The sequence below is a fragment of the Phallusia mammillata genome, chromosome 3 (assembly GCF_965637545.1).
Source record: "Phallusia mammillata chromosome 3, kaPhaMamm4.hap1.1, whole genome shotgun sequence".
Lineage (NCBI taxonomy): Eukaryota > Metazoa > Chordata > Ascidiacea > Phlebobranchia > Ascidiidae > Phallusia > Phallusia mammillata.
In genome coordinates, this window is record NC_137254.1 from 17,267,136 (window position 1) to 17,328,083 (window position 60,948).

Here is a 60,948-nt window from a genome sequence, read left to right on the forward strand (position 1 = left end):
AACACATCTGTTGCAAAATACTAAGTTGTGACTCCTCTTAAGATGAAATTGCAATTGTGGAAAATAGCTTTCAATGGTTTACAGTGCTTGTGTGAAAGCAATTGTTACATCTTATTTGCCAGTAATTGCCGATTTCTATAGATTCCCGCATTTCCTCAGTACAACTTGTGTTGTAATCTATTGCGTTGTGTGACGTAACAATGGACTGCCAGTTTTGTGTGATAACGCAACGTGGTTTAGTTCTTTTCGTTGCTGACTTCCGTGGAGCACGGTGCTGCGTCGGTTGTTGTAGAAAAGCTGTTTATTGACGATTATTGGTGAGTCACTTTGTATATATGTGTTTAATGACTCAATATTGTGAATTACCATAATGACTGCTAACCGCTGTGAACTTGACCTAAAATGTCATTCCCCTTTTAATAGTCGTACTGTACGTGTAGTTGGGTTTATTTAAGTTGTATTTGTTTACGCAGCGTTCTTGTACGATATTCACGTGAAGCGTGACTTTCTACACTGTTGCTCTACATAGCTTGGTAAGCATTGTGTATGACGTCATAATGGCATATTGTGGTCTCATGTTTTATTGTGTATTTAGGTGTGTGACAGTGATTTCTGGGATTGCCCATGTTATTTGTTGTCTTCCGGTTCCCATAACAGTTGGTGAGCTTAAAGTTACATTCCTACATTTGAAGCGCACTGCTAATGCCATGTTTTTTGTAGAAACCGTTTCCTATTCGTTTCCGATCGTTTCTATCGCCTCCCACCGTCCTCTATTCTTCATTGAAAGTGTTTGAATATAAGATCTACAAAACACCCTATCTGTGTGGACTGCGTGTTGGAGACCTTTAGGAATCGCGTTTCAATCCCCCCTCGTGTGACGTTCCGCGCTGTAACCGGGGCGCGCTCACGGGACGTTACAGCAATGTAAAGTAAAAGCTCCTGTTGTAATACTTTATTCATTTTACTTTGAAAGTAAGATTCGACAAGATATAAACGGTTTAATTTCACCTTTGTTTAATTCAGATGAAGCGCTGTGGATATTTCCACCATGTGATCTTAATACTTGTTGTAATGAAATTTTTCACTCCTGTTAATTGTTATGTTGTAAAAATAGTCCGTTCATTCCAATGCTGATTTCTACAAATAAGAAAATTCATTTCATTACATTACTGTGACACAAATCGCAAAAAAACCACATAGTTTGATAAAAAGATTCCAGTCGTAAACACTATTTAACAAAACAGCTGTTTAAATTGATGTAATAAGTTTAATTAAAGCAGGGGCGGGCAACGTACGGCCCTTTTACATTTTTTGTGCGGCCTTTCATGTTCTTCCAGTTATTTTTTTGTAAAGCTATTTATCATGTTGGAATTTTTGCTCTTTCATTTTCCTGTTTGAAATGCGATGTAACCGATAGGCTACTGCACCGTCACTAATGCAGTTGAACTCGAAGAGAATTATCTGTTACAAAACAATCTTTATTCATAAAGCTTTACTTGTAACAATTGTCCTGCAACAATACACTACTTGTCTGGTAGACAGCACTAACAAAACCTGCTTTACAGTGTTAGTCAGCGTTGCAGTCTAATAGCTCATTAGCAGTGCTACTAAAAGAAAAAAACTTTTGCAGAAGAATGCAGAAAATTTAATGATGAATGGATTGGTAAATACTTATTCACTTCAGTAAATAGCAAAGCAATATGCTTAATCTGCAAGAATTCAATAGCTCAACCCAAAGAGTACAACATTAAAAGACATTTTGAAAAAAATCACAATGAAAAGTATACCATGGAGGAGAAAAGGCAGCTTTCAGACAGGTTAATCAGGAACATGCGAGCACAACAGCAAGTAATAACCAGAACATCTGAGGCTGATTTTACTAATACTGCGCTGCAAAGATTCTCAGCCAACACCAAAAGCCATTTTCAGATGGTGAGATAGTGAAAGAATGCTTGCTGGCATTTGCTGAATCTAGGTGTCCACAGGTTGTGAAAAGTGTGTCAGAAGTATCTTTGTCACGTCGCACTGTAATCAGACGAGTTGAGGACATGTCTTCAGATATAGAATATCAAATAAAGGTAAAAACGAAATACTTAGAATAATATTCACTGGCATTGAATGAAAGCACAGATATCAAAGACACGGCTCAACTAGCTGTCTTTATTCGAATTGTAGACAAGGATTTTAATGTGCTTGAAGAACTGGTTGATTTAAACGCGATGAAAGACACGACTAGAGGAATTGATATATTTGAAGGCCTTCAATCATCCTTACAAAAAATTGGGATTAATGAATTCAGTAAATGTATTTCAGTTGCCACAGATGGTGCACCATCAATGGTTGGCTGTCACAATGGTGTTATTGCTAAAGTTCGGGAGTTGAAACCACATATTGTTGCAGTGCATTATACACCAGGAAAACTTGTGTGCTAAAGTAATAGAAATGGATCATGTTACTTCAGTAGTAATAAAAACAGTAAACTACATTCGTTCCCGAGGATTGAATCACCGAGAATTTCAGAGTTTTGGGTCACCTTGAGAGCGAGCTTGGGGATGTTATTTACTTTACAGAAGCCCGTTGGCTTAGCAGAGCCTCAACGTTGTACCGCTTCTGGTAATTGAAAGACGAGATCAATACGTTTATGAAGTTGAAAGGAAAGGATGTGACACAGCTATCTGATTCTGCTTGGCTAATGGATTTTGCCTTCCTAAATGATATTTCAGAAGCATTGGCTAAGTTTAATGTCCAGCTGCAAGGAAAAAACAAGTTGGTGCATGAATTGTTCAAAAACCTTCGAATATTCGAGCGAGATCTTCAACTCTACGAACAAAGCTTGCGTGAACACAAAATTGACCATTTTCCCACTTTAAAAAGGTGTCTTTGATGGCAGCAATGAGAACCTGGATGGTTATGCTCGAAGAGTGGCAGTATTACGTGAGGAATTCTCATCTCGATTCACACATTTTCGAAGCTTAAGAGGTGACATGACCGTCTTTTCACTCCCCTGTACATGTGAAATAAGTTCTGCACCTGTAGAAATCCAGCTTGAACCAGTGGCGGTGTGGGATTATGATCTGTACAAACGTATTTGACAAGTAAATCAATCAACACCTCAAGCATGTAATTCCACACAGCTGTATACCATATGTTGTCACCTTTTGTTGACTGTTTGTCGTTGACAATTGTACGTATATATATACATGTTGTTTCGAAAGATACCATATCACATTAATATCACTATAACTCAATGAAGAATTAGACCTAGCAAGCGTTGGGGTCGCTACATAACTGGTGACCCCGACGTGATCAGAACCCGCAACACCTTCTGATACTTCAACCAACCAAGCAGCGACGTGACCGAAAGTAGCAAAAGTCGATATGGAAATGGAAAACAAGCACAAAGAAGCGGACAAAGCAGAATGGACCACAACGTCGATGACGATGTTGTTTGTTAAAAACGATCGAAGTTAAGTTTGCATTTTGATGAATGTTGTATTACCAAGCTACGCCTAACTCTATGTTATGTTGCATTTATTTACACTTTTCAGATCCAACGCCTAGCCCAAACTTGGGATATGTCAAAATTTAATTTATTGCGTAATTGTCTAAAGCTTTGATAACTTTTTGGTGTACGGTAGTTGTAAAATGTCAACTTAACTATAACTTGCATGAAGAAATATGTAACGTTTGTGTTTGATACGGTGGAATAACAATCTACTTAATGTGCTGTTTATGAGCAAAACGCACACACCGAGCGATCAATGAAACTCGCCGGCATGTCATCTTTAGAAACCCTCGACTCACTGAGGTTGCGATTATGTGGGAAATCGTATTAAGCAGGTCGCAAGGCTGCCACATTGCATTCATTCATTCATTTTTACTGTCTGATCCCACGGTCTGTAAATCCTTGCATTAGGGATCGTCAGCTCCTCGCAAAGCAAATTCGTGATGCCTCAAAGCTAGCGAGTTGAGCTTAGTATTAGGGTGTAGAGAACTTTGCAAACTGTTATCAACGTACAAACACATAATTTCTTGTTTGGCCGGATTACCAATATTTTGACGTAACCCTTCGCCTACACTAAATAGTTATCACAATACGTTTGCCGCAATTTTGCTGTTTATGTTTTTGTTTTTGAAGTTTTTCATCCGGACAAGACCAAGTAACATGCACCAATACACAAGCAAGCACCGCTGAAGAAATGACCACGCTGAAGAAAACAAACAATCATGTCGACCTCTGTACACCAATGAAGACACTGACCAAGCATGTACAAGTCGTTGAACAATTTAAAAGACATATCCGAAGAACAAAAGAGCGCGCAATGGTCATAGGAAAGAACTGTTTGGCGGCGGTCGCTTACGTGTTTGGTGATGTGAAAAGTCGAACTTTTATCAAATTTACCCCAATCGTAATTTGTACCGTTATACAGAAAACACTTGTCCGGGGGGATACCTATGTGGGATTATGATCTGTACAAACGTATTTGACAAGTAAATCAATCAACACCTCAAGCATGTAATTCCACACAGCTGTATACCATATGTTGTCACCTTTTGTTGACTGTTTGTCGTTGACAATTGTACGTATATATATACATGTTGTTTCGAAAGATACCATATCACATTAATATCACTATAACTCAATGAAGAATTAGACCTAGCAAGCGTTGGGGTCGCTACAGCGGAATACTACAACTTGAAGCAATTTGGCAAAAAGTTTGTAGGCATGTTTGGAAGTACATATAGCTGTGAGCAATTGTTTTCGAAGATGAAACACGTGAAAAACAAGCTGAGAAATAATCTGACTGACCGTCACCTGCTTTGATCATACATATTGTGGGGGCAAAAGTTGTAAAAGCGTTGTAGTTTGGTTTCGTTGGTATTTTAAGACTTGCCGGAAAATTGTTCTATCCGGAAAGGGTCCCTTTTCAAAAAGAACCATCTCTACCTGCGGGCACTTGTTACTCTTATGTTTTTTGGACATTAGATGTATGACAAGATGTAATCATGACAGAGTCATCAATCTCAATGACAATTCGTGTGGATTTGGTGCAATTTTCTTGGAGAAGTAAGCTTATTCAGTAGACACAATCGTTTATTGTAAAACACATTTGTTAGGATTGCACGCAGGATCTCCTTTCCAGGCCTTACGTGATTGGTGGAGTCGGGCACGTTGTAGCCATTGAAAAGCTTGTGGTGGCAAGCCGTAGACGCGGGTTCAACGATGGTTTTTTAGTGGCGTTGATCTATAGTACGCCCTAAAACAATTTTATATTATTTGACTAATAAACTCTTGCACTGGGAGTGTTTTTTGGAGCTGGTCGCACGCCAGGATAGTGCCACGCTAGAACATGTAATTGTCCGCCACGTGGCCCCAGGGCAACAATTTGGCCAGATGAATGGGCTGCTTACCTATTTAGTAAGTTTTTATTGACGCGTTTTTTTGCTATATATGTATTGTGAAGTTTATTTGCAGGTTTGCCACAACAGTCCCAGCATCAAACTGTCAACCATTCTTATCGTTTTGTTACTCCACCTGTGCCCAGCGGCTATGATGCCCTCGTGTTAAAGAAAATATAAAACAACACTTTCCCCGACAGGAAACGTTTTTCCATCACAATAACTGGCACCTTGACGTGGTGTGATTGCTTTTTACTGAGACCAGTTCCCTGCTTTAATTATTTAAGGCACTTGTAACAAAAGTGCAATTGCAAACGATCAACTTTAAATAGACGAGTTCCAGTGTTATTGAATGTTGTGATGTTCGGAAAACAATTGGTTTAAAAGTTATCCAATCTTTTGTAGTTATTTACATTCGGAATAGCGAGCTTGGATAAAGTTCTGCATAGTTTCCCACAATCGAGGGGCTATAGTTGAAATTTAATCAAGGTAATGTTTGTTCAATGTGATGCTTTTTTTAATGAGTGGCTTGTCGGCCCAAATAGATGCAACCCCTACAACACCACGACAATGCAGTTTGTAAACAATTTTAACTTTGTAAAAAAAAATTTGACAAATAAAAAAATAATCGCCCAAGTATGACTCAATGGTGTAATAAAAAAATGTAACATTTAGTTACAATATTTGAACCTTTAGTTTCAGACAATTCATCAAAAATTGACGTTGCAAACGACACTTATGGGGAGATTGACGACAATGAAAGGATAGTTATTTAAAATAATGGCCAATCTGGTCAGATGAATGGGCTGCTTACAACCACATATCTAACATAAGTTGTTTTATTGACGCGTTTTTTGCTATATAATTACTAATATATTTGTTTGCAAGTTTGCCACAACAGTACCAACACCAAACTGTAACCATGTTACTCCAACGATATTGAAAGTTTGTGGTGTGATTGCAAAAGGAACTTTAAGCCCATGAACGGGGGATATTCAATCTATGGTTAAGGAGCAGATGGAAGCAAAGAAAGATTGGCCTATTTATGCTTGTGAATTTTTGTGTCAATCAAGTGAGATGCTTGCAGTTATTTATCAGTAAGAGAAACATTTTTTGATGGTAGTATTTAATTGGGTTGTATTGGGACACATATGATCGCTGTTTAAATTCTGAAAACCAAGCTACCCCTCCCCCTCTGATAAAGACAGTATCTATCGATCCAAGACAAGTAATTCATACTTATTTACAGGTGGTTGACCGTGTACCATATCTGTTGCAATGGATTGTTTGCTGTGCCTAAGAAAAAAAGAAAATCTGCAAAGCCAGAATAACACATCAATTGTCATTACAACTATCAACTTCGAGATATGGATAAAGAAATTGCTTGTCTTGCAACATCAGTGCAACGCTTGTAGAAAAAATTGATCAACTAATGGAATGTCCCAAGCATCTCTGAGTAACTTTGCCCCTTGTAGCTGTAGATCGGGGGTGTCCAACCTTTTTGGCCAAAGGGCCACATGCGGTTAACGAATGATTGCGCGGGCCACTAAGATGTTACGGCTACATGCTAGTTTGGGGTCTTAGAAATAGCTGTCTTATAATTTCTAATTAAAATCCTCACACCGAAATTCTAATTCTAGAAATGTGTATTATCCTCGTTTAGAGTTATGAGAACAATAAACACACCAAGATATAGCAAAGTCAACAAGGTTTTTTCCACACGTTGACATTTCAATGTGAAGTTTGGCACCGTTTTTCTTTAACAAGTTATATATATATTTATATATATATATTCGGTGAGATGGACGATGGAGCAATGCGAAGCGATTTAAATTTTTTTTACATATGGCTGTCAGAAATTACTGATTTCGCAGGGGATTTAAAGTCACGTGTCAAGCTTTCTTGGAAAGTTCTGTTAGCGTTACTTGCTTTTTGTCTCCTGTTTGGCATAATCTATATCACTCCAGAATGCGGAAGATGCAGCACGAGTCAGATTGTGACGTAACAATATGAAAATTGTGATACAATGCGCATTGTGACGCAATAAAAGCAACTTGAAACAGTTGTGTATTACTATTCTATTAACAAAGAAAAAAGGCAAACAATAAATGCCAATTTTCCAGAATGAAAGTTCGCCATAAATTAGGTAGGCGATTAAGTTGCCAACTACGCGGGCCACTCAAAACCTTCCGGCGGGCCACGGGTTGGACACCCCTGCTGTAGATGAAGAAGAATGCAGCAGCTATGAAAACAATGCTAGCAACTAACACAACTGTGACATTTCAATCATATGTTTTCAGTAGAGTTGTGATCCACACGTTTTAGAGTTTTGTACCAGTTCATGCAAAAGGTGCCAGTTATAACGACACATTAAGGAAGAAGTGTTTGAAAAAAATACTACAATTTTCGTGAGGAAATCTTTAGCGCTACAGTATTCCTGGAGTGGCCTAGGTGCTCCCTTCAGCAACTTTTTTTGAGAAAGTTTTTTTTACCAAACCAATGATTTAACTGAAATGTTTGTTTTATATCCAATTGATACAACAAAGTTTTTAAGATTGGTATATTTTAAAGGCAGTTGATTAAGACACTGAGCAGTGGCCAGCTTTCTCCAACATTTCATATCGTGTTGGTTTATGGCCTGCTTGGTGCAGTGTTATCAAACTTCTGTAAGAAACACAGCAATTTTTAAATAACTTCATTTCTAGAACTTGAAACCTATGCCAATTGCTGAGACGATGGAAACAATCAGCACAAAAGATATGAAGAATTTCCAGAGTTTAGAAAACAAAAAGTTGCTCTCAAGTTTATAAAATATGCAGTAACAATAGATCATGGCCATGCAAAACATGTTTTTCAACTATTTGTAACTTCCAAAGGCGAATGTGCCTCAAGACAAAAATTGAAACGAAAGTTAAGTTTACCTTTAACAAATTTTTGAAACATGGAAAATTGCCTTGTAAAATAAAATTTACCTTCATTGTGTTGCACATTGCTTGACTTTAAACTTTGCCTTCATTTTATGGCATTTGCATTATATCCAAATTCTAAAAGTGATGGATTTGTATCTCTTTTTCCCAAGCATTCTTTGTGATATTCGTAGAGAATGTTTGACTTTAGGTTGATTTTCACCACTAGAGGTCGCAGCAGACATCCCCAGATCTTTCTCTTCTACTAACAAAATATTTCGGTATGAGATATTTTTATTTACAAACTACTAGTGGTCACACGGTTCACAGTCGACCTCGACTGCAACAAAAATATTGTTTCCGCGTGTTCAATGACCAAAATATCGCTGAAAATCTCAAAACAACATTTGTTACGAAGTCTTTGGCGAGTCAACTTTAAACTGTCGTTGGTAACTCTTCCGCGAAACAACTTTTAAACCAATAGAAACCGATTTATTTACTGATCCAGCATGTTAGTCTACAGCAGGGTCACCAGCCCTATGCCCGCGGGCACCTGGTCACCGGTTGGATCATTTCCAGGCACCAACGAGACTGGTTCTAGAAATAGCCGGTCAGTTTACACAAAATGCTACGCCTCATGAGGATTTTATTAAAATTAAGGCAATACGTTTATCAAAGTACCTAACAAAGCATTATGTAAAAATCATGACAATCGACTGTTACGTAATTCGTTCTGTTAGTTTGTGAACAAAGCGGTTAAATCGTTAGGAGTCTCAAACACGCTGGCCATTTGCCGACCTCAATGTTTTTGTGTGGACACAAAGTATCTGAAATTCAAAGTTGCGTTTTACTTGGGGCCAAGTAAAGATGCCCGAAGAGCGACTAAAGATACAATAGTTTCAAAGTGCAGATCAACAAAACCTGCGCAAAGTTTGACAGCAGTGTTTTTAATGCAACACAAATATTAGGCGTCAAATGATATTTTTTTGCATTCGGAATATGCAAAATAGTAACGGTACTAAGTTATCGAAATATTTTGTAAACTACCAAACTGATAACTAGGGCGATTATTTTTTGACTTGTCACAAAAAGTCAAAATTTGTCAAAATTTTTAGAATAGGTCAAAAATTGTTTACAAACTGCATTGTCGTGGTGTTGTAGAGGTAGCACTGTCAGTGAACTTTCATTTTATTCGTTGTATCCAGTGGCGGCTCGTGCATAAAATTTGTGTGGGTGCTGCCCCCACAAATTTTAGGCTTTACTGAACATATATAAGTTGGCAATATATTGAAAAGCTACATTTCTAGTTTTCTAGCCATTTGTTTTGTGTAGAAAAACAAGTAATACAAATCTTAATTAGCAACTCCATTGTGACGTAATTTTTGTTACGCAATAATGTACACGAGTGTAAACAGCAGACGGCATCATTTGTGTATTTTGTTTACTCGCACAGCGACGGACCAAACACAATAACGTTCAGTAATGATGTGAAAAACACACGTGGCACAGCTTCGAAACGAAGCGGTTGTAAATACGGTAAAACACAACAGAACAATAGAAAAAAAGTAATAGAAAAAATACATATAAATGAATCGAAAAGGTCGAAGTATTTCAGTTCGACAACAAAAATTGTCATGTTTCATTTAAGTAAATTTAGTCACAGCCAGCGTTTTCAACATATTCTATGACACTTTACAGATTATATTGTCACACAAACAAACTAGACATACAGCTTTTTATTGGTATCATAACTAACAAATTTAACAACCACATTACATTGGTTTCAGAACTTGTTCATTTAAACATCTTTCTTGAATTTTTGTGTACAGACTATTAATTGTATTTTAGTTTCTTAACTGCTATAATTGCTGCTTGCTGGCAAATAGCTTATAATTCCTTTTTTAAGTGCAAAAAGCCTTCAAGCTTTAAAATTTACAACACTCTCACTTAAATTTAAACCATATTATTAAATCTTGTGTTTCCTTTTTCCAACCAAAATGAATCAAGAAGTTATAGTTTGGGCATGATAATTGATAGCTTCTTCCTTAATCTCAAATGATAACTAAGAAACTGTTTTTCTATTTAGTACTAGCACAGCAAGTGCAAGTCTTTTGGAAATATTGGTGTTCCTCAGAAAAAATTGGCACCTTTTCCGGGGTTAAAAAGAACTGTTTTGCCTTTGAAGGAATCATGGAAACAGCAAAAAGGATTATTCATCCTAGTAATTTAACTTGTCAAAACATCGTCTCTGGGTTAATTATTTTTAAAGTAATCATGAAACATTTTCATTTGAGTAACTAGCTTTTCTTTGTCAACAATAGGATGTGCTTGGTGTCACTACTATCTTGTCTGTAGAATGTTCATTCTTAAGAAACACTTCCTGTGAAGCAATTTAGCATCTACTGCTTAGATTAGACAAACATTGGTAGCAAATACTGTCCACATGGTGTGTTAAGAAATCCACACTTTAAATTGTCTTCACTCTTTTTTTTTGTCTTCATTTCAAAATTCCTGTTACTTGCAGTTGTTTGTTCTGCATTTAATATTGCCTGAATTTCAGTAAGGTATTTAACTTCAGAGTCACAAATATAATTTTTCTTTGGTAGCATTAGGAACTAAAACTGGGTATTTCTTGTTGTTGCTTATTCCTGCATGACATTGGAGTAACAGATGTTTTGTCCCATACTTTCATAAATCTTTTTAATTCAGTTATTTATTATAAAGGTTAATTGTGACCTTTAAAGGTGTTAGATACACTTATTTAATTCAATGATAACTGGAAAAACTGAAACCCACTTACAGTCATCTTAAAAAGTCACCACTAACAGTCAAACAATAAATTTAAAGATCGAACTTAAAAACACAGTACACGGGTTTGGCTTTGGAGCTCACTGACGCGAAGCAGACAACACAACTAGCGCTACGTCACGCGAGGGGCTGTGCGAGCCACAGCCCCCTCTCGCCTATTTCGCCCGGCATGTAGCTTTTCCAAGTGCGCATGCGCACAACTGTAAACGTCACGAAACTGGAGCTGCAGCTCCGCCATAGATAACTTATTATTATTATTTTAAATAATACAAAATTTTTATTAATTTTAATAAAATGCCGATTAATGCCTTAAAAGTTATTCTTAGTATACACTGATCAAACACAAAAACTATCTGTAAAGATTGTTTTGTATAACAACTTGGAATAGGAATGTCAAAAAAATATACTGGGTGCTGCAGCTCCGCAGCCCCCTCGCACGAGCCGCCCCTGGTTGTATCCTACTTTAAACTGTTGTAAATGGCCCATTGTCTACTTTTTGTGAATCATAAACCATTAAGTGAGTGAAATAATTAGGTTGATATGGAGTGATGCTCCTCAGTACACCTAAGTCATTTTATTGCAGGTGAGGTGCAGCTCTTGCTTCAGATACTTCATGTATCTTTCGTTTGGACAAAATTGAACAATTTTCGCTGTGTCTTAGCTGCAGTTGGATTTTAATTAGCTCATTTCCCTTTTCAGAATAGGCTAGGTCTGTGTTGAGATTTCTGCCCCTCTGTCAGACTACATTCTTTCGCTCTAGTTAGATTATTAGCCTATAGCAGGGATGGCGAACCACTGACCTGCGGGTCACAAAGTGACCCGCCACGTGAATTTCAGTGACCCACTTGTAGTTTTAAAAATTTATAGTAATCACTATCGGGTTACCAGACGATAAAAAGCAACACAGCAGTCAACGTTGTGCCCTTTGCCAGAATGCCTATTGTCTTAAAATACAGATTGTTGAGTCAATTGTGAGGCAACAAATACGTTTATTTTCACGTATAACTTGCTCTTATGCCAGTTTCACACATGCCATTGCTTAGGATTGATAGCATGTATGATTTACTGGTCATTTCATAGTCAACCCGGTAGCAACAAAATGGCGTAAACAAAACGCAGATTTACGTACGAGGTGGGGAGTAAAACGCGTGCTTATGGAAAGACAGATAAGATGTGTAAAATTAATAACGCAAATTGCTAAAGTGCTTGTGAGTTAATTAAATAGCTGCGTACAAACGATGCTGAATCGTGAACAAAAAAGCAATTGGTTACATACACTGTAAGATACTGGAAAATGATTGGAGTTTGGTTTCGTTGAAGGTATTTTTAAGATTATCAGGACTTTTGCCTTTGCGATATATTGACCCAAGATTACTAGTAAATGCCCGGCCATATTTTAAACTATTAACGACGGTAAACATTTATTACTTAACAGCTGTATAGTACCGTTCATTGTTACCATAAACTTTTACTGATTAGTATCTGTACCGGTACCATTTTGGCTGCATCAGAAATTAACGTGTTTTGGTAAGCAATATGTTGTTTTTTACCAGCCCCCTTACTTGGGCAGAGTTGTAAATAGTTTCATTTAAAAGGCTAGTATTATACTTTTTAGTCTATTTAAGAATTATTTGCTGGTAAAGCTGATGGCAAGTAAAAGAAAATTGAAACCTGAAGTCAGTTCTGGTGGTAGAACGTTTCGTCATGAGTGGACAAGTAAATTTGGTGTAATCAAACAGGAAGATAAAGCCTTTTGTTGTATTTGTAAAAAAGGTGTCATTTCGCGATTCTACAATATCAATCGTCATTTCGAGATCAATCACAGTAACTTGTGCTCTATGAAAGATGAAGAAAAGTTTGAAATGATTCAGAGAGAAGTAAAGCAATATAAACAGCAAAGTAGTAGCTTTAAGAAGGTCTTCAAGCCAAAAAACAACATTTCTGCTGCAAGTTTTCAGGTGTCCCATACTATTGCTTTGTATGGAAAGCCACTTTCTGGTGGTGATTATATAAAAGAAGCCTTTGTTATTTGAGGATTTTCCTGATAAAAGTGACATTCGCAAAAGAATTGATGAGCTTCCCGTGGCAAGAAACACAGTGAAGGATAGAATAATTGCCATGGACAAAGATGTAACTGACCAGCTTTTGCTAGATTTAAGGAGTGCAGGAATGTTCTCAATTGCTTTGGACGAAAGTACAGATGTTACCTCATCTTCCCGTTTAGCAGTTATTGCTAGATTTCCTACTGGAAATATAACGAAAGAACTGATTAAATTAATGAGCTTATCTGAGAAGACAAGGGGTCAAGATGTAATGGCTAAATTAAAGAAAGTATTTGCTGAGCTAGGGATAGACATGCAGAAGATTGTTTTCCTAACGACTGATGGGGCGCCCAGCATGGTCGGTAAACATGTTGGATTTGTCCAGTTACTAAAACAGGAGTTAAAGCACAGCTTTGTTGAGTATCACTGCATTATACACCAAGAAGCTCTTTGCGCTAAATCACTTAAATATCTTCAAAGCGTTGTAACTAATGTAACAAAAATAGTCAACTATGTTGCAGCTCATGCACCTAATAAACGCCAGTTTTCAAATTTATTGAACGCATGTGAAATTGAGTTTTCTGGATTACTCCTGTACAACAACGTAAGGTGGTTAAGTTGCGGAAATGTAAGTAACACTATTTTTAGCTGAAAAAAATCAAAACTATCACGAGTTGAGTGAAACTATGTGGTTGAACGATTGACATTTTTTTGCTGATTTTACAATGCATTACTAATACCTTAAATACTAAACTGCAAGGTTGTGGGAATACTGCGGGAATACAGCCTAATTAGGCCCTCTTTTACCATTTTCTGGGTATTGCACCTTAATTTTTTTCTACCATATTCTCTTTTGAATCTTTTTTTTTTTTTTTATTAGTTTGTAGTGTAAAACGAACACAGTTAAATATAACGCAACAATAACATATTTACATTTTGGCACATGACACTTGCTTCATTTAATTTAGTTGACCGATTTCATCTAGGTTGATACCAGCTTCTTTGATTATGTTAAGTAATATATCATCCGATGCATTCGTTTCGTCATCTGTTTCTGTTACGCTCGAACTTTCACATAAGCATTGGGCATCGCATCCCCTATGTATGCATCTTCTCGGGTCCCCTTGCCATTGAGCGGGCATCACCATATTTTCTGGGAGGCTTTTCTCTTCTTGTTCCTTCTCCCATTCCTCTTTGGTTTTCCTAGGTAATGCTGGATCGATTGTGTCCCGTAGAATAATATCTATTGGTTCTCCAAAACGGTTTACATTTGGTCCGGCACTGGCTCTGTTCTTGCTTTTTTCTCTGGTGCCGTGCCACTTGATTCTTGGGAACTTATTTTTGCTCCTCTCGATGTACATTTATCCTCCATTTCTGAATCCTCGCTGTCGGTTGCCTCAAATTATTCCACGATGTTGTTTATGTAGTCAGCTAAAACACATATTTCAGGATCCACTGCTTTTTCATTGTCTAATAAGTCTTTCATTATTTCTTGTGCCAACTTTATTACGATTTCGTCTGTTGTTGGTGCCTTAATATCCTTTTGTATTCCGGTTGCTGGAGTTTTTGCCTCATCTGGCCAATATGCTTCTAGAAATCTTCTTTTCATCGGACGTAAGTCTCCCAAGCAAGCCATTTTTATAACAGGGTTTTTGGTGTTCGTAGTCAGGAATGTACAAGTTGCCTTGTTGTCTTGACGGTCCCCATGGGTCTTGGCAGACCAGTTAGAGTGGAACATAAATTTGACGCTGGCTATTAGCGCGTCGTTGTTAAAAATGCTGAGCCAGTGTCGTCGATCTTCAATACCTTATGTTTGTGGCGTAAAGCCATTTGCCCCACTCCATGGCTGTCATTGGTAAGGGTACTCGCATACTCCATAGAAAATAGGAATTGTCCTAGGAGTGTGTTCCCCTTACCTGCAGACCCATGGAGACAAAAGTGCGGAGAGTTCTTTATTCCGTCTTGCTCTACATTCCGTGCTTCCAAGGCTGCACATACTAACGCTATCTTCAGTTCAAAGTTGTTTAATGTTATGTCATTCCACTGTATGTTTCGTGCCTCATTGATGATGTCGTTAATTACTTTGCAAGCTTCGTCCATTGTGCTGCTTTCTTTGTTTTTTTTCTTTTAGGCCAAAGATGTAATGTCAGAAATGTCCAGTTTCGAGAAATGGATGCTACATTGCAGTTCATTCTTTCCCCGCATACAATTCAATTTGAAAATCTTGTTTGAAATGGAAATGATAGATCTTCAAGAAAGTGCAATTTAGAAAACAAAATTTTTAGACTTGACATATCATAAACAAAAAGTCGAAGCAAACGCGGAAATGGATAGTAATGTGACTCTTCTGCGACTAAATTTCGTGTGAAAATATGATTATTTCAGAATGGAATTCCCTTCCAAACTCGTTTGAAACTATGAAACGGTTTGCTGTAGCTTTGTTAACTCTGTTCGGTTCCACATATTTATGCGAGTCCTTTTCCCACATGAATTTCATAAAATCGAGTGCCAGGAATCGTCTCAGCTCAGATATGGCTGCTGCATGCATCAAGCTGAAAACTACCGAACATAAGCCTAGGATTGCAAGACTTGCAGAGAAGATGCAGCAACAAGTTTCCTATTGACGTTAACCTTTTTCCATTTGAACTCAACATCCTATTGATAGCCCAATCAAATCACTGTGTGAAATTATTTTCAAAGTAAGCAATAACACAACTGAGCATTTTTTGTTATTTGCTGAACTTCTGTTCAATAATTTTTGTCACATTTTCACGCAGTAAATGGCATAAATCTAACAATTTTGAATTTTTATTGGGTATTGTTTTAATGATCACTGTAAGAAAACTTTTAAATGTGTGGCGCTCGGGTTGTTTTGAGATTTTATTCTGACTTCAAATAGGGTTTCAGTTTGAGACCCATTTTGTAGACAGTGGCTCACAATTGACCCTGCTTTCATCAAAACTTCGCGGTGATTATACGCGACCCACACAACATGGTTTGTTTCCAAATGCTTATACTTATTTATTGAACTTGCAGCCTCCGATCTATTTGGTTATCTTAAGGTAACCCTCAAGTTTCAAAAGGTTGGTGACAACAGGTCTGAAACAGACTTACCCTAAGCGTGGGCCTGGAATGTTCTTCGCTAGCCTCGGAGCAGCCGTTGACCGGGGGTTGCAAATTTTACATCAAGGTCGACTTGCTGAACGTTGATTTAACGCTGGGTTCTGTGCAATATAATGCTGTCCATGTGCAATGTTTGTGGTTGTTATGTAAGATTTACTTTAGTTGACTAGTTACCATGGCAACTGTCAAATGCAGAGAACTCAACTACTCCATGTAAAACAAACATCACGAAACCTTATCGCACCGTATATGTAATTTACAGTGTACCATAGTACTGTACTTACTTTGATTGTTAACAAGAGTAGTTTGTTGGTCGGCATTACCAGTTGGTGCGTATGGCTGAGTTGCACTTGACTTTCGAAAGCTGTCAGTCCCGTCTCCTAAATTTCGGTAGAGTTAAGTGTTTTACAAGTGTGTTGTTGTTAAACTGGTGATTTTTTTTGCTCAAGGAAACACAAGTGGCCGAGTTAGGGAACCCACAACCTTGTGAACTCAAGACAGTTGTGCTAGCCCCACTTTGGTGACAAGGACCACATTAACCTTGTTGAGATTTTTCAGCATGTTGAGGAGACACTTAAAACAGGACGAATTTAAACAAAATTGAACTTTGCCACAAAGTTAAATATCAAAGATAGCCTTTGCACCTAGAACTTGTGTTGTTGCTGAGTTTGATTTGTTTGGAGGTGAGGAAGAATTCACTTCCTTGCATTCTGCAAGAATGCTGCCTATCGCCTAACGATTTGGTAAAAAGGGATCAAAATTAAATGTAAAACACACCAGTTCGTCAAAACCCTATTATTTACTCCATTCTTGTAATTCTTAACTTTCCTTATACCCTGCATGTTGGCAAAATATTTAAAAATAAAAAACTCAGATATTGTCTATTGTCCGTGAAGGCGCAAACCATTTAGTTGGCGGTGTCCCCAGTAAGTTCCGTCGTTCTACATGTACTATTCCTGATGATGGCAATATATAGATGGGGGTTCTTTAACTTTTGCCACCAAGAAAGCCACAACTTACGCATCTTTTTTTCATACTTAAGTCTTGCAGATATGCATCTTTGTGCCCAAAGCATTGACGTGCGCTCCTGACAGATAAGACGTGACCCGCAGTTGGGTCAGCTTGTCAAACCAATTTGAAAGCGGCAGTGTTAACAATGTCCCCTGTGTGTTCGTGGTTTTTGTAGGAACTGCAATGAGGCGAAGTATATATTCCCAGCAGTGGCGGCTCGTGCCTAAACTTTGTGGGGGTGCTGCCCTCTCGCCTATTTCGCCCGGCATGTAGCTTTTCCAAGTGCGCACACTGATCAAACATAAAAACTATATGTAAAGATTGTTTTGTATAACAACTTGGAATAGGAATGTCAAGTAAAAATACTGGGGGTGCTGCAGCCCCCTCGCACGAGCCGCCCCGGATTTCGTTGCTTGGAAAATATTTTCCATTGTTAGTTATTGACTTAAATAAACGGTGATTGTCGATGACCATGCTGCCTGTTCAAATACTCTCGTTGTGTTGGATAATTGAGAACACTGTTTTAGTTCCTTTTCAAAAACACATTCTTTTATTTCACATTACCAGTTTCCTAGGACACTTATTGAAACAAAGTACCAGCAAGGTTTTTGCTCACAAGACAAGGGTGTTGTCACTGGTGATAACCATTCGGTGTCCATCGCCAACATTGAAAGTGCATTTTATTGGCAAAGACCAAGAACGGTTGCTGCTGACACGAACTGGCCTCTTCGAACGATTTATTGAAGATATTCTTTGGATATCCTTAGGCGAGAGAAACACAAGTTGTGTGAAATCGCACCTTTTAAAATCTTTCGGGTCAAGAAATCTGGCACTAACCTTCCGATGCTTAAACACCACCTGCGTAGGTGAAAAAACTAGAGTTCTTAGATGTTTCTTATAGGGAGAGTCCAGGCTGCTTTACTACAGATTATCAAAAGCCAACCGCTATAAACCGGCTTTATCTAAACGGTTTATCGCGCACCACCCGCCACATGTTTTTAAATCAATTGTGGTTTCTGAAGTTTCTCGAATGAGAAGATTAAATGAACGTGCATCAGACTACACCAGTAGCCTTGCAAGATTACATCAATTATTGCCGAAAATCAGATTTTTCTAAAACGATGACAACCGACGCCATCAACACAGACTCTCATGAAGACCGCACAAACGGTGGTTTGGGCAACAGGTTTTCCCAATCTGGTTTATAGCAAATCAAGGTCTAAAGCCAAATGCACTTTTAACTCTTGGTGGCATGTTAACCAACCACCGGAAAATCGCGCCGGCGCTAACTACCACAGAAAATGGAACATCAAAACCGTGCGGAGCTTGCGCTTTAAAAATCATCAATCGATGGTGTTTCCCACCACCACGTGTAGGACAAACAAACGAGTTGATCAATTTCGGCAAAACCTGACGTGCAAAATTATGGAGTTTATGTGGCAATATGCTTAACTTGCCAAGAAACTATGTTTGACAAACGAAAAACAAGTTTTCAACCACATACGTATGGAAAGCATGTGATCTTTCCAGTGCAAAAGAACAGGCGGCAATGCTTCACCATTATCACCAACATCACCCCACGCTCCTAGACAAAAGACCAGGTCGAACAATGCCTTCGCGTCACATTTGTAGAACAATCAGCAATGTCCATGTTGGACGTATGTGACCACGTCGCTTTTTTGTTTCCGTGTGGTTATATGGTGTATCCGTTTCATCGTTTGATTTAGTTTTTGAGGAGTGTGTTGTCGTTGTAGAAGTCTTATTCTTGCTTTGAACTGAGGATGCCATTAAATCGACGAAATCGATATTATTTACAATGCATTGCAACACGAACACAGATTGATTTAGGTGTACTGAAAGCTTCAGTTTACTAAGTTCTCAATATAGACAAATAGCATGTGAAACAGTCGATTAAATTAGGGATTAATGTTAAAAAGAAAATGGGCTTCTAGCGGGTGTTTCTGGTGAATCTACATCCGTGGCCCCTGGAACACAGCTCGTGGGGGCCATGGGCCTTGGTTGAGAACCACTGGTATAAAGTACGACATGATGTTGATGTAAAGAAAGAAAAGTTACAAAAAATCATTTAACAAATCAAAAAGGTAAATATAGGAATACCAGTTTTTCACTTAACATATTTGAAAAGCATTTGACCTTGAATTAAATCAGTCTGCGTATAGGGCCGGATGTTGTGGCTAATCAGTTATTGTGGAAAACTGGTGGGTTTAAATGTGCGTTTTTATCCAAGGAAGAAAATGGGGTTGTAAATGAAAAACGCACAACGTTGCTGATGGAAATCTAGGTGACCATGCAAAAAATCGTTTGTAACACGAGATTATTAAAGACGTCATCTCACGCAAATTACAAATTTGTATATTTCAATATCTGCTTTAAATAATAATAATATGTAATGTTTTATGTGGGAATCAATATTAATTCAAATTTAACACTTAAGTGTAAAGGCGGTTAAACTTTTACAAAGTATTTCGTGAGTATGTTAATGCGTTCACTTATTTCGCTGTTTTCAGTCCGGTTGTAACATAAACGCTCCATGATCATAATTTCGGATAATTCTACCAACTTGCTGGTCGTACATGTTGTTCGAGAATCTTATATAGCTGTAGTTTTCGTCGCAAAGACAGTAAATTATTATAGCCAGCGTGTTTGTCAGCATACAGCAGTTATAGGATGTAACGTATTATTCTAACTCTTACTCGCCACACTGTACTCGATTTTTAACATTAATGCGATAACTCGGTATCGAGTAACCAGATTCGTCTCTACCAATAATGACACTACTGTGTTTTCGGAAATCAGATGAAGTTAATTGCAATAAAACGTATGTTTGTGAGATGTGGTTGTGTAAGCTTGCGTACTTGGCAGAAATATTTAGCTGTTTGAACGAGCTTAATACTTCTCTGCAAGGATTTAGCACCAATATATTTGTACTGAGAAACAGGACAGATGCTTTCAAACAGAAGCTGGCACTTTGGGATAGTCTTGTGCAAAAGAAAGATACAATTGTTTCCAAATTTGAATGAGTACTTGACAAGTGTTAATATAAACGTTGAAGATTTACTGAGCTTTGTTAGTCAACACTTGAAAGAGTTGGCTAACAGTTTTGACCATTATTTTCCGGAGCATGAAGATCCTCGAAGCGGAAACCATTGGATCAACAATCCATTCAACGAAGATGTCAACACATGCAACCTTAATCTCCATGAAAAAGAAAGTGTGATTGAATTATGTTCCGATTCTACTTTGCAGTCCAGCTACAAAAAAACAACCACAGACACAATTCTGGATATCTCTTGAAAACGAATACTCGTCTCTAACTCATAAAGCAACAAAATTATTGGTGTTTTTTTCAAACAGCTACTTGTGCGAAAAATCCTTTTCATCGCTGACTTTAATTAAAACAAAGCAAAGAAATCGACTGGATACCGAAGCAGAGCTACGAGTTTCAGAAACTTCGTTGGTGCCTCGTTTGCCTCGCATACTGGCAGTGAAACAACAGCAAACATCTCACTAACATTGATTTTGTTTGTAAACGGTTTGGCGTTTTGTTGTTTGAGTTGAGTTAATTGACGTTTGATTGTAATTTTTCGTCTTTAATACAAGGGCTATGACTAAATCTTGTACTTTTTAATGTTGCGCAACGACAACTTTGGTGAAGAACAGGCATAGAAACAACTGTTGCATTCACTACGATTTTCGTTGCCGGTCCGTTGGATTTTTTTAAATTTTTGCCGGTCCCGCGGTGCGAAAAGGTTGGGCACCACTGGTCTAGATCGTTCATGGTATTGTCAACAGCTGTATGAATTTCTAAGAATCTAGATAGCATTCATCATCAGTATTTAACAAAAAATGGTTCCAAACATCTGATCGTTTACCAGACAGTTCTTTCCACTGTGCCATACTTACAACAACACCACAATAACTGTTAACTGAACACTGTTGCATAACTGCCTCTTTTGTCAACAACGTTGCAACATAGGAATATCTCATTGATTAACCTGCTGCCTTCATTATGGCGGAGCGTATGACGTAACAGTCTCATTGTCTTTCTTGTATTTATATTTGGCAGTGCATGAAGGAAAGAAAACATGTTTTCTAATGCCTTTTGGGATTCGTGACTCGCACAAACGTTGTTACTTTGTTTAAACAAAGATATTTTAAACATAATTAGGATTAACTTCTTTAAAAAAAAATTATTTGAAATTCGGTAAAAATTATTTGATAAATTTACAAATAATTTTAAATTTCAAATAATCAAATAATTATTTGTTTGATAACAGCCCTATCTCTTATTTTAAACAACCATGCAAATACAAACTGTCATCAGAAAGTTTAGTTATTTCAAACTGGTTAAACTTGGTTGTATAATTACCAACCTTCCAGGTGAAAAAAATTCTGCTATTTTGTTCCACGATGCTTCACGTTTTTATCTGTCTTTATATGAGTGGATTGCCACGTTGTATAAATTTTCGTGCTTTTTAACTTGCAGAATGAAATCCTCATCCGAAATCTGGTCCATCTTGCCTGTTTTAGTTTCCCGACAACACAACGTGAGTCTGGCGCAACAAGCGTGACTCGCGAATTTATCGCTTCTTGAGCGTTGCAAGCGAACGGCGCGACAAGCGCAGCAAGCGTGACGCGCGTTACGCAAGTTACAATAAAACAAACAAAACTGTCGCGCGCGAAGAAGCTCGTGTAACCAGGCCTAATTGCAGTTTTATGAATAGTGCCCTTAATAAATTCCCTTCTACCTGCAAAGTCCCGTGACCAAAATTGCTGATAAAACGCCTCCCTTCTAACACCATCAAGAAGAGTGGAACACTTTGCACACGGACCTTTGCAAGGTGAAAGTAACTTGTATTTCTTAATGTTAAATTGTGAACATTCATGTTGTGTGAGCCGACGCCTGGAACACAAGTGTTTCTATCTCGTGGAACATTATTACATTCACCTAAAACACATACAAATACAATTTGTGGTTGATGCTAAACACACGTTCCATACACCAAGTTGCATAGTTAATAAAGCTGTTCGTCCAACTGGTGGAAAGTTATACAAATTAGTCGTTTTTTGTACATATAACATACAAGAGACTGCAATGAAACAAAGTTTAACAGATTTGTACAGTCATATTAAGGACTTTTCTAATGCGCTGCCTTGTTTTAGTATGTACAATTTAGAAACCAACACTTATTACTATTGGAAAATGAAGTCAAAGTGATCTATACATCTTGAATGTTTCTTCTAACTATTCCTGACGGTTTAACAGTTCACTATAAACAAATTTATACATTTGGTATGTCTAAACTCGACGCAAACAACTGCTGCCAAGGAATTAATTTAGATTTTTTTTTTGGAAGAACAGTCCAGAAAATACTTTATAATTACCAGTTAACCGGCCTTACGTTTGTATGTCACTTTACAATAACCACCATATCTTTTTTGCGCAAAGTTGAAAACCTTGAATACGATTCGGTTCGGCAGCCATGTAATTTTACGCTTTAGCGAATCGGAAACGTGACGTCACAAAATGCGCATCAACGATACGTGCTAAAACTATTCACCAAAAGTTACCAGCACATGTTTATTAATGACATAAAATCGTGATTGCAGTTTGCCAAAATTTTAGTGTTAAACATTGAAACATATCCCACCATGTGTTATAGTCATGTTGTTGGTCCAAATTGTCTTGTGGTCCATTTGTTCCGATGGGAAGGATCAAGCTATCGCTGTGATTGTAAATAAGTTTTGATAAGATGAAGGCGATAAGAAGGCTTAAAACTGATTTAATAAAACATTTAGTGAGATCGGTAATCAAAACACGCTGTTTTTAACTTTCAGTCCCCATGCTTTAAGGCAAATACTGAAACTAGAATGCCTCCATGGCCTCCACTCCGTACGTTTTCGTACGGAAAGAAGGCCACAGACCCCCGCTTACACCACCCTACGATGGCCCTTTTCGCGTCATTGATCGAGGCAGCAAGGGTTTCACGCTTGCCATCGGCGAAAGCAACCAGCTCGTTTCCATCGACCGTCTTAAGCCAGCGCATGTCGACCTTACGCAGCCGGTACAAGTGGCCCTCCCAATTCCGCGCACCAACCAACGCCGACACAACCGGTGCCATCCGAGAAGGAATCGCATACTTCAGCACCGCCCGATCCGGCTCCACCCGAACCCGTTCCTGCCCTGGCGGATCCAACCCAGACCATTGCTTACGCAAATGGCATTGCTGTCACATGGGTTATTGGAGCAATAATTCGTTAGGCCTTGTTGCCCTTGTGGGTTTCCGTCCAGCGCATACGACAGGTGCGCAAAACAGATCATCGCCACGTACGAGTACAAGGTAAGAAACTTAGTTACTTGCATCTTCATTTCTTGAAATTCTTCTTGGTAGTCGATGATCTAAAATACAAAAATTGTGAACTATGTACCCTTCAACACCCTAATGTTTGTCTTAAAGCTAGTAATACCAGATTTAAATTAGCAGAGTTAATCCCTGAACTGTTCTGATAAATACCTGACTACATCACCGCTTTAATATAATAAGGTTGTTATTTCTAATGGCTGGCTATAAATTATGCAAACGTTTTGGTATATACTTGACATACAGAGCAAAGGCAAATCAAAACGAGAACAGACATCAACTGCGATATCCCGTCGAGGAGAACAAAGAATTGCTTGAGGTCAAGCAGCCTGCCCATTCAGAGCGTCAACTTGAACAGAAAATCGCCTAAAGCAATGGTTCCCAACCTTTTTTGTTACATTCCTCCCTTCGCCCTTTTCCAACTATTTATTCCTCCCCATAAGCAGAAAAGCAAATATAACATAAAAAATCATAGCAATTTGAAATATACCTTATAAATAGGGATGCCCATTCAGTATCCTTTACCAAATGTGAACCGGGTCCAAATTATAATGGACATAATAATGTATGTACAAAAATATTCTGTAACATTTTCAATGTACTTTTTTTGCAGTTTTTATGAAATTCCTCCCTTGAACTCATAAAATACCTCCCTTGGGAGGAATTCCTCCCCGGTTGGGAACCACTGGCCTAAAGCAATGTTTGATCAAGCGTAGAGTGGGTCTTGTCCAAACATTTGTTTGTTGACCAGCTCAAATCGCGTACGAAGCCCATTTGTTTTGAGATGCTGTTGGAACAAACGAGTTGTATTTTGACCGTTTCGTAGGATTCCAGCATAGCGCATGTGTGTATGACCAAATTATTGTAAGGTAAACAAATGTTTTTTGTGACAGAAATGGTGTGTTCCGTGAAACGGGACGTAACATCTTTAAACTGTGGCTTCCTCAGTCACGCTACGAATAAATTGCTTATTATAATAACAACAACTTAATTGGCACGGCCTGGAATTTCCTTTTATTTGGTCGTGGGCCAGTTCGTCATGTCTGAGCTGCTAATTTTGTAGCAACTTAATTGGTGCCGCGCTCATTGCTACTGCATCACGATATACCAGCGTACGAACTGCTGCGCCCATAATCAAATTGCTACGAAAACACGCCAATGCTAGGTCACCTCTTGAAACGTCGCCATAATTAATGCATTGCAAATTTTTATTCGCTTAAGCTTTCTGGTGCCCAATAATAAACGTGAAAAAACACCATTGTGTTGCCTTTGTCGGATGGCACTTGATGGTCTGACGAACGGTTTATCCCTTCTACGATTTTTTTCTGTTTCCTGAAAATCGACGATTTTATTTAATCCTGTGTTAGGAAATCCGATGAACCGTGGATATTTACAAATTGGCAAATTCGCTTACCCAGCTTTGCGACTGATGGTTCGTTGGTTGTAAGATAATTTTGTTCTTCCACGCAGTTATCCCTGTTGATTGAATTTTACTAACTTATTGTTGATTATAGTTAAATACTTGATGTTTCGTCGTTACCATATCCTTGAAACCTTTAGTCCGGTGGGTGGCGGCAAGCGTCTGGTTGGCTCGTCGCGCACTGTGGAAACAACTACAGAAAAGTGGGCAGGAACTTGGCCGAATGGTCCGGCGCGCCTGACCCATATACAGACATAAAAAACCCTGATCGGGATTCATCCCCGGGAGAGTCCTGGGTTCGAACCCCGTGAAAAAAAAACAACTACAGAAAAGGGCAGAAACTTGGCCCAACGGTCTGGCGCCAGCCATATTGGCTTTTTTGACGCCAGATTCTTCGAAACTGGCTTTTTTTATTACTGTTTGGCTTACAAAATTTTGTTTGGCTTTTTTGGCTTACAAAATTTTGTTTGGCATTTTTGGCTTACAAAATTTTGTTTGGCTTTTTTTTGGCTGGGGAATATCAGACTATTATTGAAGAGCAGTACCGAAAATTGCCCTTTATTGATTGGAAAGAACAAAAACAATTTAAAGAAAATGGGATACCCCAAGACACAGAGCAGTTTTGAAAGGGAGTAATGCAGCATCCTCAATTTAAAGAACTTCTGCATTTGCTCTTACTTGCCTTATAACACCTATAAGCAATGCCGTAGTGGAGAGGGTGTTCTCTCTATTAACTTGCATAAAAACTAAAGCAAGAAATAGACTTCAGCTGTCTCTATTGGAAGCAACAATTAGAATTAGAGCAGAACTCTTGACTTCTAATAAGTGCTGTAAGGAATTTGTTCCTTCAACCAAAATGTTGAGTAGATTCAAAGCTGACATTTTATATTCTAAGAAATTCTCTACTGAGTCTGTCAACAATGAAGAGGACAACCTTTTTGAAGAAGAAATTTTTATGTAATTTATGTGTAACTTGTGATTAAATTGTAATTTTGTGGTTAGTAAAATTATTTGGCTTTTTTTGGCTTTTATTTTTCTCATCTTGGCTTTATTTGATCACTGGGATCTGGCAAACCTGTCTGTCGCGCCTGACCCATATACAGACATAAAAACCCTGATCGGGATTCGTCCCCGGGAGAGTCCTGGGTTCGAACCCCGTGAAAAAAACAACTACAGAAAACAAATCAAATGGCGCTTGGAATGTAACTTCCATACACAACACACAGTTTTGAGATCTCCTTTTGTAAGCAACCAGGTATAATGCCTAGTAAAGTATTTTTGAAAGCAAGATGGTTTTGCTCTATGCTTGGCCACTGGGTTTCTAAACAGAGCAACTTAAATCAAATTTTGAATGAATTTTTTTGTATTGATTCTGTTTTTATTTTATTTGACGCCGAAACTAACACAATGGTCCTACAGTTTACCATAGCACTGTTATGTGAATGAATTTAAAAGCGAGTTTTCCCGGCGAGCTTCGTGCAATCAGCCATAGCCCGACAATAATTGCGTTGCATGCCAAAATCAGAGAGCGATAAAATAACGATCGCTGTGCAGTGAACCAGTGCTCCCTGCTATAGGCATATATGTACGTGGTTAAAGCAGGTTTTCTAATAAAGTTCGCCTACTTTTTGCATCGACCTAATAGCTTTGTCAATAGTTGTGCTTGTTAATTGGCCTTTTTGCTTGTTTTGAAAAGATGTAGTCGGTATTACCATTTTTAAACGTCTTTAAACATTTTTGTAACAAAATGCCATTTCGATGTTGCAAGCAAATTAGTATCTTCATACAGTAAAACAGGTTTATTTTATGATTAGTAAGGCCTTTAATAGTTTGTGTGCCTTTAAAAGTAAGTTACATCAACAACAAGTGTAAGCTCAACTGCTCACTATAATCACAACCAAATCAGACTTTGTTTAGCCAGGTGAATATGAAACGGAAATAAACCAATTTCAAAGAAAAGCGGAGATTAAAAAGCCGACAGCCAAAATTGTATTGTGGACTCATGCATGTTTTCATTTGTGTATGGAAGTGTGCGTGTTGCTATTTTGTCTCGCTTTTTCGTTGTCGCGTTATAAGCGCGTTTTTCTTGTTGCGCGCACTTGAATAAATCATCCGCTTTAGTTAAAAAAGGATGTTTCTGTGAATGCATGAATAATGAAAATCAGCATATTTTCACCGCAAACAAATTACATGACTATCAAAGGGGTTTGTAGAACATTCTTATTAAACGAAGCAATACGTCTTCATGTCGTAAATTAAAATCTTGCTTGATATGATGTGAGATTCTGTGACAAAAAAAGGCTCTGAGCCGTTTGGTTTGTATTTTTGATGCGGAACAACAAGACAGGAAAATGTCAATCATAAATTTACCAACCTCGAACATAAATATTTGTCACACAACGTTTAAATCAACCGCATTTTAACTGCTTTTAACAAATCGTTTTCTGTGATAACGTTCTCTAGCGGTCGTTGTAACGCCAGTGCGGCGTTTCATCACATCAACAACCTATAGATGCTTATCTACGTGGTAGTGTTTCTTGTCCAGCGCGACATTTCGTTCTAAGCTGGTTCAAGATTTTCAATAGGCACTGCGCGCAAACTATTCATGCTAGGTTGCGTGGCGTGATTCGTTAAAATTGTATCGCAATACGTAGACATAGAACATTAACATTTAAATATTTAACTATGATACGAATATTAGAGCATTCGTTTGCCTATGGACACAACTTTTACATCTTCTTTGAATAAAACAACGCCCAGTCTGCGAAGTGTCGTATAAGTCTATAAATGGAAACAGAAATATATCTGTGTCTAATGTAAAAGAATCGATCATAAAAACCATCTGTTTCTACAAGACAAGTTATATAGCAAAACAAGTAATCACTAATCAGTAATTAATTGGGACCATAGTCGCAAACCAAACCCTTAAACATCTATCAGGATCCACCAAGAAGTGAGTTTTTAAGTCAAAACCAAACCCTTAAACATCGATCTGGATTTTTAACTGAGCGAACGCACAGGAAACGTCGAACAAAATTTTACTAACTAAACGGGACTTTATCTTTTTGTTTGAGTAAAAAAAATGTTTAAATTGTTATTTAAACCATGACCAACTATTAACGCCACGCTTAAACAGCACCTAATTTGTCAGTTTCTGCACACAGTAAGAATTATGGTTCGTTTACTTTTGTAGTGGTTTGGTGGTGTTGTGTTGTTCAGAATATGGTGTGGATGAAACATATTGTGGGTAAACTAAACTTAATAACCAAATTATGTGTTGTACTGTTACCGAAATATTCTGACTGCCCGGGAATTCAGTCTAGCAATTTAGGGTGGCATAATAAGCTGCAATAGTCCTGTGAATCGGGTGTATGCCTCGGGACTGTCTCTTCAATTTAGTAAACGTCCTTTAACCCTGCTACTACAAAAATCCGAATCGACCTAACACTGGTTTTACTAAAAGGGCGTATCGCAGTTTATTATGTTCTGTAATACGTACGCCACGAATTCAATACACCAAGTCTTTCCACACAAAAACTAACACGACACATAAAATCAAAGCAAAAGGAAATCGACCATTCACCAGGTGCCTCTTAGCAGATCACCCTGTCGGTTTACATCACGTGCCAACCGAGTGTACTTCGCAACTGAAAAGTAGTGTAAATAATTTCGCCATAGTACAAACATGTCCTGTCGAAAATGTATTTTTGTTCATACTTGGTAGAAATTCAGGTTTTGCACATCAGCATTTGCAGATGAACACAAGGATACAAATATAAATGACGTGTGAATTTTCGCGGTTCAGGAAATCTGCTGACGAGCGGTGTAGGGGAAATGTCAATTATTCTATTTGTCGTAAAATGCTGCAAAATCCGTAAAAGAAGAAAACATAATTTAAGCCTGTTAAATGACACAAATTGTCAGTTAGGCCAGTTTAGTAATCTAGGCAAGTTAGGCTGTTTTAATACTTAACACCTAACACAGTTTAGGTAACACCAGTTTTTAGTGCTCGTTCACTACCTTAAACAAGGTCAACTAAAAATTTAAGACTGTAAGGTAAAAGGTGAGTTACTCAATGAAAACTTGTACAACATTATGTAATCACCTAATGAAAATCGGTGATCTGAGGGACTAGTAAACAGATAACATGTAAACATCTGCTAATGTTTTTTTGTTTTTTTATTAGAAATCGCTTCATGATGTTTATTGCTGCAATATTGATATTGTTGATTGCATCCGCTACGTGCATGACTCAGGATCCAAGTAAGTTTACATAAAATCAACTTAATCTGCAGAACAATATTTACCTGATGCGTTCTATCAAATGTTTTATTGGTTAACATGTCATGATAAATACAACGAAGGGAAATCGTTGAGCTTCTTCTTTGGTTAAGTCTTAAGTGTGTGTTTAAATGGATTCCATTATTTGACAGCAGTGTCCAGCCTTTTGCAAGATTCTTAAAATGGGCATTTAAAAACCTGGCTTGTGTATGAATCAATGCGTATGTACTAAGTAAATATTGTGGTAATATTTCTTACAATGCCATGAAAAATATCTATATTTCTAATGCTATAAAATATTATGGTAATATATTCCTCATGCTATCATACAACCTATCCTAAAGTGTTGTTTATACAGGTACCACAGTCCGCTAAACACCTTCGCCACACCATAACTCCTTTTAGCCGAAATGTTGCTAAATAACGATACGTAGTGCAAAGAGCTGAATTATTACAATAGCTGTCAAACAGGTTTAGTTAAAAACTAATTTAGTAGGATTCAAGTTAAAAAGAAAAAAAATAATTTTAATTGTTTGATACAAAAACTCTATCTCAAACCAAATGGTCCTAACCTTCTGTATCAGGAGATCAAAGCGCCGACAGAAATATGTTTTCAAATAGGCGCAAGCCCTCTTTGTGCCAACAACAATAATTACGCAAATCATGGGCTCACGTGAGGTATGGTGTCAATGCATTTTCCTTGTCACACACACACACGATTAATTTACTTTACTACAAATATAACTGTATCTTCGCTAGGTGCTGGATTTTTTTATGAAAACAGTTATAATAATTTACATGGAATTTTAAACTAGTAAATAAAATGCAAATACTAGTAACATTTTCATACAGTGTTAATTTTTTTTGCAAAAAAATTGGCAACAGTTTAATAGCCACTACTTTGTGTTTGCTGTTGTTGTTTGCTGCAGGGTTCAACTGCGGACATCGTGGGTTTAATTTTCCTGTCCAAGTCTTTTGTAATGGACGTCGGGACTGCGGTGACGGAAGTGATGAGAAACAGGTCACATTTTCCACTTACCCTGAAAACTTAGCATCAACCTACATCAGGTAAACGTTACATTACCTCCTTTTGTTATGAAATGTTTAGAGTGACATAACAACAAACGTTTTTATTTCACATTTATAATTGCAATCACATTCAAATATATTGATTATCTTGACTTGAGTTTTTACTAAATACAGTTTACATGTGCGACGATAACATGGAAGGTAAACAAACAAGGACAGTTTTAAATGATATTAGTAAATGAACTTAGTTTGTTAATCATATCAAATTATAATTATTCTCTTACCATCGTATGTCGTAAACAATTACTCTTAGAAGCTGCAGTTGATTGTTGGAACACCAATCCTGCAGATCAGTTATATTTGAAATTAATAATGAGAATTATATTTGTATGCCATTTTCAGATTCATCAATATAATGTTGCGGACTTATAATCAGGGGCGGCTCGTGCTAGGGTGCTGCGGACCTGCAGCACCCCTTAGATATTTTCACCTAATATTCTTATCACAACAATACAGATAACGTTTCAAGTATAATTTTTATAAGTATAATTTCCGCCTTGATCGGCATTTTTTTCATTAAAAAAAAATTATGGCATTAATATGTTATCTATGGTGGAACTGCAGCTCTAGTTTCATGACGAATCGTGACGTGTTATGACGTTTTGCACTTGTGCGCATGCGCGTTTGGGAAAGCTACATGCCGGGCGAAATAGGCGACTGGGTGCTGCGGTTCGCGCAGCTCCACCAATCACGCAGCGTGTGAACCGGCCGCTGAAGTTGTGTTGTCTGTTCCGGGTCTATATTGTGCTCCAAAACCAAACCCGTTTGTTATATCTCAAGTTCGACAGTGAGTACAGTTAAACAATTTTTTTGCCTTTTTTGATGTATTTATTTGAAGGTTAGTCGTGAATTTTTAAGATGACTGTAAGTGGGCTTCAGTTTTTGCAGTTATCATTGAATTAGAAAGTGTATCTACCACCTTGTAAAAGGTCATCTAACACTTTGAAAAGTCACGATTAACCTTTATAATAAAAACCTGAAAAAAAAGTTAAGAAAACTGGGATAAAACATCTTCTATTCTAAATATGTCATGCAGGAATAAGCAACCACAAGAACTACTCACACTGTGAAGTTAAATGCCTCACTGAAATTCAGGCAATAGTAAATGCAGAACAAACAATTGCACAAGCAACAGGAATTTTGAAATACCTTAGTGATGACAACACAAGCAACAGGAATTTTGAAATACCTTAGTGATGACAATTTCAAGTTTTGGTTTCTTAACACATCTGGACAGTTTTTGCAACCAAGTGCAATCATGTGTATTGATATAATGGACATGTTGTTTTTCTTTAAACAATAGCTGCTAAATTGCTTTACAGGAAATGTTTCTTAAGAATGAACATTCTGCAGGGGAGATCTTAGTGACCACCAAACATATCCTGTTGTTAGAAAAGTTACTGAAACTTTTAAAGGAAAAGCCAGTTAGCCAGCAATTTCCACGAGTCTCTCAAAGGCAAAACGGTTCTTGAAAAGGATGTCAACACTGAAAAGGATGCAAACTGTTCTAATGAACACCATTATTTCCAAAAAGACTTGCACTTGCAGTGATGGCACTAAATAGAAAAAAAACAGTTTCTGGGTTGTCATTTGGAAATCAAGGAAGAAGCTATTAATTATGTTGCTTAATCTATAGCTTTATGATTCATTTTGGTTGTAAAATAGAAGCACAAGGTTTAATAATATGTTTTAAATTTATGTGAGAGTGTTGTAATTTTCAAAGCTTGCAGAGTTTTGTACTTCAAAAATGGAATTATAAGCCATTTGCCACCAAATAAAGCAGGAAGTTTAGCAGTTAAGAAACTTACAAACAATTAATAGTTGTGCACAAAAAATAAGAAAATATATTAAATAAACAAGTTGTGACATGTGGTTGTTGAATTTGTCAGTTATGATACAAATAAAAATCTTTATGGCTATTTTTTGTGTGGCAATTATAATCTGTGACGTGTAATGGAATATTTTGAAAATGCTGACTGTGGCTGTAAGGTACTTAAATGATACATGACCATATTAATGACTGAATAGCAAGTGTGTTAGTTAGTAGTCATTGTTATAACCAGTTTTACTTAAATGTTGTACAAATACTTCGACCTTTTTCGACTCATTTATTAATAATTTTTTTCTACATACTGTTGTTGTTTTTTTACCGTATTTACAACCGCTTTGTTTCGAGTCTGTGTCACGTGTGTTTTTGGTGCCACATTATTACTGCATGTTATTGAGTTTGGCCTGTCGCTGTGCAAGTAAACAAAATTCCCCAATGATGTCTGCTGTTTACACCCGTGTACATTATTGCGTAACAACCGTCATGTCACAATGGAGTTGCTAATTAGGATTTGCATTACTTGTTTTTCTACACAAAACAATGACTAGAAAAATAGAAATGTGGCTTTCTATATATTGCCAACTTATATTTGTCCAATAAAGGCTAAATATTGAAGCAGCACCCCCAGAAATTTTTGGGCACGAGCCGCCACTGCTTATAATGTTACGAAAATTTGGATATTTGTTACATAACATCAATAATATTTGCCCTTTGCAGTTGTGACAACACGCTTAACAGACAGAGTAATGTGTGTGCACTACGAAGACAAGTATATTGCAAGGGTGACATTCCGTGTCGAAATAAAACACATTGTAGCGGCATATGCCAAACCTTCCAGTGTCCTTATTCAACTTGTTGGAAGCGTTCGACTGTGTGTGATGGCGATCATTGCAATGACTGCCCTGCGTTTCAACGCTGGAATAACGGATACGGCTTCAAATGTGTTAAGAACAACCGAATGTGCTTACTTCCGCAAATGTTCTTGTGGGACGAAGTAAAAGATTGCGACAATGGCTTTGATTTATGTTTCACTCCCGAAAATAGACATTCCAGGTATGCTTCAAATTCTGTTTAATACTGTTTTGTTTTTGGTTGTTTTAATTTAACTTTTGGAATAAAACACTATCTGCTCGAGGAAGCGTAAAGCGATATGATTTGTTAAGTAAACGGAAGTCATCTGCTCACAAATTAGCTGAATTGTAAGCGTAAAACAGGGAATCGGTGTGTCCAACCTTTATTTCTATTCTGTTGCTTTGTATTGTTTGTCCGAAGAGTAAAGTAGAATGAATAACGATTAAACGAAACAAGCATTTATCGCTTTGATAATTGCCGATTTACATCGCACTCATAAAAGGCAATCACATCCGACAAAACAGGAACGAATGCGGTACAATTAACGAATCACGGGACTGTAGGATGCGAGTACGTGATTCACTACTTTAGGGAAATACACAAAGCGTAACCACAACAATTTTCACATAAATTCCGATAAAAAAAGCTTACAGCGTTTGATCGCAAAGTTTACGTTTGGCATAAACAGACAAGTACGAATCAGAGTTCTGCGATTGTTATAGTTTGGTTTAAATCCAACATACGTCACTACTACTTAAGCGCATTAATTCTGTAATAAGCAAATTGTGCATCACATTTATCTGCACCCGTACTGTATATTCAAACATTTCTGTAATATATATTTGTCATTTGTTTAGATGTATAACTATCACTGCGTTTGCAGAGACTTCCGTCAATATCCGTTTGCCTCCTTCAACAACCAATTGTGCTTTCAATGTAAAAATGACTCCATGATCATTGCAAGATCAAGTGTGTGTAATGGCATCCAAGATTGTCCTGACATGAGCGATGAATGTAGTTGTGAAAAAAAAGTTCCAGAAATTTGTAAAAGCCTTAAACTTGTATCAAAGTATGAGAGGTAGGTTTGTTTATTTGTTGTTAGAAAACTCTTGTACCAATGATGAGGTTTGTTTAATTCAAGGAAACGATGTGATTGTTTCGACATTGATGGAGTTTGTCACAATATCCTGGATCCAACCAACACTTCCTGTTCATTGACAAAAAGCGACGTATGCGGTGCATATGCACCATGTGATGGAAACTCCCCCTGTGAACATCTCTGTCCCTCCCACTTTTGGTGTTCGGAATCAGTTTGCTGGAAGCGTTTATCAGTGTGTGATAGCGATCCATGTAACAACTGCCCTTGGTTGCCCCGAGCAAACGGACACGGCTTCAAATGTGTCAGAAACGGCAAAATGTGTATGTTGCCTCAGCAGTTGTTGTTTGATACCATACAGGATTGCGACGATTCAGCTGATTTCTGCTTTACATCGGTTGACGAGAAACTAAAAGAAGATCCCAGGTATGTTTAAATGATAGTAACACCAAGCGGCTCAACCAGGATTCTCAACTTTTTTTCTGCTTTTGCAGAGATATTCGCGGTTTCCCGTCTGTCACCTTCAATCACAATTTGTGCTTCCAGTGCATAAATGACCCCATGATTATTTCAAGGTCAAGTGTGTGTAATGGCCTCATTGAATGTCCTGATAAGAGCGATGAGTGTCTTTGTGAAATGGTCGAAGTGAAGAATTGTGGAAAGTTGTCAATGTACGCGTGAACACAGTGTTATACAAGTTGCATATCATGGTCATTCCTTAAATACGTTTGTTAAATACGTAAACATAGTAAATGGTTTTGTGGTAAATAAGGTGAATATGTTTAGTGCTGATGAGAGTGTGGAGGCCGATTGCTCAAACCCAACAACTACCGACACGATTCTTAAAGGCAATTTGTTTTGTCAACACGTAAATGTAAGTTATAAAAGAACAGATGTTGTCTATACATTGTTGCTACAGTAATGAAAACTAAATAGTTGTTTTGCATGTTTTTGTTGGAAGGGATTGAATTCAGACACCCAACTTTTGTGCGACGGGAAAACAGATTGTCCAATTAGTGCTGTCTACAGTGGTCAAATCTTCATTAACGATGAAGACCCTCGACTGTGTAAACATCGCAAACATTGTCTCACGACCGACTCGCTTCTCAACATTCCTCAATCTAAAGTTTGCGATGGCGTCATCCATTGCAAAGACAAGAGTGACGAACAACCTGAAAAATGCACTAAGCAAGATAGATTCATTTGCTCAGTGTTAAATGGAGTTAAGGTTTGCTATTTTATAAGGTAATAGTTTTTGATTGAAAAAAAAACACGTTGTTGTCAGGTTTCCATTAGCAACGCTGAGATTTGTGATTTTACTATCAATTGCGATGATCAAAGTGACGAAAAAAACTGCACGAATGACGAAAGGTTTTATTGCGAAAACAAACAACCACTCTTTGTTAAAAAGGAAAAGGTGTTACTGCATTAAATGCTACAGTTTTTAGTTTTAAACATAAAAGTTTTTCAAAAAAAAGAAATTCAACGGATTTGGAGACTGTTCTGACTGGAGCGACGAATGTCCATCAAAGTCTACTAGAACAGATGAGAACATTTTTTCCTCGCGATACGAGCTGATTGCTAATCCATTTTTACGAGCTGTTGTGTGGATCATGGGCTTTCTTGCAATCTTTGGAAATTTGGTAGGTTGAATCTTGTTCTACTTATACCGCATGAAATGCAAAATAATAACAACACATGAAGTATCACGTTTGAATTCTGCAATTACATCACAGGTCGTCATGGTAACGGAAGCAAAAACTTTGATGACAACAGAATCACAAACGGCTGCATTTCGTACCAACCATCTTTTGGTTCTCAATCTTTCTGTTTCTGACCTGCTCATGGGAGTTTATCTGCTCATGCTGGGCGCAGCTGGTGTTCACTACTCTGGAAAATACTGCGCCAATGACCTTGTTTGGAGGTCAAGTGGAAATTGCACTGCAATGGGAATATTGGTTTTGCTTTCCAGCGAAACATCAGTATTTACAATGGTTCTGCTGACATCATTTCGACTCTATGCTGTAAAATATGTGAGTAATTCAGTTGCGTACATGCACATCCATGCTTTTTCAAAAATTATTTTTGCAGCCTTTCAACGCGTCTCTGCACCCGAAGCTTAAAGTTGTTATCCTTACCATCATATTGTCGTGGTCAATTTCGTTCACTCTGGCATTTATTCCTCTCACATCTCAATTCCAACATTTGTTTGAAACCAAAGCGTGGATGAAGGAAAACCCGTTTTTACAAAGTGCCACAGTGGACTTTTCAAGTAAGCTTGTTTTGCGTATATTTGCACTCCGTTTAACGGATAGTTATCATTGATTTATTTTTAATCGGTTGGAAACATTTTTGTAATTTTTGCAGGCATGGCGAATTTCATCGATCGCTTTGTAATTTTTCAACATAATTTTACTCGCAACGATTCCCAGCAATATGAAACTGCAATTCTAAAGCTAGAAAATGTTTATTCCTGGGCGGATTTTGTGGATGTTCTTAAAGATTATAACTACACTGAAATGTTTGACATTGCAGGATATTTCGGGTATATGGTTGCAAGTACTTAGCCTATTTGTTGTACAATTTTGATGTACATTTTACAATTTTTTTTTCTCATCCCTTAAAATGTTTTTATAGATACTACAGCACCAACAGCGTTTGCATCAGCAAACTTTACGTGAAACCAACCGACAAGGCTTGGGCATACTCACTTGTTATCATCATTCTTAACTTCTTGGCTTTTCTATTTGTGGCAGTGACATACATTTGGATTTACAAAAAGTCAACGGCCAGTGGCAGGAAAATGAATGAGAGGGTGAGAAACCCAAAAGCGGAAAAACAAAACCAAGGTAAACCTAATGAGATGAGTTTGTGTATGAAAGGAAAACATTAAAACTGATTTGCGTTTGACAGAAATGCAAAAGAAAATCATTCGACTGATCTTTACCGATTTCTTCTGCTGGATTCCAATTTCGATGATGACTTTCTTGAACTTCGGGGGTGCAACTGTATCTACAGAGATCTACGCACTTTCGGCAATAATCCTGCTTCCCATCAACAGCTCCCTCAATCCTCTCATCTACTCAAACGCACCGAAAATGCTCTATGATTATATTCGTAAGCGTTTGCGTGAGTTTCCTCCACGTCAACAGCCAGAAGCCGACCGACGAGTGAACGTGATAGTTGTGGACGAAACCCCACTTTAAATGATACCTGACGATTGCAGGATTGACAAATCGGACTTGTATATCGAACTGACAATATTTTGTGCGCCAATACATATTTGTCTTCGTGTGTTTACTACTGTTTTCAATTGCTGGAAAATGTTCTTACGCTTTGAAAATATTTTTCCACGATCTTCACGTTGATTGTTCTTTTGCATTCTTGTGCAAAATCAACCTGTGGTAAATTGTTTAAACTGCAGCCTTTAATAAAGTGTAAAAACGTTTTTGAGTAAAAGTGTGAATAGGTTTGACAGCTTTTTGTTTTGTAATTAGTATGAAAGCGTTGAAACATCTGTTACAAAGTCTTTGCGCAGGATTTAGACTTAGTTCAAATTATAAATTTGATATTCATCCTTTATTGTGTTAAAAAAACGACCCTTAATCTGTTTGCAATTGCACAAATCGTAAAAAAAGAGAAATTTTAAAAGCATTTAGCTTGATATATTTATTAAAACACAAGTCAGTAATGTTTGGACTTCGCCACAGTTGAGCACCGAAATTTGAATGGTCCCCACGATTACAAACAGATTTACCCCATAGAAAAAAAACTTACAGAGAAATCTTCTGTAGAACAAAAGCTTATAAAGTGTATGTGTCCAGTTAATCATTAACTGTTGGAACGGCCACGAATTCCTGGATGCTGTATCCAAAATTTGATACATACAAAAATTTGTTTTTAGTTTCCATGAGTTAAATGTGTGTGTAATCTACGTCTCGCGGCCATATCCTGCGTGAAGCTTTTGACGGGCCCGTGACTGCATTGTAACTGCCCAATGTATCCAGTCCGTAACCACATTAAAAAAATGTATTTTATTCTTCATAGGCCAGGGGCAATTTATGCGTTATGTCCCTTTTGTATACCAAAGAGTTTTTAAATTAACGCTAGCAGTGTACAAAGTATTTTTTATGTGTGTGTGGCGCCTTGGGACTGTGTTGTAAATTACATTGTAGTGGGGCCTGATTGGTAGTATCCAATTCATATTTGTCTAACGGTGAAGTTTAGCCAGAAGGTATTGTGGTTCACCTGGACCTGACAATAGCACATACTTACATCGAACAGATTTTTTGGGGTGTGCCCTCCTTTTTATTTTATTGTTGTTTATCTTTTATTTTATTGTATAAGCACCGTTGCGGCCCGCCTCTACAATATCTTTACACACGTTCAAAAGTGTTGCCCCTATTGAGTTAGATGCAAGAAGTCGAACCGCTTGTTATATTTGCTCACGTTCGGTCCGAGTTCACTTTGGTTTCATTTTTAGGGTTTGGGTTCGATTCATTTTTGGAAATAATTTGTTTTCGGTTTCGGGTTTTGTCCGGTACGAGCAAATTACCCGGTCCGAACTGGATCGCGGTTTTTAACCGGTTCAAAACCCTCCCATCATCTACAATTCTACATGGCTTTTTAAATTTCAAAAGAATTTTGACCATGCATTGCGGTAAACTTTCAAATCAGTTACTTTTGATAGGCCCTTTAGTTGTTGACGCGCGTATATTCTTCATTGCGCTGTTTAAAAAGAAAATCAAAAATATAATACAGGTTGCATTTTTTTCTGGCTCCGAAAAAATGAGATAACCACCATGTACAATATGTCAGGTAGGAATAAGCAACAACAAATATTGCCCAGTTTTAATTTTAATAACACACACTTAAGAACCACGAACTGAGGTGTATATGTCAATAATTCAAGTTTTTGTTTTGGCATCTGCATGCTAAAGCTAACTTCTTACACCGAACCAAGTACCAGTCACAATCGACCCAAGCATTAATATTTTTTGATTTTCTCACCAGTTTTTTGTGTAACAGAAATGACCTGCTAGATCAGTGGTCCTTAAAACCTGGGGTTCGTGTAACCGGTGGTACTAAATACCGCATGTGAGTGCATGTGACCGCATGGTATACCCCATGTTATCACACGATAGTCAGTTGTAAAGCACTTGAATATGCTTTTACGAAAATTTAATTTTGCGGACTTTTGAAAGCGCCAACGGTTCGGGTTTGTAAATAAAATAACACTATAATCTGGTTTATTTCACCCTTGTTGGGCTTTTATTCCCACATTTTACATACAATGCAGTATTTTAAGCGGAATATCATGCGGTCACATCCGGTATTTAGTACCACCCGTTCGCGGACCCCCAAGAGGAAAAATGTTAAGTATCATTAACCAACAGAAGAATATTTTAAAGTTTCTCAACCGTTTTTACAATCCTGCATACGAGTGCACGCTGTTTATTGCACCTTAATTATGTCAAGAACAATTACTTTTTGTGATTGTTCTCCCTATTGTGACATCATAACACACATGGACAATAGACTTTATAGGACAAGTGATTTGGCAAGTTATATGTACCAGAAATATTTTCAATTCGATGCGTTGGCCACTACAATACAGAAATGTCAGTTTAAAGGACTGTGAAGGTGGATTTAAATGCTTTAAAATCATGACTGGGTATAATGCAAAAAACGTGAAACACAAAAAGACTTATGGGAAATTGCGATGGGGGTCCGCAGACTTACAAAATTCTTAAAAGTGGTTAGGTGATTACAAAAAAGTTAAGAACCACTGTGCTAGATGGTTATTCACCTTGCGTTGTTTAAACAACATACAGAAATTTGTGTCGTTCGCGCAGATCGCTCGCATTTCAGAAAATCCTAATGGTGGTTCAGCAACACATGTATTAAAGCAAGAGTCTAAAGGAAAGTCTGGGAACTTTTTTGGGGGGTGGCTGTATAGGATTTTTATAACGGTCGCCACCCTAGAAATTTGTGGCGGGTAGATTTTGCTGTTTTAGAAGTAAAAATGTGATTTTTTTCGGTTTATTTTGATTTATAAAAGAAACTTATCAAATAACAAAGCAAATAAAATTTAAATTTTGTTCTTTTAAGAAGTACTGTTCTTTATTTGAACGACTGTAAAACACTGGCTGCCTTCGCCTTAAATGGAAACCAAACTAAACTTCGCAATAGTGCTGCGCCAAGGTTGTACAACTAGAATTATTAAACCTACAAACACTAATAGATTTTAAACACATTTTTGCAGTTTGGAATTCTTAAAACGCATTTTTTTAAATAAAATGATCCTGTAAATTTAAACCTTGGAAAACGAATTGTAGTACTCAAAAACGCCAAGCGCAACCAAATGAAAGGCCATTGATAACAAAAAACACAACAATACATTATTCTACATTATACTATTTAAATATATTTGTTACATGGATGCATTATTTAGCTTCTTCTGTAGAAATCAATACCAACTTTGACAAACTTAAATGTTCCACAAAGCAATCTTACGGGTAGCATCTAAACACGATGTCGATGTGACTTGCGAAACTAAATCAATTTGTTTTGAGTGGGTGTCAATCGATGAGGAACGGGGTTGTGAATGTGTCTATGAGGTAATATATGAAAACGGTGGCGAAAATATCAAGCCAAGGTATATTTAAATAAAGAAAGTGAAAACGAATGCCTGTCATTTCACCTTCAGGCATTAAACGTCTAATTTGACGTTTTACAGGAAGCTGCACATATTATATGTTCCACAGCCCACATGTTTCTGCATACGTTTAATGTTGGCGTTACTGTTTAGAAACCACCTGCGCCTTTCACATTAAACATTGTTACAATTAGAGTTTGTCGTGGAGCAACTAGATATATAACATCGCAATGAATATGAGTGGGCAGGTAGAAACAATTGATCATATAACTGAGTCTACGACAAATGAAAAGAAAGAAATAAAAAATGTGCCAAAGTTGTTGCTTGCAACCGTAGTAACAGTTATCCTTATTGGTGCATTTACATCAGTTTATCTCACGGTACGTTTTGCATCAACACGTTACAAATAAACAAATGTTTAACAAAGAACATTTTGGGAAAATAATCTCAACTTTGGCAAGAATTCAAGCATTGCGACACCTAAAAAACTTTCCATGTTTGTTTAAAAAAAAAACTTATTTTACAAAAAATTCTATCGCAAAAGAGATACTTTTCTTGTGCGCCATAGCTACTATGTAACAAGGATTAGAGGCTTAGTTTCGTGCATTAGTTAGTGATTTAAAGTGTGTATATACACAAATTGACTTTTTTGCAATGAAAACTTTGGAAAAACAGCTGGGAGAGCCCTGCGTAAAAAAATCTTCTCTAATTTTAGATTTTTCAGCTACAAATCTCTGTGCAGGACTTGAAGGACCAAATTATTCTGATAGAGAACTTTGGTGCGTCAATCACTAACGCAATTATTAAAACTAAAACAGGTACAACTTGAACAAAAGAATTTCAGTTACTGCTGAAAACGTCGTTATTAATTTACATGATTTAGACATCAATGAATGTACAAGTGGAATACACAACTGTCATCAACACGCAACTTGTATCAACACAGCGGGCAGCTTCCAATGTTTTTGCAACGCAAACTACACAGGAAGTGGAACAGAGTGTGGTAAGAACGTGTGTCTAACGAGAATATACAACCCAGTGATACAAGATTTTTGGCAGAATCAAACTTTTGCGAGAGCAACCCTGGATTATGTGAACACAACGGAATTTGCTTAGATCTTCACTCGGGGTACAACTGCACATGTACTTTATGGTATACGGGAATGAACTGCCAGACAGGTTTGATTTGTACATAGAAATTGTAGTCGTAACTGTTACATTATTATGATATTAAAATACAAGAACTTTGGAATGGTTAAAGCGAACCTATTGAGCATCTTGATTATGGTTTCTAATCGGGATTCAAGTTTGTTGTTTGAAACTGTGCCAAAAAATTACTAAAATCTTCTAAATCAAAGTAATCTTTTCGACTGAGTGCATACAAGATTGCAAAAAATTTGCAGCACCCTCAACTAATTATAAACGACACACTGACATAAATTAAACCACTTATAACTAGGGATGTTCAAAGTAGAATAACTGGGTATTCTAGTATAATTGTTTCAAACTTAGAATATCGAATACAGTTCTTATATTATTTTTGGCTGTGCAATCATAAATCTTGACCACAAAGAAAAAAAGCAGTTTTAAACACTATAAAACATATTTTTCATTTAACATGTAAAAAGTAAACAATAAGAACAAAAAAAGCGCTGGAAAATGTCTCAAAATGTACAAATACATAAAGAAACGAGCACGACAGGTAAAAGCTAATGCCTAACATTGTTGTTTAGTACATTTTATTGCCTTCAGTAGGAGTAACTATGTTGTGAGTATGCTGAGGTAATTTGGTTTGTTGGTGGTAGAGGACTGACATAGACTCCCTACTGTACAAATGCACAAGGTTTAACTTAAAACAACTGCATAAAACAAGCACCCTAGCAAACAATGGGTGGTTCATTTTCAAGTCCCTAGTAAACTACCTGCGCTTCTGCAGTGCAAAAGTTAAATTTTGCAGTCGTTATTCACTATATTTTTATGTTTATCTAGGGTTAAGAAATGACCCAAACGCCGTATGTTTTTGGCATTACTTCACTGTTTTAGCGATATTGACATACAATCCCATGCTTCTAATTGCTGTCTAACGCCATAACCGTTTATTTCTGTTGTCAAAATTCGCAAACAATAGAACGGCTGCAAGACGTTGCTAACCGCGTCGGATAAACGTAAATCACGTAACAAACGTGACGTGCAAGTTGCTAATTATGCCTTCAATCCACCACCGCCGTCGTAGCGCCTGCTGACGGGACGCCGACGATTTTGTGACAGAATACAATGACCGGGCGTCGACGTAAAAGCGTAACGCATGTGTTTACATTTTTCAAACATTAAAACCACACTATTAGATCAGTTCCAATTACCCGATATAAAGGTAGAGCTACTAACACGATACGTTTCTCCTGATCCAAAATTGCTTAATTTTCGACAGGTGGCGCAAAGAGCACTTTTTTCATTTAAAACGGTATATCTCAAAAAATGCTAACGGTTAGGGCTATTAGGGTTGGGGTAAGGTATTAACACTTAAAATTCAATAAATTAACCCAAAAAATTAGTTACTAATGTACAAATTTTATGTAAATATTTCCCAACCCAGCCCATTTATAGCCGCTAAATAAATAATTCAGCTCTTTACGCCACCTATCGAAAATTAAGCACTTTTGGATCAGGAGAAACGTATCGTGTTAGTAGCTCTACCCGATATAAATGGCAAAAATGGGATTCGATACTTCTTTTTTGAACATCCTTACTTATAACACAAGAAGATAGTTTTTATTTACTCGAGACTGATAATTGAATCCCACTAAAACAGTTTTGTATGATCACCGGCTTGTGCTAACTGCATTGACCTGGAGAGACGCTAGAACATATTGCCAGGCATTAGAAGGCGATTTGGCTGCTTGGGGCATTAGAAACGCCACGATTCGCAAGTAAGTTAATATCTTAGCTTTACTATCGAATTGTGTAAACAGATTAAATTTAATCTGGATTTTTGCAACAATGGTTAAGAAACTTTAATAACCGGAAACGAGAAAGAATCGAATCATTATTTCAATATCATCGACTCGAAACCAAATTTTTAACTCTCGACTTCGTTTTGACTCTTTACATTTAATGTTTTACTCGACTTGGAATCTCATTAAACATTGTTGATTTATACAATATTATTTTATCGCCAAAGGAGTGTTTCATTTTAAAGTGATATCATCAACAATTTACTTCGCCCTCGTCAGTCAGCCCATTACTGGATCGGAATGTCAGATATTGAACAGGAGGGTAATTGGACATACATCGACGGTGTACCAACGACAGAAAACAACACGAATTTTGCACCTGGTGAACCAAACGACGATCCTGGCGACGAAGGTGGAGAAGACTGTGGAGAGTTTTATACAAATTTCCAAATGAACGACGTACCTTGCATTTACACTAGGTTTGCGATATGTGAACGACTGTGCTAACTGCCAGAAAATGATATATTTAGGCCTTGTACATGCCAGAGGTCATCAAATACAAGTACGTAATATATTGGTTACCGAGTCGATAATACATGGTTGAAGGGTGGTGCACAAAAATCATGCCTACTTTCACGCTAAAAACCTCTTTAGATTATATGTCCTTACACAGTACATCAATACCAGCAAGCCTTAAAGCGTGCCCGCAATACGTATAATGGTTCCAATACACAGATTGTACCTGTAAGAAATTTTCGTGCTGCTTGTCTCTGTCGTTCTCATTTGTTAAGCGCATAAAAGCTAAATTAATAATCACCACCTTGTTGTTTAAAATCTATAATATAGCAGTCGATGCATATATATTTGTTGGGAAGAGTTCACCTACTTTTTCGCATTTTCTTTACTATGTAATTAACGAAATTCGCGTGCTTGACATAATAAAAAGCCAATACAATCGTTTCATTTTTTCAATCTTGTCTGTTATAAATGTGAACAAACTAATCCACTTGTTTGTCAAATAGTAAGAATAAAATATGTTGTAGTTTAACATGGTCCATGTAAAGTTTTGTTTAGCTTTCCTACCACTGTTCTTAACTGTTATGGTCATTTTTTTTTATGCCGAAGCAAAGCAGCTTGCAGGTAATAAAAACATCACGACCAACATTACATCCATCACGACTAAAGGACCTGATATCAAATAAGTTACAATTAGAGCACATCAGTATCTGAGATTATAAGATCACGTTAAACCAAACAGTAAAGACAAAAAGCAATTTGCAGGTTAGCCAAAACACAAAATATCCGATATAACATCGCAAGCAATACCTTTTATCACACAAGAAAGGTGACTGCAGTTCTCTAACTCACTGCGAAACAAATTATGTAACAGTTAGCTAGATCAGCGCGGGAGCCTGCAGCAAATTTCTTACTGCGGCAGAATAAACGGAATATAAACTAGTTTGCCAAAAACCCAAACCATTAGGCAAAAACGCCGCAGTTCCGACTGTGTGCAGTGAATTACCCACGACAGTCGTAAACATAACGAAACCTCATGAAATGGTATACGTGCGTAAATTTATTTATATAGACCGCGATCCCCCCCATTCGCTATAATTAGTCCGCGTCAATCCTGCAGATCTGAAAATGGTGCTTGAGTTGACACAGCTAAAAAACGATCTAGATAACTTGATTGAAAATAAAACTAAGGGTGCGATTGTAAGAAGCAGGGCTCTGTTGACAGAAAAGGGTAAAAAAAATACAAAGTATTTTCTTAATTTAAAAAAGCGCCCCGTTGATAAAAAATCGATCAACAGACTAAGACGGGCGACCGAATGCAAACCGATCAACAAACCATATTAGGGGAGTTAGCCAAATTTTACGAGGAGCTTTACGAAAAACGCAGATCAACCTATTCTCATGCCCAAATTACCCAGCATCTGGTCCATTTAAATCTCCCTAAATTAAATTAGAAACAGGTCGAGTGTAATTCACAAAATTCCAAGAAACAAGTCGCCAGGCCTGGATGGTTTAACGGCCGAATTTTATCATATATTCTGGCCGGATATTAAAATCCTATTTGCTGACGCTTGGGCCTACACTGAAAAAAAACTGGTAAATTTAGCCCAAGCCAAAGCCAAGGGGTCGTTACTCTTATTCCCAAACCGAGAAAAGACCAACCAATCGCATCCAATTACCGACCTATCTCCTTACTTAACACCGACTGTAAAACAATATCAAAAGCCATCAACAAAAGGATTAAATCTTATATCGACATTTTAATTAGCAAAAATCAAAAATGGTTTTTTTCCTTCGCGTGCTCTTTGACATCATGGATATCTGTGATTTTTATCAAATTCCAGGGGCGGTACTTTTACTATATTTTTTCAAAGCGTTTGATACCCTGGATTGGAACTTTTTTTTCTGTGTTAAATGTCTTTAGGTTTGGACAGAATCTTACAAACTGGATAAAATGTTGTTACGCACGACCTAAGAGCAGAATTGTTAACAACAACTTCCCATCGCGGGAGATTAGGGTCAAAAGAGGTGTAAGACAGGGCGATTCGCTGTCTTCAACACTTTTTTGTTGTGCATAGAATGTTTGGCTGCGGCCTTGCGCAATGATTCCTATGAAGGAATACGACTAAACAATCGCGAATTTAAAGTTTCACTTCTTGCTGGCGATACTCTAATTTTTTTGAGAGGAGGACCATCCGAATTCGACAAAATATTTGGCGTATTAGACACGTTCTCAGGGATGTCCGGCTGCACGATTAACATGGAAAACCGTTAGCGTTCTATTTAGGATCAAAGCGCTTGTCCACTCAAACACCCTACGTGGACAAAGGACTCTCATGGCCTCAAGAGTCCGTTCGATATCTTGGCAATGAAATTCCCATTAATGACCCCAAACAGTTGTTTTCTTTAAACTTTGGGAAAGTAATCGACAAGATCGTCACAATTTTAAATATTTGGTCCTCTCGTGGTTTGACCCTCTTGGGCCTTAAAAACTCTAATAATCCCCATGTTGATTTATAAAGTTAGTGTGGTCCCCATCAACCTACCGAGCGAGTTTCTACGCAAACTAAAAACTAACTATTTCAGTTTGTGTGGGGTTCGAAATGGGAACGAGTTAAACGAAAAACGCTTATGGCAAACCTGGAACAGGGAGGGGCAAATATGCTAGATGTAGATACTTACATTTTGGCCTTAAACCTCAAATGGGGGTCAAAATATTTCGACAAAAACTATACCACCCCTTGGAAAAACTTGGAAACAAGTGTCATATCTAAAATGGAGCTAGAATGTTGGTTTCGAGGCAATCTACCTACAACATCAAAACAATGCTCGCAGATAACAATGCTCACTTCCTAGACTCTCGTTGTTCCACCACACTGTGAAATCAGTCAAGAAATCTGAATACATTGCGGCTTTAAATAGCAAGAACCTCCCTAAGTATAAACAAAATGGGCAGGTCTTTAATTTTTCGTCGCTACTTATCTATAAGTGCTATTTATTTTATCGGTCGTTTACTCTTCCCATTGTGTATGTTTTTTCTTCCTTGCTAATATATGCTCATAAAAAAATCGTATTAATAAAAATTCAACAAATAACATATTAAAGAATATTTTCCCGTGCCGAGGCTCTTTAACTGGAACATTCCCACCAATACAAAGACGACTCCGACCCGTGCCCTGAGGCAACAGCACAACAAATAACCCAAGGTGATAATTTAATTTTTTTTTTCACAATAAAGTTTAACAACAAGTATGCTGCGCTATGTAATTGTGGTAAAGACGTACAAGTTTCACCTGGTAGAACGCATTTTGCCCCAAATGTGTTAGATCGTTTAAGCGCTGTGAAGTCTGGGGTTAAATTGCTTGCCTTGGAGAAGCGGATAGCAATGAATCCTGTTAAAGGGATAACTGGGTGCACCCACACCCTACACCTAATGTTAACAATACGTAGCGATGGATTTTTTTCTCAGCGTGTACTGTTTGTAGCGTTTTCTCGATTTAAGGTGAAACATCCATTGTGACTGCCGTTTTTTGCTAACAGTCACGCTATGGCTATTAACAGTATAATTGACTGTCTTGGCGGCGAAAACTAGTCAGCTGTATAAGAATCTCAAACAACATGTACGGTCAGCAAGATGTTATATTCATCCGAAATTGAGATCACGGAGACATGCGTTTTCTATAAGCAACACAAATAGGTTACAAACAGAAACAGCGAAGTAAGTGAAAGCATTAACACACTCACCGATTACTTATGGCTTTATAGAAACTTCACCGCATTTACATAATTGTTTGTATTAAACTAATATTGTTTCCTAAATAAAACACATGCATTATTACTAAATAAAACAGATTAACAGATACAATTTAGTCATTTGCGAGAGATCAAGTCGCTCATTTAAGAATCTCGTGTCACATTACAAACGATTTCTATGGTCACACAAGATTAACATTATTATAACAGGGGAGCAACTTTTCGCTGTAACACACCGGCCCCTTTAAGCATTGGTCGTTTGAAATGCTTAACATAACACACATGAAACATAACATGCAGAAAGGGTAACACATAAACATACTTTACTTAGATTGAACCAAAAGACACAATTTAGTGATTTGCCTCACAAAAAACAGAGTACTGTGTTTGAACTTTAACACTGCGAACAATATCATTTTATCAGGGTACAGTTCAATAACACGACCCATTTGCCAAACATTGCGAGGCATGTTGTCTACAAGCAATACAACATCATTTATTTTAAGGTTACGAAATTTGTCAGTCCACTTTTTTCTCTGCTGAAGCAGAGGCAGATACTCCTTTGTGCATCTGGACCAAAACACATCTGCAAGGTATTGAACTTGCTTCCATCGTCTTCTAGAGTACACATCTTTCTTATCAAACTGACCTGGGGGCATCAGCACATCTTCCTTCAGGAGCAGTAGATGATTGGGGTTAAGAGCCTTCAGGTCTTTTGGATCATGAGATACAGTGGTGAGAGGTCGGTTGTTAATAATACATTCCACCTCACAAATTAGAGTCGACAAGCTTTCATCGGTCAAAGTCTGTTCCCTGCAAATGCCACCAAGTATTTTTCTAACAGAGCGGATTTGACTCTCCCACACACCACCATGATGTGAGGCAGTTGGTGAGTTAAAAATCCACTTAATTCTGCGTTGAAGTAAAAAGTCAGAGATTTGGTTGTTGTTTCAACTTTGAATTGCATCACAAAGCTCTCTATCAGCACCAACAAAATTGGTGCCATTATCAGATCGAATTTGCTTCACTTGGCCTCTTCGTGCAATAAATCTACGTAAAGCTTGAATAAATGAAGATGTATCCATGCTGTGAATAACCTCAATATGGATTGCTCTAAATGTGAGGCATGTGAACAAGACACCATACCTCTTGAGGTCACTTCTTCCTTTTCGAACAGTGAATGGTCCAAAACAATCTACTCCTGCATATGTGAAAGGAGGCTCATCTGGAATTAATCTTTCCTCAGGTAAATTTGCCATCTTCTGGATTCCAGCTACTCCATGTCTTTTGCGACAGTCCACACAGCCAGATAGCACACTGCGAACAACAGAATTAGCTTTTGGGATCCAAAATCTTTCATTAACGATTGAAAGAACATGTTGTCGACCAGCATGACCTGCATCTTTATGTAGTTGTTCGACAATTAAATTTGTAATTGAGCATCTTGGGAGAATAATTTGATGTTTTGCATCATAGGGAATTAAAGCAGATTGAAGTCAACCACCTACTCTTAGAAGCCCATCTTCTGGAAAAGGGTCAAATTTAACAAGTGAACTTGATTTTTTAACTGGTTTTCCACTGGATAGAATTATCATTTCATTCGAAAAGTATTTTCTTTGCAAATGCAGAAAAATTAGCCTCTCAGCACAACTAATTTCCTCAACAGACAGGGATTGTTGAACAGTAGTAGGAAATGTCTTCAAAACAGCATTCTTAAATCTTAAGATCCATGCACAAACCCTTTTCAATTTATTCCAGCTTGAAAAGCGGTCACATAGTTCATCTAAGAAGCGATATTTACTACTTGCTGTTGCAAAGTTTGAGATCTTGGTTTGTTTAATTTCTGGGTCATCATCACACAGTTGATTAACAAAATCAGGCGAAATTGGCCAATCGGATTCTGGTTTCCATAGAAAATCCGGTCCATTCTTCCATCGGTTGCATTTCAGAAAGGCATCAATAGATAGTCCCCTTGAGCATCATCAGCTGGATTAAGATTGGTAGGTACATATCTCCATTGGCACACTTTAGAACAGCCCTTGATCTGCTGAACTATGTTAGCAACAAATGTATGAAGTGGTTTTTCTTCATTGCACAAATAGCGCAGCACAGTTGTACTATCAGTCCAGAACACAGAATTTGGATTAAGATCAGGAAATTGTAGTCCCTTTTGAAGCAGAACATCTGAACGAGCAGAGACTGTTGCAGCAGATAGTTCCAAACGGGAAACAGTAGCCTAATTGGCTTTAGTGGGACAAGTCTTGTTTTGCCAAAGACCATTGAACAATAAATCTGACCTCTGTCATCCACTAACCTTAGGTAAGACACAGATCCATATGATTCCTTAGAAGCATCTGAAAAATGATGCAATTGAGCTTGAACCACCTTGTTGAAGTTGGGTGGTTTGTAACACCTTGAGATGCTAAATTTTTCAGCAAGGGTAGTTGTTGCAGCCATTTAAGCCATTTTTTCTTTATCCAACTAGGTACTGGATCATCCCAATCTAACCTCTGTTTGCACAGAATTTGTAATAGCACCTTGACAGGTTGTACAACAGCAGCACCAAAACCCAGCGGATCATAAATTGAATTAACAATGGAAAGAATTCCTCGTCGGGTCACAGGTTTTTCCTTAACTTTGACTCTAAAGCACAGTGTGTCCTCTTCGACATTCCAGAATAGGCCCAGAGCCCTTTCTGTTGGTAGGTTTTCACTAGAGAGGTCTAAGTTGGTTGCTTCCTTTGACCATTCATTTTTGGGAATTGATTGTAGGACTTCTCTGCTATTACTTATCCATTTGGTCAATTTAAATCCACCTCTGGAATGAATTTCACGTAGCTCCTTTACAAGCTGCTTAGCACTTTCAACAGTTTGAGTGGAAGTAAGACAATCATCTACATAGAAACAGCTTTTTACAGTATCCACAGTCACAAGATCAAAATCAGATTTGTTGTCTTCAGCAGTACGTTTTAAAGCAAAATTGGCACAGCTTGGAGAACAAACTGTTCCAAACAGGTAAACAGTCATTCTGTATTCTTCTAGTTCATTTTCAAGATTTCCATTTTTCCACCGCAGGAATCTGAACATGTCACGGTCAACAACTGGTACCTTGACTTGATGAAACATAGCTTGTATGTCTCCTTATATAGCAATCAGATCTCGGCGAAAACCAAATAAAACACCTATCAATTTGTTGGTGATATCCGGCCCCTGTAGCAGATTGTCATTCAAACATAATCCTTTAAACTTTGCAGAGCAGTCAAAAACGACTAGAATTTTCCCAGGTTTCTCAGGAGGGTATCACACCATGATGGGGAACATACCAGGTTTTACCATAAGGCCCACTTGCATTAGAAACATTTTCAGCATAACCTTTGACAATCATTTCATCCATAAAGGCTTTATAATCCTTGAAGAAGTTATCATCCTTTTTGAAACAGTGTTTTAGGTATGCAGCTCGTTGTTCTGCTTGAACTTTATTGAAAGGCAGATGCAAATTTGTGTTTCGCAATGGTAATCCAATTTCATAATGTTGATCATCTAAATGTCGGATTGAACTGTTGACCTATTTCATAAAGCGGGTTTGATCCACTGACAGCTCATCCTTGGAATTAGATACAGAATCCACAACATCAGAACACATACTGCACATTGGGTGTACAGCTGTTTTGACAAAGAAGTTCTTGGAATTGTTTGGTAAACTTGCTTTGCTTGGACAGTTAACAATCCAGCCCACTACAGTCTTGATTGCATAGTAGCCAGATGGTCCTTTTACAATCTCTTGTGGCTGCATGACTTTTACATTTTCATTGCCAATAAGCAAACCTACTTCTACATTTACTCTGGGAATACTAACATTCTTGAAATCTGGAAACTGGTCCACATCTTCTTGGGTCGGTACATCCGCAGACGAAACAGGCAACTGTCTGTTTGAGTAGAGAGGGTTTAAATATATACAATTAAATTCCTCGAAATCGAGCATCTCCAAATTCTTAACCACCTTTGCCCTTCTATTTTCACGATCTTGATTGATGGTGACTGTGCAAATATTAACTTCAGGGCATTTGGAGATTTGCAACTTCTTAATTAAACTTTCTGTCACAAAAGAATTGGTACTTCCTGTGTCCAGAAAAGCATTAGTAATTACAGTACGAGTAGTTCCGTGTAGGCGAATTTTGACAGGAACAATTGGCAGCAAGCATCTATTTTCATTTTCAAGATTCACTAAACCAGCTAAGACTTTTCTTCGTTTTTGAGTTGAACATTTTCAGTTGGATGCAGCAAAGTGGTGTGTTGTTTCTTGCAACCAGTTTTTTTACATGGTTCCTTTCGATGACATTGTTGAGCCCAATGTCCTTTTTCTAAGCAAGAGACCCAGCTAACAAGAAACGTTAATACAACATTCACAAGGTTGTTTAAAAGTTGTCAAATGGTTATTAACCTATTTTTTTTCAAAGTAAATGTTGCACTAAGGTTCGATGGTATTACGTTAGCCCTGAACGTAACTAAACATTATTAAAACGGTCAATAAAAAACGTCTTTAAAATAACGTTTGCGTGCGGTTGTAATACGGCGTGTGAATAACGTAATTTGATATACGTAACGGTGTGAACGTCTTCGTTACAATATTTTTTGACGTAATTAAAGCGTTTTGATGTAACGTTTTAATGTGGTTATATTGATTGGTTTAGGAAACATTTTCGAATTACCGTTTCAAATGAACGTTTTTACAAGGTTTCGGATATTCGTTCTTTTTACGCTATTTGAGATACGATTCAAATTCACGTTTTTATAACCTTAACACACAACGAAGTAAACACGTTCCAAATAAACGTTTTTATATGGTTACAATAATTTGTTTTAGAAACGATATCAAAGTTACGATAGAAGCCAACGTTTTTGTCACCTTCCCACACAACGAAGTAAACACGTTCCAAATGAACGTTTTTATATGGTTACAATAATTTGTTTTACAAACGATATCAAAGTTACGAATGAAAGCCAACGTTTTTGTCACCTTAACACACAACGAAGTAAACACGAACACACAACGAAGTAAACACGTTCCAAATGAACGTTTTTATATGGTTACAATAATTTGTTTTACAAACGATATCAAAGTTACAAATGAAAGCCAACGTTTTTGTCACCTTACCACACAACGAAGTAAACACGTTCCAAATAAACGTTTTTATATGGTTACAATAATTTGTTTTACAAACGATATCAAAGTTACGAATGAAAGCCAACGTTTTTGTCACCTTAACACACAACGAAGTAAACACGAACACACAACGAAGTAAACACGTTCCAAATGAACGTTTTTATATGGTTACAATAATTTGTTTTACAAACGATATCAAAGTTACAAATGAAAGCCAACGTTTTTGTCACCTTACCACACAACGAAGTAAACACGTTCCAAATAAACGTTTTTATATGGTTACAATAATTTGTTTTACAAACGATATCAAAGTTACGAATGAAAGCCAACGTTTTTGTCACCTTAACACACAACGAAGTAAACACGAACACACAACGAAGTAAACACGTTCCAAATGAACGTTTTTATATGGTTACAATAATTTGTTTTACAAACGATATCAAAGTTACAAATGAAAGCCAACGTTTTTGTCACCTTACCACACAACGAAGTAAACACGTTCCAAATAAACGTTTTTATATGGTTACAATAATTTGTTTTACAAACGATATCAAAGTTACGAATGAAAGCCAACGTTTTTGTCACCTTAACACAGAACGAAGTAAACACGTTCCAAATGAACGTTTTTATATGGTTACAATAATTTGTTTTACAAACGATATCAAAGTTACAAATGAAAGCCAACGTTTTTGTCACCTTACCACACAACGAAGTAAACACGTTCCAAATAAACGTTTTTATATGGTTACAATAATTTGTTTTACAAACGATATCAAAGTTACGAATGGATGTCAACGTTTTTGTCACCGTACCACACAACGAAGTAAACACGTTCCAAATAAACGTTTTTATATGGTTACAATAATTTGTTTTACAAACGATATCAAAGTTACGAATGGATGTCAACGTTTTTGTCACTTTACCACACAACGAAGTAAACACGTTCCAAATAAACACTTTTATATGGTTACAATAATTTGTTTTAGAAACGATATCAAAGTTAGGAATGAAAGCCAACGTTTTTGTCACCTTACCACACAACGAAGTAAACACGTTCCAAATGAACACTTTTATATGGTTACAATAATTTGTTTTACAAACGATATCAAAGTTACGAATGGATGTCAACGTTTTTGTCACCTTAACACACAACGAAGTAAACACGTTCCAAATGAACGTTTTTATATGGTTACAATAATTTGTTTTACAAACGATATCTAAGTTACGAATGAAAGCCAACGTTTTTGTCACCTAACCACACAACGAAGTAAACACGTTCCAAATGAACGCTTTTATATGGTTACAATAATTTGTTTTAGAAACGATATCAAAGTTAGGAATGAAAGCCAACGTTTTTGTCACCTTACCACACAACGAAGTAAACACGTTCCAAATGAACACTTTTATATGGTTACAATAATTTGTTTTGTTGTGCGAATCGAAAACGAGAAGCGTGCATCGTCATTATTCGCACGCACGACCTCCCCACACTATAAATTTGCGTGTTCGCACCAAATACGACGGTTCGCTATAAAGCAAAAACGGCTCAATACAATTTTAAACGGTCTTCACTACCCAACTTCAAATTGCAGTCAGTACCAGCGTGCAAAGTTTTAGTTTGTTTCGAGGTACGAATCGAAAATGAGAAGCGTGCATCGTCATTTTTCGCAGGCACGACCGCCCACACCATAAAGCGCGTGGTCGCACCGGGGACCTACTGTTCGCTATGAAACAAAAACGGCTTAAAATAATTTCAAACGGTCTTCACTGGCCAACTTCAAATTGCAGTCAGTAACAGCGTGCAAAGTTTTAGTTTGTTTCGATGTACGAATCGAAAATGAGAAGCGTGCATCATCATTTTTCGCAGGAACGACCGCTCACACCATAAAGTCGCGTTGTCGCAATAGGAACGACTATAACGTTACCAGCAAAAAGATAAAGTCAATCCCTATGTGTAAAATGTGTCAACGTTTCGACTGTTTATACTGTAGTCATCAGGCAAATTGTGAACATTGGTTCCTCGCTGTGAATATTTAGAACTGTGAATTGTGTACATGAAACGGTGCAATAACGGAATATTAAAAAGAAATCTTGACGTCAGTTAGACGTATCGTTTTTGTCCGATAGATGGCCTACCTCTATTTAAAAGCTCAAAGTCATGTTTCTGGCCTGTGTTGTGTTACATTGGCAATTTGAATGTAGTGTTCCCAATTTGCATTTCATTTGGCTGTTCAAAACCCACCAATCTGGATTTTTTAAAGGAAACTATTTGCGACGTTAAGCAGGTTTTGGATCAGGGTGTTACATGGAATGAAACCATTCTACCAGTTACACTTAAAGCTATAGTTTGTGATGCACCAGCTAGAGCTATGGTTAAAGTAACCAAACAATACTCAGGTTACTTTGGATGTGACAAGTGTTGTCAAAAAGGAGCTTGGAAGGGAAGAGTTATATATCCTGAAATTTGTTCTACCTTGCGTACAGATGGTAACTTTAGACAGCAAGTAAATTCTGAACATCACCGTGGTATATCTCCGTTTTGTGGTTTAAATATAGACATGGTTAAACAATTTCCAGTGGACTATATGCACCAAGTTTTCCTAGGGGTTATGAAAAAACTCATATTAACTTGGATGCGCGGCGCTAAAAGTGTCAGATTATCTGCAAGTTACATAGACCAAATCAACTCCAGGCTTATTGGATTAAAACCGTTTGTCCCAAGATGCTTTGCTCGTAAACCAAGAGGTTGGGATGAAATTGACCGCTGGAAGGCTACAGAACTACGCCAGTTTCTTCTTTACACTGGAAAAATTGTAATGAAAAAATTTTTGCCTAAAAGACTGTATGATCATTTTTTATTGTTGAATATTGCTGTTGGTATACTTGTTAGTCCAAAACTTACAAAAGATAATACCAGTTTGGCACATAATATGCTCGTTAAGTTTGTCAAAGAATGTGCGCAAGTTTATGGTGATGAGTTCTTGGTGTACAATGTTCACAGTCTCATTCATTTGCATTCGGAAGCAGAGGAATTCGGTTGCCTGGACAATTGTGCTGCCTTTCCCTTTGAAAATTACATGCAAAAGTTAAAAACCTTTGTGCGTTCAGGAAACCGTCCACTCGCTCAAGTGGCAAAAAGATTGCAAGAAATGACTTATTTTGAACCCACTCCCAAAATTAACACAAACATCATCTACTGTTCTTCTCCAGATAATGCATATGTCATGAGCTGTAATACTTCAACAGCAAAGTGTGTGGAGGTTATTGAGCAGGGAAAAAATGAAAATGCAGGCTACTGTGTTTGTAAAGTGTATGAAAACTTGTCCCCAATTTTTAATAATCCATGTAGTTCCCTTATTTTGGGTTGTTACAAAACAAGCAAAAAATGTTATTGTGTTAAGCTTGTTCCATCAGAAAGTTTAACAGCCAAGGCAATTGCAATAAAGTTGAAAAGTACGGTTGTGTTTCTATCAATACTGCACTTGTTCTGGTAGAAGGTGTGTTCTACTTGTCACATGTCTACATATTTTGCATTTTGTGTACGGTTTACCAGGTTTTTTCGATTAATCATAACGTAACAAGTATGACAAGTAATAATATTCCTACTGCAGTAGTGGAACAAAAGGTAGGCATTTTTAAAACTTCGAAAATGTTTAGCACTTACACTGCAATCTTTTACATTTGTTCAGAAATACGCTGTTGTAGAGTTCATTGATGAAGGAAGTGTGGAGGTGGTATATCACACATGGATCACTAAAACCAGTGATGTATGAAAATAAATAGTTAGGGAATTGGGTTATGGTGCAAAAATACCTATATATTTTGGAGGGATATTAAGAAATATTAATTGTTCAACAAATATATAAGTATTAATATAATAAAATAGTGATTCAACCAATCATAGTAATCAAAAATGCTTTGATGTGGTCGGTTTTTATCAAATTTATGTCTTTGAAGGAAATACGTTGTTACTGGCCGAACTCCAATGCAAGAAAAAGGGCCAGAAAGGAAGAGGATCCAGTTCAAAATGAGTGGTCTACTTTTAAAGTACGGATATTAACTTATGTGGGTAAGTGGTCAACCATATATTTTTCTAAAATTGCATTTAATAACAATAAATTTTGTCATGATTGTTTTTATTTCAGATAATTTTGAAAATGCCATTAAAAAATGCAAAAGAGCAGAGTTAACTTCCAGTCTGGAGTCCAGTAGTGAGGAATTAAGTCCCCGCCAACTGAAAAGACCACAGCGATATGCTTTTTCAAACTCAGATAATGGTAAGGTTATATAATGAAATGTTTTTTTTTATTTTTATTTGTAATGCTTGAATGTTTTAAATCTCCAATTTTAAAATGTTTTCACTAATTTGTTATGTATTCTAACAAAACATTTATTATTTATGCAATAAAAACATTATCGCTTGCTAGATCAACCAGAAGCAAAAAAACAGTGCTTTAGACAATCTACACCAGATACATCAAAGTTTGAAGGTACAAAAATATGGGAAGAATAATTACTTATATAAGCACTGGTCGCAGTAAAAGGGAAAACGACTTAGATAGGGTTTAAATATATTATATATGTTGAAATACGTGGTTGTTTAGCAATTTAACAAAATTTGAAGTGTTATATGTATTTTCTGGTCTGCAGGGGCTCACACAGTGTTTTTTAGTGAAGTATTAAAGCAACGGTTTGTTTTTAAAAGCCTCATGTAGCAAAACTCAGTTTTTATGAAAGCATGTCCATCAACCTTATTTTTATTTTTAACGTAATGCAGGAGAACATGGTCTAATACATCCAATGCCAACACCAACAAAAGGAACAGTTGCAGAAGACATTGAAGGTACATTTGTTAAAGGTTTGGGTTAGTATTTGTCAGTGTCTATCTATGCTCCAAAATGTTGTGATATTTGGCCACAAATTAATCCATTGTAAATTCGTCATGCATATTTATTTTGTTGTTGCTTCAGAAAACAACTCGCCTGCAACTTTTCTCCAAAGGCCAACACAAGATGTTGGAAAGCTTCTCTTAGGTGTTTGTTGTCACAAGTGTAATTTTAATTCAGAGAACCAAAAATATTCAAAAATACTTTTTTGTTTTTCAGTTGAAGTTAATCGTTTGCGGGATGAGCAAACATAAATGATTAACTTTATAAAAAAAGCACTTCTGCACTTACCCTCGTCAAATGAGGATGTTGAAGATGTTGTTTTGGAAGCACCTCTAAGTTCCCAACAACAACTAGAAAACTTAGACATTAAATGTGGAGAAAAAAGTTTTCGGAAGTCAATGGTAAGAATCGAATAGGGACTGAGGTAAAATTGCAAAACTAATAAACTCTTTGCAGATCAAATATATGAGATGTATTGGTGGGTCGAATGTTGGAGATTCAATAAGAAGAATTATGAGGCACATTGGTACCCTGTCTCTGTGGTCCGAATATAGCCTAAAGGGGAGAAAGGGCAAAAAGGCATTTTGCAAACTTCGGCTGTGTGCCTTGTTGCATGGTAATATATGTGCTATATTTTGTTTATTGCTGGAAAATTGTATTAGAATCGATACATGGTAGTATGAACTAGGGTTGGGCATTTGACCGGTCAAATAGGCCTACTTGTCAAATTGGTCAAATACTATATACACTATTAAATTGCATTCTTAGTTAATAGTTGTAAGTAAAATCTTCTTATAAACCATAAGTAATAAAAAAGAAGGTTTGAACTCATGTAAACTTTTGTGAAATGTTCAGTATATATTATATTATAGACCAGGGGTGGGCAACCTGCGGCCCGCAGGCCAAATGCGGCCCTTGATTAAAGGTTGTGCAGCCCACAGAGAAGTCTAAGTTTGACTGAGATTTAACTGCAAAATTGCTTATCCCGCTTATTGTCGTAATATATGCTGTTGTGCTGTTTACAAAGATGCTTTAAATTACTTATTTTAAATAATTAGATTTTTTATCTGTCAGTCAAACTGTGCAACTTTCCCAAAACTGCCTAAGTAAATACTAATAAACTAAAAACTAACTCCCCTCCCCCCCCATGGACATATCACACTCGATTTTTATTAAGATAAAACTGTGCTAGGGTGATCCATGTTTTCCCCTTATTGTTTAAGGCGTTTATTTCAAATGAACAAAACACATCTGTATTGGCTTTCAAAGCACTTGTTAATACAAAAGTATGTCCTCAACTTTTCTACCTAAGTGCTATTAGAAATAATTTTCCATTTCCAACAACCAAACAGCAAGTCCAGCCAAATTTCCTACATTTGATTTTTAAAATTGAAAATAGTATTTGACCGGTCAAATAGAGTGCTGTCAATTGACCGGTTCGCCAACCCTAGTATGAACTCATTGTTTTTATTATCTTTGTTTAGGTGCCGTGACAAAAATGCATAGCACCACTGCAAAAGACATAGAAAAAGAATTAAGTGAGGTATTGAAACATGCCCCATACCAACGAGGAGGACCAAAGTGCAAGGAGATCAATGTTTGTTAAAATGCCACAAATAGAGCACTTTTATTAAGGCCAGTGTTGCCCAAAGTTGTTTATTAATTTCTGCACACTTTTGTGTAATGAGGTATGGTTTTAACTGGATAAAATAAGATCCTAGCAGTGTAAACTTTTGGTTTATGATTCTGTGTGTTATGTGTATGGCATCCTAATTTTGCAAGTTAAACACTTAACTAATGCAAACTTTTTTTAGACCTCATCCAGTGATACATCAACAGATACCATGTATCTCTTTACGGATTCGAGTGAAGACTCCTCCTAACTACTTATGAGTGATTATTTCTGATTCGTTTTTTTTTTTCATTTAGGTTGTTTTAAATTAAACTGAACTGACATTTGTCTTGTCATACTTGATAGTTCAATCTTTAGCGAATACTTACGTATCGATTTAACATTGGCAAATCGTTAAGTTTTAGTGAAACAAAATGCATTTGTGATGATTTTGTGCAGGCTAAAAAGTGTTAATTCATATCAAAAAAACCTAATTTACAACATTTTTTTGGACGTAAATATCGAGAAAAAAGAGTCCAACTTTACACCTGCACGTAACGTTATGCTACAATGTTCCAAAATTGTTAAATTAGGAGGTGCAAAAATCAGTTACAAGGACGTTAGAAAAACGTTAATACGTAGTGAAAAAAACTTAATTTAGAACGTTTTTTTGGACGTAAATATTGAGAAAAAAAGAGTCCAACTTTACACCTGCACGTAACGTTATGCTACAATGTTCCAAAATTGTTGAATAAGGAGGTACAAAAATCAGTTACAAGGACGTTAGAAAAGCGTTAATACGTAGTGAAAAAAACTTAATTTACAACGTTTTTTTGGACGTAAATATCGAGAAAAAAAGAGTCCAACTTTACACCTGCACGTAACGTTATGCTACAATGTTCCAAAATTGTTGAATAAGGAGGTACAAAAATCAGTTACAAGGACGTTAGAAAAGCGTTAATACGTAGTGAAAAAAACTTAATTTACAACGTTTTTTTGGACGTAAATATCGAGAAAAAAAGAGTCCAACTTTACACCTGCACGTAACGTCATGCTACAATGTTCCAAAATCGTTGAATAAGGAGGTACAAAAACCAGTTACAAGGACGTGAGGAAAACGTTGATTTGTGGTAACAAAACCCTAATTTACGTTGTTTTGGACGTAAA

The 60,948-nt window shown here is 37.1% G+C and overlaps 1 protein-coding gene and 2 long non-coding RNA genes across 3 annotated transcripts; 2 read left to right on the forward strand and 1 right to left on the reverse strand.

Annotated features, from left to right (window-relative positions):
- Nucleotides 1-109: 109 nt before the first annotated feature.
- On the forward strand, nucleotides 110-764 carry LOC145218695 (uncharacterized). The gene is made up of 3 exons (XR_013857697.1): nucleotides 110-317; nucleotides 474-660; nucleotides 721-764. It is a non-coding gene; the product is annotated as an uncharacterized LOC145218695 (long non-coding RNA).
- Nucleotides 765-27,310: 26,546 nt separating this feature from the next.
- LOC145217617 (uncharacterized) lies at nucleotides 27,311-29,911 on the reverse strand. Its single transcript, XR_013857447.1, has 3 exons — nucleotides 29,401-29,911; nucleotides 28,811-28,956; nucleotides 27,311-28,740 (listed from the first exon to the last, which is right to left on the reverse strand). It is a non-coding gene; the product is annotated as an uncharacterized LOC145217617 (long non-coding RNA).
- A 25,319-nt stretch (nucleotides 29,912-55,230) lies between these two features.
- Nucleotides 55,231-60,052, forward strand: LOC145219746 (uncharacterized). The gene is made up of 10 exons (XM_080087065.1): nucleotides 55,231-55,234; nucleotides 55,408-56,579; nucleotides 56,970-57,047; nucleotides 57,238-57,349; nucleotides 57,708-57,770; nucleotides 58,058-58,123; nucleotides 58,443-58,570; nucleotides 58,626-58,785; nucleotides 59,654-59,766; nucleotides 59,984-60,052. The coding sequence occupies exons 1-10, from the start codon at nucleotides 55,231-55,233 to the stop codon at nucleotides 60,050-60,052; spliced, it is 1,965 nt and encodes a 654-aa protein (XP_079943191.1).
- The last annotated feature ends 896 nt before the right edge of the window (nucleotides 60,053-60,948 follow it).

What these genes read in the sequence shown, in the direction of transcription:
- LOC145219746 (XM_080087065.1), top strand. An exon ending in GGATCACTAAAACCAGTGAT is followed by an intron (nt 57,048 to 57,237) that starts GTATGAAAATAA and finishes ATGTCTTTGAAG; the next exon opens with GAAATACGTTGTTACTGGCC. An exon ending in AAAGTTTTCGGAAGTCAATG is followed by an intron (nt 58,571 to 58,625) that starts GTAAGAATCGAA and finishes AACTCTTTGCAG; the next exon opens with ATCAAATATATGAGATGTAT.